We start from the raw sequence: 70,039 nt of genomic DNA, 5'->3' as shown, positions 1-70,039 counted from the left end.
ACTTGCGTTCATCGTTCACTGCGTTCATAGTTCGCTCACTGTGCGTTCATAGTTTATTTAGCGCTCGATCACTCATCATCCAGTCTTTGTTTCTTCATTGTCATTCGGAACTCAGAAGTGAAAGGATCGATCATTCTAAATACAACAAAATTAAAAAAGTAACGTGTGGGTAATTGATATTTAATGCATGAAAATGATAACAAAACGTGACCAATCTCATAAATCCTATGAAGAATACAAAATTAAACGAAGGACAAGCATGGACACACCAGAGGTGGAACAGGTACCTAGAGAAGTAAGCATCCCCTGTTGACCGATCATACTCGCCATAAGCCCTATATCTTGATCATGAAAACGGAATAATCTGTTGTCAAAATCAGTGATTGTAAAGAACGGTCTAACAATTTGTATGAAAAATATCAGACAGCATTCAACCCAGGTGTACCTTGTATTTGCAAATTAGATTATATAAATACCATAAAAGTTGTGAAATGCTGACTTTAAATGAGACTGTTGAAACCCCTGTAGTATCAACTTTAATGCAATCTAATCGTTTCACCGTTAACGTTTAACTGATGAGGTTTCATTTTAAGATGTAGGGGTTAAAACAAGAATTTATCATGTTTCTATTGTTCTCTTGACGATCGCACTTTAATGTGTTACAAGACCATATTGGGGCCTTGAAGTAATTGCACGAGATCATCAGACTTCATCGTAACACATTTGCGCAGAACATCATGCTTTGGCAGTATTGTTGCACATGTGAGTACCATTGAACTTTAGTGTTATGAGATTGATCACTGTTCGTTATCTTCACCTTGCATGCATATATGGAAAGCAACTACTATCTCCAAAGTTTCTAAACGAACGATACTGGTGCATTTACGTAATATATATATCGTAAAATGTACTCATAATGACCTGCCTGTAGGCTGATAAAGACTTGCGGTGAGAAAGCAGAACAGTCTATAACCGCAGAACATCCGGACCAGAAATAATGCACGTATTCTTTCTTGTATTGTGTTGTCTCTCTTCTGTCGTGTGTTTTGCTGATGAAGCGGTTGAGTATATTCGGAACGCAGATTTTGAAAGCACACATTTTGCCGGGAACTGGATTTGTGCTGATTGTACAATGACGTCATACACATCAGACGTTTACCATGGCAGTAAATGCATCAAAGTAACAAACAGGTTTGTAGATTTCAATATTTATTTGAATATCATTTTTTAAAACAATCATTCAGTAGGTGGAAATCAAAAGTACTTTATTAGCATATTGAAGTCGATATACATGTATATAAAGAATGGTAACTATTTTAATCAGAACGAGTTCTAAATCGACTTTACAGGTTCACTATTGAATTAGTTTTCTATTTTTCTATTCCTCAGAATTTTATTTTCATTGGCAGTTACATGTATGTACCGGTCCTCTATAAAAATTTCCTTAAAAATTTATGGTTTGAATGATTTTATTCATCATGAACATAATTCATACAAAGATATTTATCATCTCCCTTTGGTATATTTATGATTCATCCCCTTCTCTTCTCCATTGTGTGTGTGTGTATATATATATATATATATATATATATATATATAGACTGAAGGAAAGAAGAGTAGAAGCATAAAATTTTAGATATCAGTAAACAGTAACAGAAATTAATGGCTACAATGTCAGGACAAATTCGTTCGCATAAAACAATTATGGAAGAATACATGTAAGTTGTACTGTATTAGGAGCTCTTTTCTGTCGGGAAATTCCAGGCACCATTTTTGGTCGGCGCCACAGACAATTACGCATGTGACTCCTGGCCATAACTATGTCGCCAAGATGCATTTCAAGCTGCTCAATATGGAGAGTGGCTCAACCACTGTAGAGGTAGATCTCATGGCCACGGTGCACACCCATGGTAAGATATGACAGGCTTTTGTTGTTGTTTTTTAAGAATATTTAAAAATGCGCGGGGATGGAGAGAAACAGAGTGGGAGGGGGTAGGGAGGATGAATGAAAGTGACGAGGAAGAGGGGCAGAATAAAGAGACTGGAAAGAAACAAGAAATAATGGAAGGGTAGGTGGTGGGCGAAAGACGAGAGAAGAAAGAAAAAAGGGGGGTAGGAACAGAGAAGGGAAAAATTCAGAAAAGGAGTAAGGTAAAGGTGAAGAGAAGTAAGGCAAACATTATCTACCGAGTCTTTATCGCATTTGTGATCCACTTCCAACTATTACATTTCATATTCCATTAAACAAGTCATGAATATATTGACTATATTTTTTTCTACCGGTATATAATGTCGTAGGCAAAATGTCTTGCAACTATTTCAGCATGTTCCTCCGTGACCATGAACTCAAGTCATAACCGGTATCTGCATATTCTTTTTTTTTTTTTTTTTAAATTCAACAATATAGCAATATGTCTAAGTATTAGCTATTTGATAAAAAGGAAGTCGTTAACCCTTCAAACAATACCGATTTCCCTAAACTGTGCTCCGTGCTGATTTGTCGGGAGACAATAAAATTGCTAGAGTTTGATAAGCCAGTAATCAAAGGTTTATCATAGATAATCTTGTTTTATCTTTCAATGAAAGGTGAAGATAACGAACAGTGAGTGATATATCTCATAACCCTATAGGTAATACAAAATAGATAGTTGGGCAAACACAGACCCCTGGACACATCAGGGATGGAATCCGGTGCCTAGGAGGAGTAGGCATTCCCTGTCCATCGGTCACACCCGCCGTGAGCCCTATATCCTATATTATATTATTCTGTATGTGTCACTGTCCTCGCTATGTACATTCTAAAATAGGTATTGATGACTATTCTAAAATTAAAAGAAATGAATGGTTGATTAGAATGTTTTACAACATTACAGATGATCTATATACATGTAATGCATTTTCGAAGATGTGAGAACAAACGAACAATTGATTCTTAATGATATAATATATTTGTCATCTAATATAATTGTGATGTGTTAATAATTCTAGAATGTACGAGTAAAATATTTAGTTAACAATTTTTGTCTTCGCTTTTAAAATGAAGGAAGAGATCACCGAGTGAAGGTCGCGAGATTACCTTATCAACAGCTCAGGTACGGGTGGTCAGAGATTAGCGGGGATTTCTTCGTACCAGCAGGTAAATATTGGTAAAATTGTTCTATTGAAATTACCCCATTCCTTCTATTCCGATGTACACTATAAGAGAAATTGCAAAAGAATTCGATAATTTATCAATAGCAATCGATTTCTGTAGGATAAAGCTGTGAAATAGACTTTGCTGAATCACATGACCATCATACTCCTCACGTTCGCTAAAGTCCGGATATATATGTATATGTTTTCCTAACAAACAGTTGTTTTGAATTTGATTGATCTGAGTCAGTACGTTTCCCGGTCTTGCACATTCAGTAATTGTATAGTACTGTACCTAAAACGTTTGATCAATTTGATATGATCTTGACCATCGTATTGCTTCAAAACATGAAAGCATGTTACGTATGAGCTCAAATGTCTGAAATACCGTATTACTGGTTTTTGGCGGATACATAATGTTGCCCAATTTTGGCGATTTCCAAAGATTCATCAAATTAAGAATCACTAAATTTACGTATATCAGTATGCAGGTACATTGTATAAACAAATAGCGACGAGTTCACCAAAATTTTATCAACATAATTAATGGTATACCTTGTAGACCATAATCTGCCAAATTTGTGTCCCGCCAAAAAAAAAAACAACCGGCTACAGTAGTGCACGATTATAGCAAACCTCTAAGGACCAACGGAAAAGAAAGAATTCGTTATGTTCAATAAAAATTTCGTCACTTTCCTCTAATGTGCGAATAAATATCATTTCGCAACAAGTTTAAATTCATTATAAACATGTTCTTATAAATTCTTGAAAGTTCCAAAGTACTATTTCCTTGTCATTGAAAGTATTTTTTGAATATTCAATAAACTTACCACAAAACTTTTACTGCATCAGGCTCGACAACTGTGAAACTATTCCTGCAAGTAGCTAAGCCCTCTATCAACTACCTCCTGGATTATTGTAGTTTACAACAAATTCCCCACAATCCACACTGGTATAGCGACGCTGCTACACGAATAGCCAGCTTAAGAAAGGCGCCGGTATCTCTCAGGTAGGGAAATGTTCATTTCACTCTGAAAATGCGGAGGAGAAAGTTGGCTGTTGATAAATATGAAAATATAAATTCAGAGACTATTCACATTATTGTAGGATTGCACATGGAACAAACGCGGAAGGTATAACAGTTCAGGTATGACATTTTATTTGTCTCAATGTTATTTTATTTATTCAACAACATACCAATATACATTTACCGATATCTAAGCAAAAGTATTTCTGTAGCTAGTTCAGAAAAGACACGAATTCCCGTTCGGAACTGCTGTGAGAGCCGCTCTGTTGATAGATGGCTTACATCAGGACTACGCAAACTTTATCTACCACAACTTTAACTGGGCTGTTTTGGAAAATATCCTAAAGTGGAGACTAATGGAGTGGACGCAAGTGAGGCAGATGATTATGAACAAGATATTTTCACCCAGAAATTTAAGATGATAGTTACATAAATCAACTTTTCCTAAATTCTGTTATAGGGACATCCAAAATTTGATACGGCTGAAAAGGCAATTTCTACTTTGAGGTCACATGGGTAAACTTCTTTCCCGTTTTAATGGTTGAATACACTTGTATTTTTTTTTATAAGTTCTTTTGAAATTAATGTAAATTCTATATATCTGTTTAAACCTGTAGATTACCTGTACGAGGACACAATATGTTTTGGGCTACCGATGGGCACTCACCGAATTGGTTAGGAGGAAAGTCGCAGTCCGATTTCATCACTGAAATGAAACGTCATATCAGTGACGTAGTGTCACACACTAACGGAACGTAAGTATAACAAGTGTTAAATCTATTTCCGTTTTTCTGTCCTCTTTTTTTTTTTTTTTTTTTACCGATGCCGATTGCCTTTCATCTAGAGCAGTAATTTTTAGTGGATGGTTTTCATTAATCATCAAGAATATGTTGAATACCTTATACAGATAGAGGTTCAAATGTGAAGCAATATCTAGATATCGGTATTTTGGCGTTAAATGTTTTAAAATCGTTTTAATACGGCTTTTTAAAAATAATTTTGACGTCAATTTTGTGTTTAACGGTATTTATCTTTCTTCTTTATTTTTGAATAAAAAATGGTATTCTTTAATATTAATTTTGCCATACGTATCTGAAAAAGTCTAGTTCGGGTCATTTGGGACATTTAGAACTGAATGCTTAATTTATATTACCACTGTTTGGTCTAGATCATAGGAGCATTACATGGGAACTTACTTATTAAGACGTTTACAAAATAACTTAGATCATTGAGACTCTGAAATGAGAAGTTGTGGTTTAATCTAGATGATTGAGGCGTTAACATGATATTTTTATGTTTAGTGTGTCCCAAAATGATCTTTATATGAAAACTAGATACTTAGTTTATATTTATATTAGGACTCGGTGTTTAGTATAGATCGGCGAGGCATTTATGTAAGATTTTGGTATTCAGTCTAGATCATTGGGACGTTTATAACGAGGCACTACATGGGCGTTATTATGAGGAGCACTCTGGAGACCCTGATATCATTAATAAGATGTTCAACTGGATTCACGTCGCTGAACCCCAGTCTAAATTGTTCCTTAATGACTTTAACATAGTGAATTCTAATATGTATACTACAGTAAGTTACTCTCATTTTTTGCTCTAAATTAACATACCGATATACTAGTACGTTTAAGATCTGCGTATTTTTGTTTTTCTTTTCGGTAGATTTAATGTCTGTAGACAATATGGAAGGTTTTTATTATCTTAAAACAAAGTGTGCATCGACTTTCATTATACTTACATACTTTCTTATTTCACGATAGGCTTTGAAAAACCAAGGATTACAGCTACTTAAAGACGGGATTCCGGTCGACGGAATTGGTATTCAGAGTCATTTTCATGGTTCGAATATCGACATGGACGTATTAAAGGTATTTATTATACTTTTGATTTCTTTACGATTACATCCACTCTCAAACTTTATCTTTATGACATATAAATTCTTTTGTAGTACAGATTGGATAAAGTGGCAGAAGCTGGTTTGAAACTATGGATAACTGAACTTACGATTTTGGAATCAAACAGCACGAAAAAAGCTGCGGCTCTAGAAGATGTGCTGACTCTTTACTACAGTCATCCGGCGGTAGAAGGTATTATGTTGTGGGGATTCTGGGATGGAGCTGCTTTTGATACCAGGATATCGCTGTTTACAGGATCTAAAATAACTGTATGTTTGCCTTATATAACACGATATAGTCCGTCTGCTATATACATAATATCCCAAAATCACCAGTAGCTATATTCACAACATTTAAATGTGGCAAAAGTTTGCTTAGAATCAGAACAGATGATACATCATTTTCTTGCAAATATTTATCTTTCTTGAAACATATATCTAAAAGGCGAATGCTGCTGGACAGAAATATTTAGACTTGGTGAGGAACACGTGGTGGACACAGTACTCACACGACCTAACTGCCGGTCAAATACTACACACTTCTGTGTTTAGTGGAAGTTATACGTTAGTTGTTAAACATAATGGAAATATCATTCACCAGGAAAATCTGGTTATTGACACCACAGGAAAGGATATTGCAGTTCACGTTACAGGTAGGCTAGGCACGTCACAAACACATTGTAAAAGGTGACAGTTTTATGAAGTAATGTTTTTCTCTAAACAATAGGCTTTCTGGAATTAATTCCATCGTTCTTTTCAGATGACCACCACGTTTCTCAGATTGCGTTTGGTTAAAGACAAATAAAAGGACACCTCGGCGTTAATATCTGTAGAATTAATGCAGAATGAAAATAATGGGTTAATGTTTTATGTTTGGACAATAAGGTTTTCAAATCTAGATCTTTTTGATATCATGGTCAGCTGTCAAATATCATTTCAAATAATTCCCGATTTGAACATACATGTACATGTAAAACTTATACGGTATACATGTAGTCCTTATAGTTAACATCCTTTGACTATTACCCATGTTTTCGTAGGGATATCCGGGTTAGAATAGGTCCTCAATTTGCTTGTCGTAAGAGTTTATAAGTTTACCACTTATACATGTGTTTTATTATATTGTACATTATCAAAAATAAGAACCATTTTAAACCAAAAAATATTACCGAAGTAATTAAATCCTATAGGTAATAGGTGGTTGGTTGCACATTATTTAATATCCCATTCGAGAATTTTTCACTCATATGGAAACGTTACCATTGCCAGTGAAGGGCAGCAAAATTGAAATCTATGCTCAGCGCTTTTGGTCTTTGGACAGGGAAGAATCTTTATCATGACACACCTGCTGTGGTATAGGTCCTCGGTTCTTGTGGTCTCATCGGAAGGACCGCCCCATTTAGCTTCTTACGACAAGCAAACTGAGGACCTATTCTAACCCGACTATCCCCACGAAAACATGGGTAATAGTCAAAGGATGTTGTTTTGATATGCTTTATAATTGCAACAGATTCAGTATGTGAAATTTGCATGCATGTAATTTAGTTATCAGAATACTATGCAACATTTCCTTAATCTTAATATGTTCCTGAAATGGCGAGAAATTAAGTTATATTCAAACACCGTATGTTTTACATGTATTATATTTCGAAAATTAATTTCCAAAGGAGTAATGTATGTTTGAGCACACAAGATTATAAGAAGTTAAACATGCCCTTGAAATAATATATCAAATTAGTGATTCTGATTAATATTAAATTCCATTTACATCATATGTTTTAGATAAACTACCAAATACTTATATTGATATTGCATGCATGTAATCCAGAGGGCCTTTAGCACCCGAGGTAAGGATTATGTATAAGTGAAGACTATATATAGGTAGCATACTACGTGAGGATTATTATGGGGATGTTCCTAAGTAAAGACTATGTATAGGGAGTCTCCTAGGTGAGGACTATGTATGGGGAAGTCCCAAGTTGAGGACTATGTATTGGGAGGCCCCTATCACCCTAGGTGAGGACTATGTATTGGGAGGCCCCTCTCACCCTAGGTGAGGACTATGTGTAGGGAGGTTTCTAGGTGAGGACTATATATGGGGAGGTCCCTAGGTGAGGACTATGTATGGGGAGGTCCCTAGGTATGAGGACTATGTATAGGGAGGTTTCTAGGTGAGGACTATGTATATGGAGGTCTCTATGTGAGGATTATGTATAGGGAGGTTTCTAGGTGAGAACTATGTATGTGGAGGTCCCTAGCTGAGGACTATGTATTGGGAGGTCCCTAGGTGAGGATTATGTATAGGGAGGTTTCTAGGTGAGGACTATGTATGGGGAGGTTTCTAGGTGAGGACTATGTATGGGGAGGTCCCTAGGTGAGGACTATGTATGGGGAGGTCCCAAGGTGAGGACTATATCGAGGTTTCTAGGTGAGGACTATGTATGGGGAGGTCCCTAGTTGAGGACTATGTATATCGAGGTTTCTAGGTGAGGACTATGTATGGGGAGGTCCCTAGGTGAGGATTATGTATGGGGAGGTTTCTAGGTGAGGACTATGTATAGGGAGGTTTTTTGGTGAGGACTATATATAGGGAGGTTCCTGGGTGAGGAATATGTATGAATAGCACTCTAGATGAGGATTTTGTATGGATTACGTATAGGGAGGTCCGTAGGTGAGAACTACGTATAGGGAGATTCCTGTGAGGAGTATGTACGGGGACTTCTGAGGAAACCTAGCTGATTATTAAATATGCAATTTAGAAAATGAGAAATTGGAAATATTCAACATTTTGATATTTGATATATTTTGATATGAAACGTCATCAATTCATTTATATTTTCAAAACACCTACCCTTCAAATACTCATCGAACAGGCAATAAATCGTCCACGATACTGCACACCAAGAACGATTAATCGGTGCACATAATAAGGCAACACTTTAACCGATTGATGTACACATGTAATAAACCAACGCTTTAACTAGTACATGTGATAAACCAACGGCTTAACCAGTGCTTATGATAAACAAACCAGTGCTTATGATAAACCAACAGTTTAACTGTTACGTATAATACACCAGTGCGTATAATAAACCAATGCTTTAACCATGTATATAGGCATACAATAAACCAACGCTTTAACCGGTGTATAAATACATGCAATAATCCAACACTTTACCTGGGATATATGATAAACCAACGCTTTAACCGGTGTATAAATACATGCAATAATCCAACACTTTACCTGGGATATATGATAAACCAACGCCTTAACCGGTGTATAAATACATGCAATAATCCAACACTTTACCTGGGATATATGATAAACCAACGCTCTAACCGGTGTATAAATATATGCAATAATCCAACACTTTACCAGGGATATACAATAAACTAACGCTTTAACCGGTGTATAAATACATGCAATAATCCAACACTTTACCTGGGATATATGATAAACCAACGCTTTAACCGGTGTATAAATACATGCAATAATCCAACACTTTACCAGGGATATATGATAAACCAACGCTTTAACCGGTGTATAAATACATGCAATAATCCAACACTTTACCTGGGATATATGATAAACCAACGCTTTAACCGGTGTATAAATACATGCAATAATCCAACACTTTATCTGGGATATATGATAAACCAACGCTTTAACCGGTGTATAAATACATGCAATAATCCAACACTTTACCAGGGATATATGATAAACCAACGCTCTAACCGGTGTATAAATACATGCAATAATCCAACACTTTACCTGGGATATATGATAAACCAACGCTCTAACCGGTGTATAAATATATGCAATAATCCAACACTTTACCAGGAATATACAATAAACTAACGCTTTAACCGGTGTATAAATACATGCAATAATCCAACACTTTACCTGGGATATGTGATAAACCAACGCTTTAACCGGTGTATAAATACATGCAATAATCCAACACTTTACCTGGGATATATGATAAACCAACGCTCTAACCGGTGTATAAATACATGCAATAATCCAACACTTTACCAGGGATATATGATAAACCAACGCTCTAACCGGTGTATAAATACATGCAATAATCCAACACTTTACCAGGGATATATGATAAACCAACGCTTTAACCGGTGTATAAATACATGCAATAATCCAACACTTTACCAGGGATATATGATAAACCAACGCTTTAACCGGTGTATAAATACATGCAATAATCCAACACTTTACCTGGGATATGTGATAAACCAACGCTTTAACCGGTGTATAAATACATGCAATAATCCAACACTTTACCTGGGATATATGATAAACCAACGCTCTAACCGGTGTATAAATACATGCAATAATCCAACACTTTACCAGGGATATATGATAAACCAACGCTCTAACCGGTGTATAAATACATGCAATAATCCAACACTTTACCTGGGATATATGATAAACCAGCGCTTTAACCGGTGTATAAATACATGTAATAATCGAACACTTTACCTGGGATATATGATAAACCAACGCTCTAACCGGTGTGTATGTTTTGTAGCTATTAAGAACAAATAACATAAAAGGATGTTTCATTTTATTAATGTTTAAATAAATGACTATATATGACAATATGATATGTTCAATTTCACCATAATTTTCAAAACATTTTTGTAAATAGGAATTATCTCACATTTAAATTATGACTCATCCATTCATTTAACAATATGCACTTAAATTCAGCTCTTTCTTTGTCTGACATCTTTGAAATTTTCATCCAATAAATTACCTTCCACAATAAGTTGGGTATGCAAAAAAAGCGTTCCGTCCAGTGTTTATCAATATCTGACTTTAATATAAAAAAAGCGTTCCGTCCAGTGTTTATCAATATCTGGCTTTAATATAAAAAAAAGCGTTCCGTCCAGTGTTTATCAATATTTGGCTTTAATAAAAAACCGTTCCGTCCAGTGTTTATCAATATTTGGCTTTAATAAAAAAGCGTTCCGTCCAGTGTTTATCAATATTTGGCTTTAATAAAAAAAAAAAGCGTTCCGTCCAGTGTTTATCAATATCTGGCTTTAATAAAAAAAAAAAAGCGTTCCGTCCAGTGTTTATCAATATCTGGCTTTAATAAATTGCTTTCAATTATTATAAAGTACATGAATAAAGATTATCTAACACGAAGGTGCGAATAATTTCTTTTGAATAATTTTCATGTATTATTTACATACTGATTTTGACAAGTATTGAAGGTTTTGTTAAGATCAAATCGGCAAACTGAATTTTTTTTTATGTTTAGATAATGAAGAAGATTGATACAATTGCAATATCCTTATTTGTTTCACAGAAGCAACGATACATTCTCGGGTGGTTTTCGTCTTCGAAAGGTTCTGAAAAATGCGACTAGTTTTCTGATTGACTCCTTACGGAGAACAATGTACAGCCATGGGTCGATGATGGCATTCAGGAAAGTCAGTCGTTCAAACCACATCTCATGAGAATCGTTTTCGTTTCTAATTCTTACAGCATGTAGAAATATATCAATCTAAAATGCAGAAAGATATGAATGAACATTCAATCATTCATTATATAGTTTTTGAGATAGAATACACGGAGCCCGATTTCTTCCAGCATCTATTATTTCTAAAGAATATGTCTTCTTTTCCAAACACTCCGCGTTTAACGTAAGAGTGGAATATGTCAGACATAGGATCTTATGATAAATTTTGAACTGGCAACAGAATAAAAAAAAATGACGATGAAAACTAAAGGATAGTGTCTTCCCAATGGATGTGAAAACTGAGAGAAGTGAATAAGTAAAATAACATAGAAAATTAAAATATAATATTGTAGCAGCCTTGTACTCACGTAGAATGGGGTACATGTAGCCACAAAACACACTGTGACTGCAATGATGAAAATCATGACGTGGTAGTCGTAATATCCCGACACTAGACTAGAATCCAAAAGTGTTCCTCTGGCATGGGGGTCCAGACAGATTTTACACATTGTACAGGTGTTTGCTATTAAAGTAATTAATACTATTAGTAATCCAGTAATCGAATAAAAATAGGACATGAAGAAGTCACCGGCATTATGTTCTATATCTATGAAATCGAAGTAACACCAGGACCCAGGATAGTACAATTGAGCTGATCCGACACCAACTAGTTGTAACATGGCGACGACGGAGGAGATCAACCATATCAATATTACCACGAGTGTGTATCTTTTTCCAGCAATTGGATTCCGCAGAAACCTTGGTATTGTAAGAACAATCAGTCTGTCGACAGACATCGCACAGATTAACAAGGCAGCGGCTAAATGAGCATCCACCATGGCAAAGGATATAAACTCGCATTGATGGATGGAAAAACAGTAGTCGAATCCAGAGCTGTACCGCTTGAGAGCGAAAGGAAATGTGAAGAGAACCCCCATAAAATCAGTGATGACCAGAGCTGTAAACATCTTGTAGAAAGATGACCATTTGTGTTCTCTTCTATTTAGCCAGATTAAGAGCATTGCCGCGGCATTACTACATATACCGAAGAGGAATTCCAGAGCTGTGGGCACCCAGGAAGCCTCAATGGTAGTCATATTGCAGATCTGATACTCGGCTGCTGTGTGGTTTGACATCTTTACATTTATGTTTGGTTTGAAAGTTGAAGTTTTGATATACACGATATAGTATCACTGATGGGCACGTCGTCAAAATAAACCCTCGAACAATGATAACATTATAATACCTTTACGTACGTCCGTCAATCAAACTACTTCCGTGTTGATATCATGAAACTTGAATATATCAACCGGTATGTCCAAAACGTTTTAATTCTTATTGCCAGCGATTTTGAAATTTGGTATTTTAAAGTAATCTATCAAACGTGAATATTTGCGTTTTATGAAAAATATATTAAGGCCAGTTTACGCTATACAAGATATCAAGATTCCAAGATAACTCAATGCACAATATTTATTTCACATTGCATTAGATAATTTCAAGTTTAACAATCCCACCAGTACGATTGGAAGAGAGTTAAATGTATCATTCCCATTTTTAAAAAGCAAAACGCACGTTAATGAAGGCCTCTCGTGTTAACATCAATGAAAACCTTGACTAATATCGATTCTTTAACGCAAACTTTGACTACGATAGGTTAAGATAAATGACTATGTCATATATTTCTTTCCCTGAAGTTTAACTAAATTCATCTTGCTGTGGAACGTTATGCCAGCACCTTGAAATGCCAGACACTTGGTTTTCTCAAAACACAGCTAAGAATCGGTTTAATTGAATGCAAGACATTTTAGACTTTACAATTAAAGCGTATCTACAAAATATGTGAAAAAAGGTGAAGATCACGAACGATGATCAATTTCATAACTCTTATAACCAATACAAAATAGAAAGATGGACAAACACGGACTCATGAATACACCAGAGGTGGGATAAGGTGCCTAGGAGGAGTAAGCATTCCCTGTCGACCAGTCACACCCGACATGAGCCCTATATCTTGAACAGGTAAACGGAGTAATCCAAAGTCAAAATCCGTGTGTCAAGAACGGTCGAACAATCGGTATGAAACACGTCAGACAGCATTCGAGCTAATCATAGGTTGTATTGGCAAAGTATATCATTAAAACGACCATAGAATTTGCGACATGCTGACTTTAAATGAGACTGTTGGAACCCCTGCACCACCAACTTGTTTGTCAGTAGCCTGTTTCGATTTAAAAACTGACCATAAATTTCAAAACATTGAAACCTGTAAGAAAATTATCGCTTTTAAAATGTGAGAAAATACTTTATGCGGTCGGTATGCAGGTTGGTAACAGGTGTTGTCCGCTCAATAAAACAAAGTAGACTCCCCCGAAACGTAGATGTCCCAGATTGATTTTGAGATTATAAGGTCAAAGGTTTAAGAACAATCTACTTTCGACATAGAAAAATAGTGTACCGCTCAATATGTTGAGAGTCCTTTGCTTGAAAGACATCAAACTTGGTATACTGGCTCATAATAAACAGTATGTAATTTAAATATGTCTTATTGATCTGGAGAGCACAAGGTAAAAAGTCAAGGGTGTAACTACTCAGGATATAAGACAATATTGTCGCTCAGTATGTTGTGAACACTGTGCAAGGCAGACATAAAGCTCGGTATACAAGAACCACTAAAAAGTAAATGATCCATTGGTTTTCAAGTCACAAGGTCAAATGTCATGACCCAAATAACTGGTTACCTGCTGCAGGTTGTGTTTCATATGCAACACTGACTACCACAACATTAAAATTCTATTGCTAGGACAATAACAAGAATACATAGGCAACCCTTAATAAAACTAAATGTTTGCCCCAAATTTGCGGCAATTGGATTTGTTTGTCATAACTATTCACCAAAACATTGCAGAAGGTTGCCAGTAGAGGCAAACAGTTGTGGCAAAGTTCTGATAAATATTTGGGACTGTTGAAAAAAGATTTACCACTAGTGGCAAACAGTTGCGGCAATATCCTGGCAAACAATACAAGTTAAATTTCTTGATCCGCCTATCCGTCAAAATCAGTGTGCCAAGAACAGCTAAACAATCGGTATGGAACACGTCAGACAGCATTTGACTTAATTAGAGGTTGTACTGGTAAATTGGATCATTGTAACGGCCATAGAATTAGCGAAATGCTGACTTTAAACAAGACTAATGAAAGCCCTGCATTATCAATTTGTTTGTCAGTAGCCTGCCTCGATTTAAAAACTGATCATACGCAGAAAACCTCTTGTGTATCGAATCAGTTGAGAAATATAAACACCACATACAGGTTATAATGGAATATTACTGGATTAGAATACATATTAAATATTATTTATATGGGCTAGTAATACATAATATCTTCGGACAGTAGCCTGACCGCCGCGGTGGCCTACATGTTAGAGCGTTCACCCCACATGCAGAAGGCCGGAGTTCGAATCCTGGCCGCGACAGACCTAAGTCGTTAAAACAGGCAGTGACAGTTTCATCACCAAACGCTCGGCATCAGATATGAATGTCACGGGTCCTCGGCGATAACCTTAAAACGAATTTCCCGCGTGTCACAGTAGGTGTGGCACGCTATAGAACCCTCACTGCTCAATGGCCGAAAGCGCCGAGCAAACACCTAAATTTGAAGCCCTTCACCCGTCTTGGTGACGTCTCCATATGAGTGAAAAATTCTTGAGAGAGACGTTAAACAAGACACAATACAATTGGACAGTAATCCTACTGCACCTTAGCCCGCTAGTATGTATGGTAAAAGAATTTCCTTAGCTTTTAAAATCCTTAGTTATCATATATTATATTCCCCTAAGTACGATTGTTTATGAAGTCACTTTCCTTGAAAGTGCATATTACAACAATAAATTTTCACAATATTGATGAAACCCAGGGATTTTTTACCCCTTGAATCCAGGGGCCAGGGCCGTCAAGTTTGGGAAAAATAACGATATTTGATTGAAATTGGGAAATTTGTTTAATACGAATAAATAAGAAAAACAAGCAAAAAGTTAACCATTTGATTTTTCATTATCAGTGTGGCTTAAAAAAGCTTTAATTTCCGGTCTTTGGCAGAGAATAAACTGTCAAAAATGTTTTGCAACAGAGTGGCACCAAAGTTGGATGGCGCCTCATGGCATATTCTCATCAAATCATCCATCATTTGGGAATTTTTTAAAAGGCATCATTTTGGGAAAAACACCTGCTCTTTAGCATTGAGAATGGGGCCCAATTTCGGCCCTCTACAGACCCTAAAAAATCCTTGAAACCACAGCGTCAGTTCTATTTCGGAAGCAAAATGTCCGTTTCGTCAACTCCTGGTTTTTTCATCTGTTGAGGATCTGACGCCCCTCTGCATTTGCGATAAAACAAAACAAATTTTCGCAGGGATTCCTTTCTAAGCACAATATATAGCCATGGATCCAGCATGGCGTTGTTGACAGCATTTCGAACAAGCCATAATTCTACTTTGTTATTATCGTGCTGTGTTCTGATATTGGTAGCGTGTAAGAATACGTCCACCTGTAAGTGATACAGAAACTTATTAGTCCTCTTTATAACACACATCTATCAAATGGAAAATTTCTAAAGAATAACATTGAAACCTAGACTCTTTTATATCTTAAAGAATACCACCACCCTGCATATGTTGGTCTTTTATGCAAAGTTAATCTTATTCCATGTATTGTTTGACACTTCTATACGTACATGAATTAATGAATATGAACTTAGGTTAAACAGTTGTAGGTTGCAAAATGAAAACGTAAAGATAACGATCAACCTCAAAAATACCATAAAGAACACAAAATTGGTAGGATGACAAATTCGGACCCCCTGGACATATCAGAGGTGAGATCAGGTGTCTAGGAGGAGCAATAAATCCATATTGACCGGTCACACCCGTCGTGAGTCCTATATCTTGATCAGATAAACGGAGTATTTAATGGTCAAAATCAGCATGTAAAGAACGGTGTAACCAAAAATTGGAAAGTATCACGTCACACAGCATTCACGTCACACAACATTCGCGTCACACAGCATTCACGTCATACAGCATTCACGTCACACAGCATTCGCGTCACACAGCATTCGACCTAATGACAGATTTGTTTTGCAAATTCGTTCATTACAACAACAAAACATTTACAAAATACTGACTTTAAACGTGATTGTTGAAACAAAGTAAGCATGTTTGAATATGTTTATGCAGGTTTTATAGATAACTTAAATTGAAGTTATTCCGGAATTGATAACCACGACCATTTATGCTTGACAAAGTTATCATGCTTAAAGTTTCTTTGGGATTAAGGGTGCCTGTATAATTTTTCTAATCAGGAAAATGTAAGTCAAGTTCAAATGTTGATGACTATGTATATAATGTTCTGAATTCCAACCGTTATAATCCTTGCAGATTCCATTATTCCAAGACACATATTAGTACTTACTTGGGACTAAACCTCTTTGAAGAAATTAGTTTGGTCATGAATTAGGGAGATAAAAGAATACTTAATGCACATCTATCAAGCCAAATCCATTCCATCACAAAGACGTGTGTACATCAGGAATCCGGTCCTTTATTGCTGATTAAGACTGCGGGTGAAAATTCGAAATTGCGTATTTAGATTATACATTTATGTCAACTCAAATGTGTGAAATAGGACGATAGACAGACGTGCAGAGTTAATAACTGAAAGGATAGTTCTTTCAAATGTACGTATATAAGTACTTACTAGGAAAGGAGTCCATAAGATAACAAACAGCACGGTAACAGCAGTCATGAAAACCATAACATGAGAGTCGTAGTATCCGGAAACTCGATTGGCGTCCAGAAAATAACCACTTCTTTCTGGGTTTCTACAGATGCGAATCATTGTAATAACGTACATGAGAATGGTAACAAATACGATGATAAAACCAAATATAGAATAAAGGTACGACATAATGCGATTTCCGGTCGTATCATTTATGAAGTCGAAGTAACACCATGATCCGGGAAAGTATAAATTAGATTGTCCAACACCAATAAGGTGTAATAGGGATACCAAACTCGCGATAATCCATATACCTATCAAAATGAAGGTATAGGTCCTGTTTGAGATCGTATTACTCACTGAATACATGAATCTGTCCACAGCCATGGCACATATTAGTAACGCCCCCGATAAATGAGCATCGACAAAAATGAAAGAAACGAATTTACACAGATTTTTCGGGTAACACCACGTGAAATCCGAGGCGTATCTAATCGTTGCTATAGGGTAAACGACGATTACTCCAATGAAGTCAGTAATGACTAAACCAGTAAAGAGCTTGTAGAACGAGTCCCAGCGGTGATCATGGCGGTTGATCCAAAGTAGGATGAGGGCAATGAAATTACCAAACACTCCAAAGAAGAATTCCATTGACGTAGGTACCCAGGACGTGGCTGTATCATTTCTATAACAAAGAGGAAAATCATAGCTGGGAGTGACGTTTATATCCATTGTAATAAACTCTTAACTTGATTGTGGGATAATTTGTATGCTAAGACAACCCGGAAGGAAATAAGCCATTATTAGCCATTGTAATTCTACTTTTTGAAAACATTCCCTCGACCTTTTGTGCAGACGAACGACAGTGTTGTGTTAGAGGAAATGTGATATTTTTCTTATACGTAACAGTTGTATAGCGCCATATATAAAACCAATTATGTTAAGCGCTTTAAAAGAGTAAGAAGAGGACTAAAACAATAAAACACAATTAAATGTTAATAAATGACATAAGATCTTATATCTTCAAACTTATCAAAATAAAACACTATGATTAAGATCATTAGCTAACTTGTTTTGTTGATTTTTTTTTTTTTTTTGGTCGTGTACTATGCAAAATATTAGAAATCAACGAAATAAAACACTAAGAAAATTAACAACTTTGCATTAAAACGGTTATTTAAAAAACTTGCAATATGAAAGAAGCTTAAAAATCAGGGACAGCAATTTTAAGATAAGTGAGGTTTTCGTAGATTTTTAAAACGTTAATGTTTTTGGCAACTTTAATATGTTGCGGAAGGTCATTCCACAAACGTGTATATATATATAAGTTTCATTCATATGTCGATTCGAAAAATCCCTGTGAACTCAAAAATAAAAAACACCACTGAGTCGTGCACTTCTGCTTCATACTTGGATATTTTATTGAAAGTACATATTAATAGCAAACTAAAACTCAACTTTATGACAAACGGGATGATTTCTGCTTCTCCCTCGTCAACGTACCATATTTATGTAGCAATATTTCATTATCACCTGCAAATAGTGTTTATATCTCTCAACTGATTCGATAGCAAAATATTGTTCTGTGTATGGTCAGTTTTTGCATTGAGAGAGGCTACTGACAAACAAGTACAGGGGTTTCAAAAGTTTCACTTAAAGTCAGGATTTCGTAAATCCTATGGTCATTATAACGATCTAGCATGCCAATATAACCTTTCACTAGGTCAAATGCTGTCTGACGTGTTTCATACCGATTGTTGGGCCGTTCTAGGCACACTGATTATGACTATGGATAACTCCGTGTACCAAATTAAGATATAGGGTTCCCGTCAGATGTTACCGGTCGACAGGGGATGCTTACTCCTCCTGGGCACCTGGTACAACCTCTGGTGTATCCAGGGGTTCATGTTTGCCCAACTCTCTAGTTCGTATTGTTGATAGGATTTATGAGATTGATTACTGTTCGTTATATGCACCATTCATGAATATCAATGTAGAGGTAAATGGTTTACACATCTTTTCGATTTGTAGTTACTGATTTTATTTTGGTATACATTCAATGTTAATACAGTTATCTTCGGAACTTTTTTTTATATTACGCTGAATATAACTAATGATATATATTTTAATTTCCATTATGCAAGTTAATTAATTATATAAAAGATTAAAAGAGGACGTTTTCCCGTTAATTTGTAGCCTTTAACATAGCTTGCAGATTTTTTGACGTCATAATAATAATTTAAAAAAAAACAACAACAACAACACGTGTTAGTGAAAAGACATACTTGTGAAATGCTAGCAGAGTTTGTATAGCATTATGAACAATTGAATATAACGTACAGTGATCAATCTCATAACTCCTATAAGCAATACAGAATAGATAGTTGGCCAAACACGGTCCCTGCGCACACGAGAGGTTGGATCATTCAGTTGTCTATGAGGAGTAAGCATACCCTGTTGATAAGTCACACCCACCATGGGCCCAATATCACGATCGGGTAAACGAAGTAATTCGCAATCAAAATCAATGTGTGAAGGACACTTAAACAATTGCACAGACACTCGGCGTTTTAATTTGTCTTCCTGTACACAAACTATTCACAAGTTATATCACACCGCCATCTTGGTTTTCTTTTTAATCAACTGCATCGCTTGCAATTTTCGGCAAAAAGTTCTATTTAACATGCTGATTACACTCCTACCGTCTAGCAGCAACTCTATCTCTCGTATCGTCACGATGAAATGGATATAAAACCAATTATTGGCTATACTCATTCGTCAAATATCGTCTACTGCTTCTCTTGGTCATCAGCCCTTCACCGGTATTGGTGAACTCTCCAAATGATTGAAAAATTATCGAGAGGGATGTAAAACAAGATACAATAAATCAATCAATCTTTTGACACCTAGACTGCTCATATGAAGCGGAACCTATACCGGTTCATTCATTCAATCATTCTTTATTTCCTTCATGTGGAGATATTGCAATAAAAATTACACTTACGTCAATATTACATTTTGACAAGAGGTATACAAACAAAAACACCAGACATATATGCAATGTCCTTAAGGGATGTGTTGGAGATGGTCATATACATGTAATAACAGTGAGGTTCGTTTGAGGGCTAAGGAAGCGATGTGTAAATGAGCGAGAGCCCTGTGGTAAAGCGCCGCTACGCTTGGAAAAAGATTGGAATTCAATAGCAACAGGTTATTTTATCTTTTTCGTATATTGTAGAGAGCCTCAGTAGAAGGAGAAACATTTCATTTTCTGTTAAGCTGCAAAACTCTGCACATAGGCGTATGTCGAAACCGTTTCACCAATTTGCGTCCCCGAAAATTCGCGTGAAGGAAACAAATGCGTGGTTATATTTGACACTGATATGTATATGCAAAGTCATGACACTGTTGTATGAAAGGTGAAGATAACGAACTGTGACCAATCTCATAACTCATATAAGCAATACAAAATAGAGAGTTGGCGAACACGGACCCCTGGATATACCAGAGGTGGGATAATGTTCCTATGAGGATATAAGCATCCCCTTTCGACGGGTAACATCCACCGTGAGCCCTACATCTTGATCAGGTAAACGGAGTAATCTGTGCCAAAATCAGTGTGCCAAGGACGGCCGAACAATCGGTATGAAACAAATGAGACAGAATTTGACAGAATGATTGGTTGTATTGGCAAAGTAGATTGTTATAACAACCATAGAATTTGCGAAGTGTTGACTTTAAACAAGACTGTTGGAACCCCTGCATCATCAACTTGTTTGTCAGTAGCCTGCTTCGATTTAAAAAAAATGACCATAAATTTCCATAAAGAAACTCTGTTGTTGAGTATTTGGAAAATCTTTCTACAGTAAAACATAATTAGTGATTCAATTATTGATAAATTTTTCAAGAGCTTAAATAAGCAAGGCAATAAGGCTACAGGCCTTTAACTTTAGATTTGTGTCTATATACAATGGAGCTATCAACTTGTTTTTTCCAATAGACGGGCATATGACCACAAATTACAATTGCGTTAAACATGAGCTAAGTATTTTACTGCATTGTACTACATGTATGTGTTCATTTGTTAGCAAGTCATTTTCTTGACTTTTCCGTAGTTTTAGGTGTCAATAGCGGTGTTTATTTCTTTTAATGCAATGTTGCTTCCTAGCTCCTAGTATATAAGTGAAGTGTATATTACTTTCGTTTTTTAAATGTTGAAACTTCTTTTTCATCTCGTTTACAAAATTCCATTCGTCCAGTGGAGTGTGTAGTTTCCCGTAGAATAAAGTAAATGTTTCTGCTACACTAAACGGACACGTGTGAATCACGCCATCTTAATCGAAGATCTTGGGATATACTCTTGATGTTCTAGGATCCCTGCATTAAGTTAACTTCCAGAAAAACTGAAAATCAGTTTCATCAGCTTGATTGATATCGCTATTATATACCCATGAATGTTTCGTTTTTTGACACTGTGGATTTCACAGAGTGTGATCCAGTTTTCCGGATCACCACACTGTGGTTTTCTGATTCCATATCAGTATCCTCTGAAACTGATAACGTCACAATTCATCAACGCAACGTTTTTTGTGTAAAATATTGACCGCGTTACAAAAACTGCGTACACAAAATATAATTTCACTGTATGTCTGTCTGTATTTTTGATAATTTAGATTACATTTAGTATCTTATAAATGTGGATTTAAAATGCTTAAGAGGGTATATAATAAAGTTATCATTACTACTGTAACTTGATCCGAAAAGTCTCGTGTGATCTGATGATCCGCGCCTGTCAACGAGACGTGATCCGACTCTTCGGATCAAGTTACTGTAGAAATAATACATATGTATCTTCCGCATATAGTTCTAGTTTTGTGTTACATGTAAGATCACTTGGAAATTGACGCTTTGCTCGCTTATATTTACGATAGGAAGAGAACTGCATACCGCGAGACCTTCCCTCAGAAATCCAGATTTCTCGTTTGGTTCGTTCTATCTTGCCCAGGTGTTTTAAAGTGTATTTCCCACTGTCTATCTTCCCTTTCACTTTGTTACCTCCTATTGAGTTTTCTCTTTATTTTGACGTTTCAACTATGCTTGTGTCTGTGACGCGGAACCTATACCGGTCTACTTTTGAAGGGTTTGGAAAGTTGGGAAAATGCTTTCATGAATCTTCTATGTTTGTCGCAGTTTTAAACATCGATAAATTAGACAAAATAAAAGCAGACCTTTGCAATTTTAACACACTGCAAGATGCAACGTCCCCTTCGGAACCATTTCAAACCTATGCTATCCTCCCCTGGGGTCCAACACAGGGGGTAATAATCTCTGCTTTTGGTCAGTACGCATCTTTACGCTATGGCTGTGAAGAAGATATTCAGTTAATAATGAAAGTTGACGATGGGGATACTCATACTGATGTCGCTCCGTTTGCCAAAGAGTTGCTTTGTTAGTTTGCCACTATTTATCTTTTTTTTTTGTGTTGAAAACTTGGAAGTATAGAAAAGAATGTTTTGTCTGATTCGTGGCTCCTTCATTAATACATCCTTCAATGCAGCATACATATTGCAACATTTTCAAATTACCATGAGCAAGAATTGTGTTCCTTCATTAGGTGACCTGTTTGTTGTAGCATTACGAGGCAGAATTTATTAAAAAGCTTCTAAATCTCTTGTTGTGGCAAACAATTCAACGTTTAAATACATTTACATGTACAACCTTACCTTTTTTTGAAATATTAATATTATTCATATGTCGATTTGATATACTCGTACATGTAAAGGTATCCATGTGAACTGAAAATAAAAGACATTACGAAGTCTTCCATATCCGCGTCATATTTGGATATGCTATTGAACATAGAAGTTAATGATCTGACAAACTAACAACTCAGCTTTATGACAAATCGGATGACTCCAGCTTCTCCATGGTCAATTTCCAATATTTTTAGCAATATTCCATTCTCACCTGTATATGTTGTTCATGTTTCCTAACTGATTCGATATGTGAGAACGTGTTGTACGTATGATCAGTTCTCAAATCCAAGCAAACTAATGTCAAATATGTTGATGTTATACGGGTTTTAACAGTTTCGTTTAAAGTCAGGATTTCACAAATTGTATGACTGTTAGGATGACCTAATTTGCAAATACAGTCTTGCATTAGGCGGAATTCTGTCTGACGTGTTTCATACATGTACCCATCGTAAGGCCAATCTTTACACACTGATTTCAACCACGGATTAATTCGTTTACCTGATAGAGAGATGGTGGCTCACGGCAGTCTAAAGGTAATGTTTACTCCTCCTAGTTACATAATCCCACCTTTGATATATCGAGGGGCCCGTGTTTGCCTTACTCAATTTTGGATTCTTTATAGGATTGATGAGTGAGCACTGTTCATTATCTTCACTCTCACCTCTGTCGGCGCGGGTTCGAATCCCGCTCGCGCCGGTAAATGAGAAAGTTTCCCAGTTTACTTTCGCAAGGTCGGTGGTCTCTTCCCAGGTACATTGTATCTAGGTTCTCTCTTCCACCAATAAAAACTGAGCGCCACTAGATAACTGAAAATTTGTTGAGTGTGGCGGAACACATCAAAACAATCAAACAATTATCTTCACATTTTTGCAATGATTAGATAGTTTTAGCTATTGTATTAAGAAAAACTGTCAAGAATAACGGTATTTTGTTTTAGAACTCAACATGGAGTTATATATTTGTCATTAAGTATTATTTATGTTTGAAATCTTATCAAGACAAAAAATACAAATGTATACAAATGTATTACTAGCTTGAAAATACGGATGTATATTTAATTGCTGTTATAAAATTTAGAAATTCATTTCAAAATTAAGGATTATCTCCCTCATGCATAGCTCTTATCCTTGGACGAATTTGGCTTCACTTTTTTGGCACGCTGTTTTTGGCTATATTTAGCTCTAAAACTTCATAGTTATTTCGGATTTCAAACATTTCGGTTGAGCATCACTGAAGAGACATTATTTGTCGAAATGCGCATCTGGTGCATCAAAATTGGTACCGTATAAGTTTTACATACAGTGATCAAATGGGCTCAAATTGACATGGTCGCAAAAAACAGCAAATGGGCCTTTCATAAATGTTTGATCGTAGTCTTGTCACAAGTTTAATGCGCAAATGTTATGATTTTTTTTTAATCTGATAGTCGTATATTAAAAACGTTGATTATTAAATCAAAGGGTTTTATAATGGTCGGATGTGCAACTCTTTGGACTATCCATTTTTATAAAAGGAGAGCTATAGCTGTGCAGCTACCCCCATTGTGCGCTTATGTCCATTATTTGATGTCCACAAGTCAAGAACACGATTTACATGTACAAGTCTTACAGCCAGAAAACCCCTAATCCACGAACCGTGATTTTCACAATTTTGGTGGCGTCTTGTTTTGTCAATTCAAGTACGTGCTCAGTTTTCAGTTTTTGGGAGTTGAACTATGTTCAATCTCCCTGGGTCATCACGCACTTTTCTACGCAGTAATTTGTATTGATTTGTATAGTGGTCGTCAGCGGGGGTTCTGTGTCAGCTGATTTACTCCTAGGTAAATCAACATAAACTTTTATAAACATCCGCCATTAAATAATCCATGTAACTTTTCTGAATTAATCTAATTTTAATAATTGACATGTAAGTAAATGCAATGATATTGTATTCAAATCAATTTGAATACAGGATTTCGATCAAATTGATACTGATATACATAGAAAAATAAAAGATAAGGTTGAAAATTGTCGTTTGTAGCGCAGCGTCACTTATAAACATTGATAGGGAAACGAACGACAACTGCACACAAGACCTATTGACACCGTGGCGCGAAATATCGAATATGGTGCGAAACCTCAGAAAATTTACAAGAAATAACTCTACAACATTGCGTATGTGTATATATTTGTTGTTTTTTTTAATGTGATATAAAAAAAAAAAATGCTTGATGTTACATGTATATTGAATTAAAACACGTCATTCCCAGTCAACAACTTTCGATTGGGATCGGAATACGAAATAAAATTTCTTATATCCGGTTGCAAAGTGAAACTGCTTCATGCTTCAACTTATTGAATTACGTAGTAATTGCACGTTACACATTAGAGAACTGTGTCTTTTAATAAAGAAAGTCACAAAATAGATACAAAATGAGTGTACCTTATTCATTACTGTTACCGAGCTTTCGTCGACGAAAATCTCGAAATGGCGTGTTTCGCTGCGCTTGATGACGGTAAGGTCCACATTTTCTACGTGAGTAGTGTGATATTTGTTTATGAATTTTTTGTGCATACATGGTATGTCTCGGCTAGGAATAATGGAAACTTTCTCACCTATGTATGTAAAGACATATTAATCTCTATTTTTAAAAATGTAGAACACTTTTATCAAATGACAATGTTTGAAAACGCTTAGAGCCCCGATGTCAGAATTTCCTTTTCCAAGACATCAATATGTCAAATTCATTATCCTTTTTTAATAGTATGTACCATATTTTGTACCAGTTATCCATTTTGAATCCCCTATTACAATGAGATTTTGCTGCACTCTGTAATGTTTGAGTGGATGTCATGAGTGTGTGTCAAACAGAAATTTTAAGAGCATGGGATAAGGTACTGCCATGTATGACTTCACTATCAAAGTTTAACCCAGTTGCCACAATGTTGAACTTATGCTGCAAAAAGGATTGGAAATTGCTCTGGTCAAAACACATTGTTTATTTGTCTACAGATGAAAGAGACATGGGGATTCTCCCTCACAAACTGGAAAAAAAAATAGTTATGGATCTTGTACATGTATAGTTTATTAATCACTATAGATTTCCAACATCACAAGTCTGATTCCGCTATATTCTTCCCATTCTGTCAGGTTCATTCACCCCCTGTTTGAGCCACAGTATAATATCCCAAATACCTTGGCAATAAATAACATTATTTGACTAGTATTTCATTTTTAGCGGAGTTGCGATGAAGTCGAACTCGGCTTATGATCTGATGAAGTGCCTTTGGGCGGGCAGGCGGGCACGCATCAACATTTCATTTCCGCACCATAGCTCTTGAGCAAATTATAGGATCTCATTCAAACTTAGATGAATTGTCACCCTCAGTAAGACCAGGAAGCCTATCGATTCTGGGGTCACTAGGTCAAAGGTCAAGGTCACTGGCTATAAATAGACTGAAATTTGGAGAAAATTTTGTTTTCCACACCATAGCTCTTGAGCGAATTATAGGGTCCCAATCAAACTTAGATCGATTAAGTAAGACAAGAAGCCTATCAATTCTGGGGTCACAAGGTCAAAGTCACAGTGGCTATAAATAGACTGAAATTTGGAGAAAATTTTGTTTTCTGCACTATGATTTTTTAACAAATTATAGGATCTCAATTAAACTTAAATGGATTATCGCCCTTGATGAGACAAAGAAGCCTATTGATTTTTGTCAAGGGTTAAAGGTCAAGGTCACAAAGGATTTAAGTCGGCTGAAATTTATGTACGCAAAATTTTGCTCCCTGCTTGATAATTCTTGCAAACTTTTCTGCCGGTTCCCTCTATGCCCATTCCTTGCGTAATTCGGCTTGTGCATTTCCGATGCTGGACAATTTTTAATTTTTTTGCATTTCATTTATTTTGAGTTATTATACAATTATTTACCATTCCATTGATCCTCTACAGGATTGTAGTATACTCAGGTGACAGTTTAGCATATTGGACTACCTTTTCATGTAATGAATCCTTAGAATTAGCTACAACTATGATTAAACTTGAATGTATTTATACAGGGGAAAAACTTCTTCATAACTGCAAGGCATTGAAAACCATATTGATTTGAATGTTTGGGCCATACTATGTGGTCACATTTTTTCATGAGAATATAAAGGGGTGAAATTCTAGAAAACAACAACACGGCTTCAGTTACTCGAGGAGCGTTGTGGCCCACGGGCCTTCCATTATCCATGTTTGCTGTTGTAACGCTTTGAAAAACAACAACAATTGATTTGTATCTAACATCATGATAATATTCAGTCATTTATCCCCCTACCCTTCCAGTGCTATCTGTTCTAACTGAATTTCCACAATGTTCAACTCCCACGAGTACTTTAAGTACTTTGATTTTATTTACTGTCCAGCAGTCAAGAAAAAATGTTTCAAAGAAATAATGCATTTTCATTGTATCAGCCAGAGAGTCGCGCCCTTCCACTATAACCCCCGAAATAGGGACCATCATATATTCTGGTTCTATGCTAATAACATCAATGAACATCATTTAAAAATGCTATATGTTTCAGAATATAAATTACATCATTCTTCAAAGTTATTGCCTCGCCCCTGACAAAGGTCACACAATTTAGAAATATGTTGCTTAACCCCTAAGTATTTGCTAACTTGGATAGAAATTTACCCAACAACATTTCACAAGAAGTCAAAATGTTTAAATGTTAACGTGCGATGCAAGATGAAGGACACACACAGGTTGCAAAAATCACTTGAATATGCTCGGCTGATAGAATACACAAAACAGATCAAAGATTACATCACTTGAATATGCTCGGCTGATAGAATACACAAAACAGATCAAAGATTACATCACTTGAATATGCTCGGCTGATAGAATACACAAAACAGATCAAAGATTACATCACTTGAATATGCTCGGCTGATAGAATACACAAAACAGATCAAAGATTACATCACTTGAATATGCTCGGCTGATAGAATACACAAAACAGATCAAAGATTACATCACTTGAATATGCTCGGCTGATAGAATACACAAAACAGATCAAAGATTACATCACTTGAATATGCTCGGCTGATAGAATACACAAAACAGATCAAAGATTACATCACTTGAATATGCTCGGCTGATAGAATACACAAAACAGATCAAAGATTACATCACTTGAATATGCTCGGCTGATAGAATACACAAAACAGATCAAAGATTACATCACTTGAATATGCTCGGCTGATAGAATACACAAAACAGATCAAAGATTACATCATAATTTATTATATTGCCTGATTATACTTGGTGAACTAATCATACAAAAAAATAGAAATGACTTTTATTATACAAAAAGATATATCTACGGGTCATGTGTCCTTGAGTAATATTTTCTTTGTAAGCTTATCAATATTTATGTTAGCCTGCTAATTTGTAAGGTGAGATGGTTCAGTTTAGCTATGATACGTTCTTTAGAATCCTTGGTGATCACGTTGAATAGTTTCGCCTTCATTTTGATTCTACAATGTAAATCATTGCAAGCTAACAGAAGCTCTAATAACAAAAAATACAACAATTACATAATAAAATAAATTCATTTTTGTATATTAGAATCTATAATTCAATGAAATCAAAGAATATTGCTTCAAGAGCGTAGCTAAGGACGTGGCGGAAACTGAGAGTGAACATTACTGCAATAATCCCAATTACATAACAATTACATGACAAACAAATCCCAACGTTTTTAGATTATTGATAAAACCACAATATGAAGATTAATTCGGAAGAAAAACATCCGTTTCGTCAACTCCAGGTTAGTTCAATTCTTGAGGATCTGACGCCCCTCTGCATTTGCGATAAAACAAAACAATTTTTCGCAGGGACTCCTTTCTGAGCACAATGTATAGCCATGGATCCAGAATGGCATTGTTGACAGCATTTCGAAGAAGCCACAACTCTACTTTGTTATTATCGTGCTGTGTTCTGATATTGGTAGCGTGTAAGAATACGTCCACCTGTAAGTGATACAGAAACTTATTATTCCTCTTTATGACACACATCTATCAAATGGAAAATTTCTAAAGAATAACATTGAAACCTAGACTCTTTTATATCTTAAAGAATACCACCACCCTGCATATGTTGGTCTTTTATGCAAAGTTAATCTTATTCCATGTATTGTTTGACACTTCTATACGTACATGAATTAATTAATATGAACTTAGGTTAAATTTCTAGGAATAACATAACAGGGTATTCATCAAATGAAAAACATTCTAGAAAATAACACTGAAGACTAATCTTTCTTATTTGTTAAAGGTATAATACCATCACTGGGCACTATCTCTTAAATGATATCTACTTATCAGGAAAATATTAGACAGTTGCAGGATTTGAAGCTTGTTTAATGATGTGAATCCAAACACATATATCCCTTGTTACGTCGTTATTCTAAAACACATTCTGTCTTGCTACTAAACTTGTCTTCAAAAATTAATTTGATCTTTCCTCATAATAATGTAGATCAATTACGGTATTTAAAATCTAACTACATCTACGACCAAAATCATTCAATCACAAAGTCAGGTTTCTAACCTGTTTAGGCATGTCAAGAAACATAAGACTCGTATGGTGGATCGAAAACAACCTCCGTCCGACAATACAGTAAATTAACTTTTATTCGCGTGCTACAAATTTTTGCACGGTTCCCAAGATCCATTTCGTTGCGAATATTTCTCGCTGCGAACCAGACCTTTAATCTTTTTTGTATGTTTGGTCGTGAAAATTCGTCACTGCGAACCAGTTCATCCTTAGTACATCACGAAATAAAGTTGTCGCGGATAAAAGTCGGCTTACAGTATTCAAAAGGTATCACTAGATTCTATTGCTTATCATTTGGGTGTAATAGGACATTAGGAGAAAGACAGACGAACAGAGTAAATAACTGATTTGATCTTTCGTTAACATATATGTACATGAGTACTTACTAAGAGAGGAGTCCATAAAATGACAAACAGCACGGTGACAGCTGTTATGAAAACCATAACATGAGAATCATAGTATCCGGAAACTCGATTGGCGTCCAGCAAATAACCACTTCTTTCTGGGTCTCTACAGATGCGAATCATTGTAATAACGTACATGAGGGTGGTAACAAATACGATGATAAAACCAAATATAGAATAAAGGTACGACATTATGCGATTTCCGGTCGTATCATTTATGAAGTCGAAGTAACACCATGATCCGGGAAAGTATAAATTAGATTGTCCAACACCAATAAGGTGTAGCAGGGATACCAAACTCGCGATAATCCATATACCTATCAAAATGAAGGTATAGGTCCTGTTTGAGATCGTATTGCTCATTGAATACATGAATCTGTCCACAGCCATGGCACAGATTAGTAACGCCCCCGATAAATGAGCATCAACAAACACGAAAGAGATGAATTTACACAGATTTTCCGGGTAACACCAGGTGAAATCCGAAGCGTATCTAATCGTTACAATGGGGTAAACGATGGCTATTCCGATAAAGTCAGTAATAACCAAACCAGTAAAGAGCTTGTAGAATGAGTCCCAGCGGTGTTCATGGCGGCTGATCCAAAGTAGGATTAGAGCAATGAAATTACCAAACACCCCAAAGAAGAATTCCATAGACGCGGGTACCCAGGACGTGGCCGTATCATTTCTGTAACAAAGAGGAAAATCATAGGTTTTAGTCAAGCTCTCCATATTGTCTACGATGCTATCTAACTACTGGTATACAGGAAGATGAAATATGATTACATAAGAGATAACCGCATTTAAGAATGAGTACCTCTGAACTACAACCCAATAGTTTAAGATATTAGATTAGAGGAAATGTCTTCCTGGATTAAAAGAGTGATAACCAGAGGATCAGGTTATAATCCAGAGCAAACAGTATTAATCAGCCTTAACGAGTAACTGAATTATAGCATACATGTGCATGGATTTTTCTGCGGAAATACTACCATTTCATTCAGAGATACACGTTGTTTTTCAGTAACTACGAACCTAATAAATCATAAATGTTCCAAAGTCGGGTCCTTTGCAAAAAAGAGAGATAGGAATTTGTTCAATACTTGTAAATGCACTACAACCATTACTGCCATGATCTTGAGCGCTGAGCATAGATCTAAATTTGTGGTGCTTGACCTACATCTAGCTGGTGACGTCTTAATAACTGTGAAATTTTTCGATGGGATTGATTGATTTATTAAATATTGTTTAACGTCCCTCTCAAGAATATTTCACTCTTATGGAGACGTCACCACTGCCGGTAAAGGGCTGCAAAATTTACGCCTATGCTCGGCGCTTATGGCCTTTGAGCAGGGAGGGATTTTTATCGTGCCCCACCTGCTGTGATACGGGACCTCAGTTTTTGCGGTCTCATCCGAAGGCCCACCCCATTTAGTCGCCTTCTACGACAAGCAAGGGGTACTGAGGACCTATTCTAACCCGGATCCCCACGGGACTTTTCGATCCGACGTAAGATAAATATAATAGATATATTCATCTTCAAATCTTAATATTTTCCTTTGGTTCATGTATTTACTATGGTATTGGATGCAGCGTGTCATACATAATTTGCAAATCATAAATCACATGGCTGTAATTCTATACTTTCAACTTCATTTGAAATATTTTAAAATATTTTTATCGCCTATTGCAAAATAAACCATTAAACTTTCCATTCATTTACCGAAAAACTGGGGAAATTGATATCTATTTAGATGAGAGAAAGAAAACAGGTGTTGCTCATAACATTACCCCAAATATATATGTAAAGGTCAATATAACGAACTGTGAACTCCTATAATGTAAAACTTATACGGTACCAATTTTGATGCATCAGATGCGCATTTCGACAAATAATGTCTCTTCAGTGATGCTCAACCGAAATGTTTGAAATCCGAAATAACTATGAAGTTTTAGAGCTAAATATAGCCAAAAACAGCGTGCCAAAAAAGTGGAGCCAAATTCGTCCATGAATAAGAGCTATGCACGAGGGAGATAATCCTTAATTTTGAAATGAATTTCTGAATTTTATGACAGCAATTCAATATACATCCGTATTTTCAAGCTAGTAACGAAGTATTAAGCTACTGGGCTGTAGAGACCCTCGGGGACTAACAGTCCACCAGCAGAGGCCTCGACCCAGGGGTCATAATGTAAAACTTATACGGTACCAATTTTGATGCATCAGATGCGCATTTCGACAAATAATGTCTCTTCAGTGATGCTCAACCGAAATGTTTGAAATCCGAAATAACTATGAAGTTTTAGAGCTAAATATAGCCAAAAACAGCGTGCTAAGTAATACAAAAGTAAGAGTTGGACAAACACGGACCCCTGGATACATCAGAGATGGGATCAGGTGCCTAAAAGGAGTAAGCCCTCCCTGTCGATCGGCCACACCTTCCGTGAGCCCTATATCTTGATGAGGTAAATTGAAAACCAAAATAAGAGTGCCATGAACGGTCTAAAAATCGGCATGAAATAAGTCAGCATTTTACTCAATGGCAAGTTGTATTGACAAACTAGATCATTATAACTTTATACGAGACTGTTTAAACCCCTGTAACTCCGACTGGTTTGCCAGTAGCCTGCCTCGATTTAAAAACTGGCCATTCACAGAACTACCATATCCAGATGATAATGGAATATTGCTGCAAAAATATGGGAAGCTGTCGATGGAGAAGCTGAAGTCATCCCGTTTGTCAAAAAAGGTGAGTAGTTAGTTTGCCGTCAACACAATATCTAAATGTAGGTACGAAACTGATGTGAGAACTCTAATGTCTTTTATTGGAGTTCAATGATATATCGAATCGACATTTGAATGAAAACGCTACGGTGGTAAAGAGGTAGAGCGTTCATCCGCATGCGGAACGTCGGGGTTCGAATCCCGGCCGCAACAGACCTAAGTCGTTAAAACAGGTAGTGACAGTTCCATCGCTAAACGCTCGGCATCAGATGTGACTGTCACGGGTTCTCAGAGATGACCTTAAAAACGGATGTTTCGTGTCACAGTAGGTATGGTACGCTAAAGAACCCTCACTCATCTGAGAAATAGTCCTTCACCGGTATTGATGACGTCTCCGTATCAGTGAAAAAATTATCGAGAGGGATGTTAAAGAAAATACAATCAATTCAATAAAAACGATTATTGTTACTAGATTAAACGTCGTCGAAATAGCTATATGTCAAGTTGAAGGCCACATGAAGAGAATTTTTCTTCTCATGTAGAAGCTTTTCTTAAAAATAAATTCTGCTCCATAATAGTATAAAGACAGGAACATCCGCGGACCTGATCACCAATGATTAAACGATATTGTCAAAGAGGAACTGTAGCATCTTTTTAATATCAACTTCATAGTACTTGTGCGTAGAATCAGAGTGGTGTGTATTAAGGTATTTTTTAATGACTTATCACTAGATATGAATACTTCCCGTTTCCATTTTTGTGAACGAAGCAACTGCCTTTCATGTCAAAATAATCGTGTAAAGTGTTGAAAGTCCGCTTTGATGTTGATTTGCGAAATGTTTTGTGAATTCTGATTTTTTTTGGAATCCAAATTTGATATACAGTGTATACAATTGTTGCCATATGCTTTTGCAGAATACGTTTGAAGTTTTTCACTATATAGTCGCTTCTCACAAACAAATCTACATTCATTCACAAACAGGAAGATGACTCACTCCATATACTTGTCAAAAGTAAGAAAATACCACACTCTGCATACTTCTCACAAGCAAGAGAGCATGTCACTATGCATCTTATAAGAAACAAAATATTATCTCACTGTATATACTTCTCTCAAAGAGAATATCTCGCTTTATATACTTCAATTTTATTGTATAACACAAACAAATGGATCAAGAAATATCTCACTCTACACACTTCTGTCAAATAACAGGATATATCACCCTACATACCTCTTTCAAACAACAGGATATCTCACTCTACATGCTTGTCACAAACAAGCGATATCTCACTCTACATGCTTGTCACAAACAAGCGATATCTCACTCTACATGCTTGTCACAAACAAGCGATATCTCACTCTACATGCTTGTCACAAACAAGCGATATCTCACTCTACATGCTTGTCACAAACAAGCGATATCTCACTCTACATGCTTGTCACAAACAAGCGATATCTCACTCTACATGCTTGTCACAAACAAGCGATATCTCACTCTACATGCTTGTCACAAACAAGCGATATCTCACTTTACATATTTCTCACAAACAACAGAATACCTCACTCTACATACTTTTGTCAAACATCAGGATATCTCACTCTACATACTTTTGTCAAACATCAGGATACCTCACTCTACATACTTTTGTCAAACATCAGGATATCTTACTCTACATACTTTTGTCAAACATCAGGATATCTTACTCTACATGTTTCTCACAAACAAGAGAGACTCACAGTAGGAGCTGGTACGTTAAACAAACCTCACTGCCACAGCCTTTTGCGCCATGTATTCGTCATAACTTTGTGACACCATCTACAGTTAGTGGTATATCTTTATGATTGACATATTTGCCAATGGGGCGTTAACATATAAACCGATTTTCCCTTTCTGGATGTTTCACGATAGGTGGGCCTGCTATCAGCTGTGTTAATCATATCTTTGAACCCTGTAACTACCATAAATCCTGAGTTAATTGTTTTATGAAAGGTGAAGATAACGACCAGTGATCAATAACTCCTGTAAGCAATACATGTTTCCTGTAAGCATTACAAAATAGAGAGTTGGGCAAACACGGACCCCTGGGTATACCTGAGGTGGGATCAGGTGCCTAGGAGGAGTATATCAAAATGCATAACCTTGATTGTTTAACTCATTTTATCAGTATTTATCATAACTTTCGCATCAACATGATCAATGGGGCTTATTAAGCAATATTTTTGAATTTGATAACAAAAACACGTTTTAATGAATAACATCTTAAATTGCAATTGAACTTGCAGTTTTGCGTATAAGAATACATGTCATGTCATTTTGTGGGGCACCATGAATTTTTATGAATACAACATGTTATTACTAGATGAGATTTAACAAAGAAAGTTGATTAGATTTAATATAGTTTAGCATGAATGATTTCATGTATAATCAATGTATTATCCTTTGTGTAGTGGTAAATGCTTATATAGCATTACTTGATAAACATTTTGCTAGGATTTTACCAATACTCCCAAGGGTTTTAAAATTATCATAGATATACAGTTGATCCTAAGATGTTAGTAATTAGTTAATTTTTATAACCGGTAGACATTCATTTTTAAACTTGTTAAGCTTATAGATAGGCTTGGCGGCGGTTAAAGGATGTCAGACATAAACAGAGGTGACAGGGGATTGATCGGAGGCTGGTCGGGGTGGACAAGAGGTAAGAAATTGGACATAGTGGTCAGTATAACGTCGATACAACTCTAGAGCAGTCGGGGTGGACAAGAGGTAAGACATTGGACATAGTGGTCAGTATAACGTCGATACAACTCTAGAGCAGTCAGGGATTTTTTGGACTGATTCAGTAGTAAACGGTACGATACATGGTATGGAATTAGATACAACTCTAGAGCAGTCAGGGATTTTTTGGACTGATTCAATAGTAAACGGCACGATACATGGAATTAGATAAATGCTCATGTTTTTCAGTGGCGTATAGTAGTTATTGCAATGAAATATTTTTAATTAATATGAAGACGCTCAGAAAATGAAAGGTATTTTTTGAAAAGTTTTTTTTCCTTTTTATTTACATAGTGACAATTACCAGGGAACTATTCTCCTTTCATAACAGTGTCAATTGTTTTCACTGAAACCTTGGTAAGAACACAAAATGTTTTAGAAACATGTATTCCCCGTGTGACAATATTGTAACGAATCAACTTTATATATAGAACGTATGTAGTGATAGTGAACAATATAAATTGTCTACTGGTCAGGGGCAACCACAATATCAAATTTCCTCTCTATCAGACAAAGGATTCCCAAGATACACTGTAGTTAGAAATGGAGTTTTTATATTCAGATTGAATTTATTCATGGCCTTGTGAGATTAAAATGAAAAGAGTAATAAAATCATAAGCTATTTTGATGGATCACCAAAAACAATGCAGTGCATTATGAATATTTATCAAATCAGATAAAATGGTAATATGAAGAGGTTCTGCGTATGATCAGTTTATAAATGGAGGCAGGTTACTGACAAACAAGCCGATGTTACAGTGGTTTCAACAGTCTCACTTAAAGTCAGCATTTCGCAAATTTTATGGTCGTTATAATGATCTTGTTTGCGAATACAGCCTATCATTGGGTCAAATGCTGTCTGATGTGTTCCATACCAATTGTTCAGCCTTCTTTGCACACTCATTTTGACTACAGATTACACCGTTTACCTGAACAAGGGACAGGCGTGAACGGTCGACAGGGGATGCTTACTCCCCTAGGCACCTGATTCCACCTCTGGTTTGCCCAGAGGTCTGTGTTTGCCTAACTTTTTATTTTGTATCCCCTATAGGAGTTATGAGATTGATGACTGTTCCTTACCTTCATCCTTCAAGTTGATGTTACAAGGGCCACAAAATGAGGTATTCTTATACGCATAAATGCAAGTTTAATTGCAAGTTAACAAGGTATTCATTAAAAAGTGAGGTTTTGACCTTTAACCTTTTGATTTTAAAACAAACTGGGTTTGGGTGGTTCTTGTATACCGAGTATGAAGTGTGACATGCAAAGTAAGTTGCATGATTGGTTACACGTATCATGGGGGGGGGGGGGGGGGGTCGTGGTTTGCATTACCGGACGTACTACAGAAATAGATTTAAGCAGTTCTTATTTTTAGACACGGAAAAAGCAAAGTTTCTTTTAAATGAATTTGTTTATTTCTAATAAAATAACCATTGGTCAAATTGATTTCTTCCCTAAATTTTCTAACATCAATAGATTAAAACTAATGTGTTTTTAAACTCCATCACATTTATTTTAAAAATCCAAATTTCATTAATTTTTTGGTGTAATTTTATGAATAGCTTAAATCAATGGAGTTTGGATACGCATTAGTTGCATCAATTTTTGTCATAAACGCCTCGATATTAAAAAAAATTGAAGTTTGACTGATGGATTGTTAATTTCAAAATATTGGAAAAGGACGGAGGTACATATACGGGGTAACGCTTACAAAGTCCATGTCATATGAACCTGTTCTAATTGTATGATTAAATAAAATAGCTTCATAGTTTGACAGAATAACTTTAAAGGCATATGAATAACATTATTTGCAAAAACAGTTCATGTGTTGGATGTGTATAGGTTTGTGGTTTGCAGTCGATTATCCTCAATGTATATTCGATGCTATATTGGGTAATTTGTACGTATGTTGTCCCGGTTGCACGACTTTTACAAATAGAAATAACAAGTATTCAGATCCGCCACTGCCAGTCTTATTATGACGTACGCCAAAACGTAGACATGACATCACACATCATCTCATCCTGCTTTCAATCAACATTGTACTTAGTTAAACATTAGGCCAAATGGTGCACTGAATTTTGGAGCTAGGAGAACACAAGATTGGGATGATAATCCATGTAAGTTCACAATCGTAGTCCAAGGAGTTACAAAATATCCTCCATTTTCTTGAATTGGTGTCAAAATGTTTTTCTTAAAGGCTTATTCGGCAAATTCCGGTACCCTATATCTAAGATGGAATCTGCAGAGCTGTTCCGAGTGATTAAAGGTTCAGATTTAGTTCGTATCATTTTGCGCGCTTTTGTCATCAGAGCTCACAGTACGAGCCAGCGATCGCTATGATTATCAAAGCAATCAAGATAATTCGGAACTCCCGTCATCGTGCGAAATACCGTTTGCCTAGGTTTGATGTAGTTTAGATACTTGTGACCCAGATATGATACTTTTGCCAAAATTACTTGGGCATTCATTAATTGATTTTATATTATTTAACGTCCCTCTCGAGATTTTTCATCCTGAATATGGAGACGTCACCATTGCCGGTAAAGGGCTGCAAAACTTACGCCTATGCTCGGCGCTTAAGGCCTTTCAGCAGGGAGGGATCTTTATCCTGTCACACCTGCCGTGACACGGGACCTCAGATATTGCGGTCTCCTCCGAAGGGCCGCCCCATTTAGTCGACTCTTACGACAAGCAAGGAATACTGAGGACCTATTCTAATTCGAATCCCCACGGAATGATAATCGCCGATACGCAATACAAAACAACACACCGATGCAAGGTGAAGATAACGAACAGTGATCAATCTCATAAGTAGGTACCGATATATCATTCAAATCTGCATTTCAATTACTTCTAAAGGACTTCTGAACCCTGCTTGTAATACTACTTCCAGCAACTGGAATGCGGTAAATTGAGTACTGCCACTGATCAGACTTCCCTCAGATTACAGAAAAATATACTCGAGTGATTAATTAACAAATGATTTATTTTCTATTTCATATGTTCCTAATGCGATAAATGAATTTTGAATTAATGAAATTATTATTTGCACAATCAGCGACCGAGTTTCGTCGACTGCCTTTATTCATATGCCCTTCTTTTAAAGCATTTCCATCGGAACACGATCCCAATCCCGAGGAATTTAAAAACGTAAAAATATAACATTAATTTCGTTCTTACTTTTTGATCAAATATTACGAATTCTCTGAAACAAAACTGCAAGTTACAAATTATGAATATTCGCAAACATAACAGGAACAGGTATGGAAAACCAATGGGGCAGACAGACTTACAGACAGCAGAACGGATGGACGAACGGAGAAGAGACCTATAGTCACATTTGGTTTCATTAACTAGTAGGGCACTGATAAGACACATTTGCTCTTTAGTATGAACCAGTATACCAAATTTGATGTTTGTCAAGAAAAGGGCTCTCAACATATTAAGCAGGAGAATATTTTTTATGTTCAAAGTTGGTTGGCCCTAAACAAATGGCATTGTGACCAATCAATCGGGGTCATGTACGTTTCGGGGGTGGGGATTCAAGTATATTAACTTCGATATCCCATAACTTCGATATCCGTCAACCGCCGCGGTGACCAAGAGGTTAGAGCGTTCGCCCCGCATGCGGAAGGTCGGGGTTCGAATCCCGGCCGCGACAGACCAAAGTCGTTAAAACAGGTAGTGACAGTTCCATCGCCAAGCGCTCGGCATCAGGTGTGAATGTTACGGGTCCTCGGAGATGACCTTAAAAACGGATGACCCGTGTCACAGTAGGTGTGGCACGCTAAAGCACCCTCCCTGCTCAGTGGCCGTAAGCGCCGAGCTTGAAGCCCTTCACCGGTCTTGGTGACGTCTTCATATCAGTGAAAAATTCTCGGTGAGACGTTAAGCAAGATACAATCAATCAATCGATATCCGTCAAGCAAAAGGTTCTAAATTTATTGAGCCGACAACAATTGGTTTACCAAACAACATGCCGACCGACCGACAATATGTTCCCTTTTCATCAAGGGACACAAAGTATTTTCTTTTTATATCGCATTTCAAGAGCGATATGTTTCTTACAGGTTTTAATGTTTTAAAACTATACTTGACACACTTTGCTTGTAAAGTCTTTAAATGTCTTGTATTCAACTAAACCGATTCTTAACTGTGTTCAAAATAACTCGAGTGTCGGACATTTAAAGGTGATGTCATCAAGTTCCGCAGCAAGAGAAATTTATTAAACTTCCGGGGAAGAAGTATATGGTGCAGTTATATATCCTAATCTTTCCTTATCAAAATTTGCGTTAAAGCATCAATATCAGTCAAAAGGGGTATAGCGTACTTGGTATGCAATTTCGTCTACATAAATACCTTTTTCTTGAATATCATTTTTTACAAATATTCTGCTATACAATGTCAGTTTATACTTGTGTTTACCCAAATTACATAATAAAGATATCAATATGTAGATAGTATCTTTATTTGATAAGCATAAACACCACCGTGATTATATAGAGTATATAGTAGATGTAAGGTAATGGGCATAAAAAAATGCAAACTGTTGCAAAAGGCCACCATAAACCAGAAATAAACACTGAAATTGTTTTACTTGATTATGACTGTATATAAGTCCGTTTGAGGAAATTTGGTTTAAGGTGGCCCTCTTGTTGAAAATTGATAAAATATGAAAAAAATCGTTCTCAAAATTTACCTTGAGATTTAGCAGCCTGTCAAACATAAATCCTTTAAACTTGCATGCCTGGGTGGCCTAGTGGTTTAGGTGTTCGGTAATCTTCCAATTAAACTATACATCATTCCGAGTTCAAGTCCAATTTCAATTTTTGGGGGTTGTTTCCTTGAGGGGAGGGGGTTAAATGCGATACATATATTATAACAAATATTATTCATTACTTCTATTATTTGCAAGTTACGACTTAAAGAAAGGGAATTTATTCCGAGATCACTGTAGTTCCGTTTGTTTACACTAACATGTTCCTGTATGCACAGCATTTTCAAACCGTAATGTGGCTGACGAAAATCTAAACAAATATTACAAGAAAAAGGACACAAATGCAGAGCATGTAAAAAGTAAAAATAGGTCAAGGGAGGAAAAGAACTGTTATACAGTTTGACTTCTCAAAAGTAAATATAAAAACTCAATATGAATGCACCTATGAAAATATTGTTCTGTTCATCATTCCAAATAGGAAAATGGTTTATTAATTAAAGAACGACTCATATAAATGTCAGTTATGCTAAACTGCGGCAGTTATTTATCTTGGTTAACGAATCATAAAAAATGTTGGCCTTATATTTAAATATAACACGCCCGTCTATTATTGGAAACCGGTGTTTTCCATTTAAATTTCTGAGTCGGCCATTTCGTCAGCAAATGCGCTATACCTCTTTGCGTTGATGTGAACACGAGACCTTTATTAGCGTGAATTGTGACAATGAAGCATGGGAATGGAAAACCTAATATTATCTAATACGCCATGTGAAATAGATAATGTGCATTGAGTTATCTTTGCATATTGACTTAATCCATTTAAATCTCATACAGTGTGTACTGGTCCTAATATATTGTTCATCAAGGCAAATATTCACGTTTGGTAGATTACTTCAAAATACTAATTTCAAAATCGTTTGTAATAAAAAATAAAACTGCTAGACATAAAGATACATTTCAATTTCATATCAACACGGAAGTAGTTTGATTGACGGACGTACGTAAAGGTATTATAATGTTATCATTGTTCGAGGGTTTATTTTGACGAAGTGCCCATCAGTGATACTATATCGTGTATATCAAAACTTCAACTTTCAAACCAAACATAAATGTAAAGATGTCAAACCACACAGCAGCCGAGTATCAGATCTGCAATATGACTACCATTGAGGCTTCCTGGGTGCCCACAGCTCTGGAATTCCTCTTCGGTATATGTAGTAATGCCGCGGCAATGCTCTTAATCTGGCTAAATAGAAGAGAACACAAATGGTCATCTTTCTACAAGATGTTTACAGCTCTAGTCATCACTGATTTTACGGGGGTTCTCGTCACATTTCCTTTCGCTCTTAAGCGGTACAGCTCTAACTTCCACTACTGTTTTTCAACCTATCAATGTGAGTTAGTATCCTTTGCTATGGTGGATGCTCATTTAGCCGCTGCCTTGTTAATCTGTGCGATGTCTGTCGACAGACTGATTGTTCTTACAATACCAAGGTTTCTGCGGAATCCAATTGCTGGAAAAAGATACACACTCGTGGTAATATTGATATGGTTGATCTCCTCCGTCGTCGCCATGTTACAATTGGTTGGTGTCGGATCAGCTCAATTGTACTATCCTGGGTCCTGGTGTTACTTCGATTTCATTGATATAAAAAATGCTGGTGACTTCTTCATGTCCTATTTTTATTCGATTACTGGATTACTACTAGTGTTAATTACTTTAATAGCAAACACCTTTACAATGTGTAAAATCTGTCTGGACCCTCATGCCAGAGGAACACTTTTGGATTCTAGTTTAGTGTCGGGATATTACGACTACCACGTCATGGTTTTCATCATTGCAGTCACAGTGTGTTTTGTAGTGATATATACCCCATTATATGTGAGTACAAGGCTGCTACAATAACGCTTTGAAATATGTAATATTCCTTTTTTTATATTTTCAATGTTATTTCACTTATTCCTGTCTGTCAACTAGTGACGTCTCAATATGAATTAAAACTTCTCGTAAAACAATCACTAAATCAATTAATCAAACACATTATAATGTTGTTCATTCACATCTTTCTGTATTGCAGATTGATATATTTCTACATGCCGCAGGAATTAGAAACGGAAACGATTCTCATGAGATGTGGTATGAACGTCTGACTTTCCTGAATGCCATCATCGACCCATGGCTGTACATTGTTCTCAGGAAGGAGTCAATTAGAAAATTAGTCGCATTTTACAAAATTTTTCAAAGACCAAAACCACCCGAGAATGTATCGTTGCTTCCGTGAAAGAAATAAGGATATTGCAATTGTATCATCATATCATATCTTCACTTCTTCATTGTCTAAATATATAAACAGAAACAATTCCATTTGACAATTACATCTTAGCAGACATCCTTTATATTTCAGTTGCCTACGGTAGAATATCAGGTGGTGCTTTTGAAGATATGTGACGCTTCAAGATTCATATTTGTCACAAAATCTATTTTTATATGAATATTATGTTTGAAAGTCGATTTTATATACATGTAAATCGATTACTACTGATGAGTGGGATTTTTAATTTTCATTTTAATGCTGTTAGAAAAAAGGGAAGATAACGAACAGTGATCAGCCTAATGAATTTTGAAGATAACGAATTGTGATATATCTCATAACTCCTATAAGGAATACAATAATGACCGTTGTGCAAACACTGACCCCTGAATCTACCAGAGGTGGGATCTGGTACCAAGGAGGAAGCATCCCCTGTTGACTGTCGGTCACACCCACCGCGAGCCCCATTTCTTAATCAGGTAAAATGAGTAATCCGTAGTCAAACTCAATGTATCATCAACGGCCTACCAATCGGTATGAAATACGTCAAACAGCATTTTACCCAATAATACGTTGCATTGGTAAATTAGATCGTTAAAACGACCGTAAAATTTGAGAAATAGTGACTTTAGACAAGACTGTTGAAACCCCTATCAACTTGTTTGTCAGTGACTTGATTCGATTTTGTAAAAATATTGATCATTCGCCGAACTAGCTATTGTCTATTGAATCAGTTGAGAGATATAAACACCATATGCAGATGATGATGGAATATTGCTACATAAATCCATTTTTAATTAAGTACTTATATACGAAGCAGATATGGAGGACTCTGATACGTCATTTGTTTCGAGTTCATTGGGATATATCGAATTGACATATAACTGAAAATGATTATTGCTAATGGGTGAAACGTCGTCGATATATCTAAATGTTAAGTTGAAAGTCACAGCAAGAAATATTTCTTGTCATGTAGAAGCTTTTGAATAAACTTTAATTTGCTTCATAAGAATAAAAAAAAACCCAGGTCAGTTAACGAAGGAGCACAATTCATGCCCATGGGAATTCGAACAGACTGTTGTAAGACCTGATCACCAAGTACTATGAAGATATTGTCAATGAAGAACTCAAGCATATTTTTCATTTCAACTTCAGAGTACTTGTGCGTGGAATCAGAGTGTTTAACAAAGTAATTTTTGGATGACTTATCACTTGATACAAATATTTCCCTTTTTTCCATTTTTTGTTGAAGAAGCAAATGTCTATGATGTCAAAAAGTCTAGTCTTTAATGCAAGGTGAAGATAACGAACAGTGATCAATCTCATAACTCCTATAAGCAATACAAAATAGATAGTTGGGTAAACACGGACCCCTGGACACACCAGAGGTGGGATCAGGTGCCTAGGAGGAGTAAGCATCCCCTGTTGATCGGTTACACCCGCCGTGAGCCCTATACCCTGATCAGGTAAACGGAGTTATCCGCAGTCAAAATCAGTGTGCCAAGAACGGCTTAACAATCAGTATGAAACACGTCAGACAGCATTTGACCCAATGCGAGGTTGTACTGACGAAGTAGATCGTTATAACGACCATAGAATTTGCGAAATGCTGACTTCAATCGAGACTGTTGAAATCCCTGTACCATCAACTTGTTGGTCAGTAGCTTACCTCGATTTAAAAACTTACTATACGCAGAACAAGCTCTTTCATATCGAATCAGTTGAGATATATAAACATCATATGCAGGTGATAATGGAATATTGCTACACAAATATGGGAAGTTGACGATGGAGAAGCTGAAATCATCCCGTTTGTCATACAGTTGAGTTGTCAGTTTGCCGTTAATGTCTACTTTCAATAAAATATCTAAGTATGAAGCAGAAGTGGACGCCTCTGTGGTGTCCTTCATTTCGAGCTCACAGGGATATATTAAATCGACATATGCATGCAAGGTGAAGATAACGAACAGTGATCCATCTCATAACTCCTACAAGCAATACAAAATAGATAGTTGGGCAAACACGGACCCCTGGACACACCAGAGGTGGGATCAGGTGCCTAGGAGGAGTAAGCATCCCCTGTTGATCGGTTATGAATGAAATCTATCATTATTAATAGACAAAACGTCATCGATATATCTAAAAGTCGAATTGAAGGCCACATCCTGAGGAATGGTCTTGTAAAATATTGAAATTCATACGTTTTGATGTTGGTCATTTGAAATATGTTGGAATACAAGACTGGACCTTTTATAACGAAGAATGTTACTATGTTGATGGCATCTATTCCTTTGTCAGTAAATCTGAGTTTAATGAACTTAAGACATGATTCGGAAGGAATATCATTTATTACCCGCGGTGGTTTAAACAGCCTGTGATGGACAACATCCATAATCATAGAATTCAGTCTATTTTCTGTTGTTGAAAAATCCAAGTATGGATTAACTTTAGCTTCTTCAAATAATGTAATTGAGACTCTCGATGGAATAGAGTAAATTTTTGTGCAAATATGATGTGGACCTAGTCGTTTGTTGACTTAAGGTAAAAGTGAATCAAGCGTGACATCCTGTATATTTGATCTTTTATATGAACGCTGTCCATATTTGCGTTTACGTCTTTGTATATTTGGAAAACTTCCCATCACATGCACTTTATTTCCTTGTGGACTATTCAAATTTGCTTTATTGTATACTTATCATTGCATCCGTATGGAAGTGCAGTCCTGATCAAGTGATCTTCTAGTTGTCTATGTATTCAAAGTTTGATTGTTTGTATAGTGGGAATTTTTTTTCTAGAATCCTGACCCTCATGGACAAGATAAAGTGGTTAACATGTTTATAGAGAAGTTGGTTACCACTATTATTCATTTATAATCTGTTTCCCGATATTCTTTTATTAATTGAATCCACAGTTTCTCCAATAAAAATCAAGCCGCAGAGGTTACACTCAATAGCGTGGACAACGTCAGAAGATTTACAGATCAAATTCTGAAAGGCTTAGGTACAAAAACTACGCCCGGTAAAATTAATAGTAAATGAACTTCTAGTGATCAAAATATCATGATAAGTTTTACATTTTGTACAGAACGTTTTGAGTTCGAGCACGTGAGATATGAAAAGAAATAATTAAACGTATTTGAGTATCTTAATGGAGCACAGCAATCTTTAATTTAGGTATACGAACTTTCATAGCTTCCTATTTGACGACTATACATATGACAAATGTTTGATACCCCGAAGGATAATCCGAGGGAATCAACCATTCTGTTAGAGCATGTGCCACTTATAGACTCTGCAGAGTGACACCTTTTTAGACGATGACTATCTATAGCCAGTGTTTTATGCTACCGCTTCAGTGGGCGTTCATGTATGGACACGGGGATCCTAGCGAAGGAAATTTGGAGCCAGAAAAATCAAGAAATTTGAATTGTTTTTATCATCAAAATTAAATGTATATGATTGTAAACAGCTTTTGAAGCCCTTGCGATAACATTTTTTGCTATATACGCGAAGCTAATCCCGAATAGCACATTTTCGAGTTACTGCCGGAACACCGTTTTTACCCGAATTTTACACGCGCCCTCAGATTTGGTTAGCCCTTGGCATTTCCAGTTTTAAAACGTCAAGTTTCAAAACGATAAGAGATAACTTTTTTTAAATCGATTTTTTAATGGAAAGTGACAGACCTTAGGCTCTTTTTTTTTCGGATCGAGGGGTATCTTGTTTCTTTTGTAGAAATTTTTTAGTTAGTTCAGAGTTGTGCGAGATTGCAGTGGAACTGAGAGGTAATACCACTTGAACATTGTTGTGAATAAAATTATATTAAACAAAGTGTTTTAATTTGTCTATAGAATTTCGGTCTGGTAAAATGTAATTCGGTCGTGTAATATTGAACCAATTGTTCAGTAAGTACCAGAAGAACTTTTGATGCACTGCGCCAGTGGCGGATTTAGAGGGGGGGGGGGGGGTCCAACAGTCCTCCCACCTTTCGCCACAAATTCAAAAATAATGCAAGTAAAAAACTCACGATTTCTCACCCAAAATGGCTTACTATTTTGGCTAAAACTTTACTTTCACCCCCCCCCCCCCGGTCGAAAATCCTAAATCCGTCACTGATTTAACATCGAAGAAAACGGGAACGGGATTAATTAAAGTCATTTCATCACATGGAACAAGTGTCTGAATTTTCAGCCAATTTCAGACATTCAAACTTGCGATATTTTATAACTTACACACAGGATTCTGTGTACAGTCTTACAAGAACGAAAATGGGTTCAGATTAATCACTTCAAACCATATTGAAAGTGTACAAATGTCATAAATGCTCAGAACAGTTGCCATTAAATCGGACTGGATTCCAGTAACGAGGCATACGTCAAATCCTTACAATGTATGGGTGCTGGTGCACCAGTCAGGACAAATTGTGTCTGGAAGTTGTATCTGTGTTGCGAAAGTTTTTGTGTTGTTTCAAATTTGGTTCCAATTTTGTCATAATTATATTAGAAATAGATTATATTACTGCTAAGCAAAAATATATGGTAAAAGTATCACACCATGTCAGATATCATTCCCATTGTGGTATGTCATTCAATCATCAACATATATTTGATTTTTCATGTTTTTGTAGATCGTAATTTCTCATTTCCCAACAGCTGTTTAGTTCCTTTCGTTTTTGTACTAACTGTTGTTGATCATTCTGCAAATTGTCTTGATATTTCAAAGCTATCATTTTTATACTCTGATTGGTGGCTATGTTTTATTATCATCATGAACATTTGAACATCACTACTGTCATTTTTATGTTACGAATTGATCATGGATTGGTAATAATATCCAAGCAACTGATATTAAAATATTCCAAGAGGGTAACTATAATCAATCTAAGAAATATTCAAAACAAATTAGAAGATAGATAATAAACTTTATTTGAAATTACAGTAGCACTAGTTTGCATTTGAAACTTAAAACACGTTCAATTTTCCAGTGCATAACGGTTCATTAGAACATAAATGACAACATTCTATCATTAAATTATAATACACTTTATAAAAAATGCTCCCACATTTTCATGAATATTCTCTAATCGATCTAGAATCTATTGTTGCGATAATGGAAAGTGCAAATATTCAATGACACTCCAGTATGCTGTTTCACGCTCCCGTCACTGGGTGTACACGTGACTCTCTGGACAAACAACATCAGGGTTCTAGGATTTCGACTTCAAATCCAGGAGCTTTGTCATTTCTTCCATTCTTATATCGGTCTGTACTTCCATTTCAGCTGTTTTCTTGATGTTTCGAGGTGACGAGAAACCAATATAATTGCGATTAGTGGAATAATTATCATCACTAAAACAAAGTTTCGATATCTGGAAAAAGAATAATGAAAATAAATTTTGTGGCTGTACTGAATATTTTGAACATAATACCAGTGTTTTAATGTGCAACCAAGGGGGCGGCACTTCGACACCGCATTTGTCTCTACTTCACTTGAAAAAATGGGGGGGGGGGTCTGATTTCAAAAACGTTTTTATACCAAACGAAACATTACTGAAGCATATAGGTTAAATAAAGCTTTAAATGAAAGCAGTTATATTACACTCCATTAGGTTGCTACCCAAATATAGTATCTAATGAGTCTATTTCCTCGTATATAAAATTGAGACCCCCCCCCCCCCCTCCTAGCACCACCAACACTGTTTTTCGCAGTGTTCCACTATGTCCAATGCAATTTTTTATAATTTGTTGAACAAACTTTATAAACATATTCAGAATGTATATATATACATGTATGGGAATTAATAGTGAACAGTCATTGAATTAATTTGTAAAATATAAATTACAAACCAGTTCATGCTACTGTGAGATGGATGGCTCGACGTCCCGCTTGTCGAAAGAACTCGTACTTTTCAACTTCAAAGGCTGTTTATAGTTGTTGTTGGCAAACAGTCAGGTAGGGGTTTTCCTTTGTAGGCGTTCAATCTACGAAGTGTTTGGAGTACAGTCTATAACTAGTACAAGTCCATGATGTTTCGAAGCGAAGGTTCGTAATCTATTTGTTTCATCAACTTTAATCACGCTTTTCGGATCTTTTGTCTGTGCCAGAAAGGGATAGAATATAATGTTTTTTGTATAACCATACTTTCCCATCTTCCACGAGTCCTCACCCTGAGCAGTAGTATCTTGCTTTTGATCCCTTCGTTTCTTCCCAACATATGCTATTTTACCGGAAGTATCGAAGGCTAACCAAATCTTGAAATCACGTTATATAAAATCTAGAATAAACACGCGTTCCGGCACTAACTCGAAAATGTGCTATTAATAATATGTGACATTCCTCGATTCATACATATTCATAAGATAACGGCGTTGCCATCAACAAGAATACCGCACATGCACTGGATGACTCATGCAGATTCATATTACATTTTAACTATTTTTCTTACAATATCTCAATGGCATAGGAAAATATTATACTGACTAATAAAATTTTTATTTTGTACAAGAACAAGATACACCTAATAAAACTACGTAAGATACCCGTTTTTAGTGTAAATAAATGTATAAGGATTGATTCATTGATTAAATATTGTTTAACGTCCTTCTCGAGAATCTTTCACTCATATGGAAATGTCACCACTGCCGGTAAAGGGCTGCAAAATTTAGGCCTATGCTCGGCGCTTACGGCCTTTGAGCAGGGAGAGATCTTCATCGTGCTACACCTGCTGTGACACGGGACCTCGGTTTTTACGGTCTCATCCGAAGGACTGCCCCATTTAGTTGCCTCTAACGACAAGCAAGGGGTACTGAGGACCTATTCTAACCCGGATCCCCACGGGATAAATATATAAGGAAGAATTAGTTTTGCAAGACAATAATTATTTAATTACCAAAATTATATATCCATGTGCCTGTTTTGAGGTTACAAAGTGTTTGAAATAATTAAATACTGGTGTTATTACTGAAATATATAATGTTGAGCAATTTTCGCCGCGGTGGTCTAGAGGCGGAGCGTTCTCCCCGCATTCGGAATGTCGGGGTTCGAATCCCGACCGCAACAGATCTAAGTTAAGTCGCTAAACAGGTAGTGACAGTTCCATCCCCAAACGCTCGGTATCAGTGTGAATGTCACGGGTCCTCGGAGATGACCTTAAAAACGGATGTCCCGTGTCACAGTAGGTGTGGCACGCTAAAGAACCCTCACTGCTCAATGGCCGTAAGCGCCGAGCATAGGCCTAAATTGAAGCCCTTCACCGGTATTGGTGACGTTTCCATACGAGTGAAAAATTATCGAAAGTTAAACAAGATACAATCAATCAGTCAATCATTGAATTCGATTTTTGGTGACGAACATTTGACTCATTGACAGGTTGCATAGTACACCATTCCCTAGTTACAAGGTGGTCGTTCTCAAAGTTCTGAAATTTATTCCTATAAGTTCAAGGGAGAAGCAATGCATGGAAACGAGTTTCATGTGCCCTTTATTCTCTCATGAGAAAGCAAATTGCTCATTTACATGATCTTAATTTAATTTTGAATTTCACTTAATGATTTTCATGAATTTGGTAGAGTCTTCTATTTGCTTAATGGCTATGCACTCAGAAGGTTGCGAAATGTCCAGCAGTGAAGAAGGTTTACAGGGAAATTCATTGGAAAAATTAATCCCTGACTTACATGTAGGAACAATCATGCATTATCCATGCTAATCCGACAGAGCCTACAGTTCACCCGTTAGATATTTGCCCTCTACCCTCTCCCTCTGGGTACCAATGATCACCTAACCCCTCCCTCTGTGTACCAATGATCATCTACCCCTCCCTCTGGGTAACAATGATCATCTACCCCCTCCCTCTGTGTACCAATGATCATCTACCCCTCCGTCTGGGTAACAATGATCATCTACCCCCTCCCTCTGGGTACCAATAATCATCTACACCCTCCCTCTGGGTACCAATGATAATCTATCCCTCCCTCTGGGTAACAATGATCATCTACCCTCTCCCTCTGGGTACCAATGATCATCTACCCCCTCCCTCTGGGTACCAATAATCTACACCCTCCCTCTGGGTACCAATGATCATCTACCCTCTCCCTCTGGGTACCAAGGATCATCTACCCCTCCCTCTGGGTACCAGTGATCATCTACCCCCTCCCTCTGGGTACCAATGATCATCTACCCCCTCCCTCTGGGTACCAATAATCATCTACCCCCTCCCTCTGGGTACCAATGATCATCTACCCCCTCCCTCTGGGTACCAATGATCATCTACCCCTCCCTCTGGGTACCAATGATCATCTACCCCCTCCCTCTGGGTAACAATGATCATCTACCCCCTCCCTCTGGGTAACAATGATCACTGAAGATAAACGTATTCTTCCCTAATCCATTATACATATGCCAAATAGGGCGAACATTGATCCAGCAATATTTCAGATGAATATTTGATTGTTAACCAACTATGCACGACGGCGAACGAATACAAAAATACAAACGGCCATCAAAATATACTTGGGTGTCCGAATACTTACAACGGATTAAAAATTATGTACATCACTTGGATATATGATGATACATTAGAATACATGTTAAATATCATTTAAGACAGAAATATATTTATACGGGCTATCCATACGCAACATCTTTAGACAGTAATCCTACTGCACCTCACTCTGCTAGTTTGTATGATGAAAGAATTGTCCTTAGTTTTTATAATCCTTCTTTATCATATTATATTATCTCCCTCTAAGCACGATTTTTTTTTTATAAAGGCACTTTCCACGATGGTGCATATTACAACAATACATTTTCACAATATTGATGACACCACAGTGTCAAGTCTATTTCGGAAGCAAAACGTCTGTTTCGTCAACACCAGGTTGGTTCAATTCTTGAGGATTTGATGCTCTTCTGCACTTGCGATAAAACAAAACGATTTTTCTTAGGGATTCCTTTCTAAGCACAATGTACAGCCATGGATCCAGAATGGCATTGTTCACAGCATTTCGAACAAGCCATAACTCTAATTTGTCATTATCGCGCTGTGTTCTGATATTGGTAGCGTGTAAGAATACGTCCACCTGTAGAGGATAAAGAAACATGGTATTCCTCATTATAACGTGTTTCTATGAAATAGAAAATTTCTAGAGATTAATATTGAAAACTAGACTCATATCTCTTTTAAGAATACCTCCACTCTGCATGTTTTGATAGTTTATTCAAAGTTAATTTGATTCCATGTATTGTTAAACACATCAACTTCATATCACCATGGTAGAATATATACTTACTTGAAAAATTGAATCTGAACTTAAGTTAGCATTTGTTTGTTGCAATATGGAAATGTCAAGATAACGAACAGTGATCAATCTCAAAATTACCATGATAAAGAATGAAAACCTGAGAGTAGGGCAAACACGAACCGCTGTACACATCAGAGGTGTGATAAGGTGCCTAGGTGAAGTAAGTATCCCCTGTTGACAAATTACATCCGCCTTGATCCTTTGATAAACGGAGTATTTCATAGTCAAAATTAGGATGTAACGAACAGTCTAACAATTGCTATGAAAAACGTCCGACAGCATTCGACTTGATGACAGAATTGTTTTGCAAATTAGATCATTTAAATGACATATTTGCGAAACGTTGACTTTAAATGAGATTAAAACCCCATAACTCTCTAGTAATGATTGTTAAATACATTCATTTTTGTATGACACATTTAAGGTTTTGTAGATACTTTAGATTGAACTTAATTTCGAAATTGATCTCGATCATTTACACAGACCAAGTTATGTTTAAAATTTTCTTGGGATTCAACTTGCCTAAAAAAATTCACTTATCCAGGAAATAGTAGTCACTTTCAAATCTTGCTATCTGTATTATGTTCTGAACTTAACAGTTATAATCCATACAGGTTCCAGAATTCTAAGATACTCTGACGAAACTAGATTGGTCTTTGATTAGGAAGATATAAGGTACATTAATGCATCACAAAATTTAGTGCACATCTCTAAAACCAATATGATTTCATCACAAATTCGTTTGTAAATAGGTTGTATTGGCAAACTAGGATCATTATAACGACCATAAAATTTGCGAAACTCTGACTTTGACTGAGACTGTTGAGAACTCTGTAACTTCAATTTGTTTGTCAGTAGCCTTCCTCGATTTAAAGACTGATCATGCACAGAACAAAGTCTTTCGTATCGAATCAGTTGCGAGATATAAACGTGATATGCAGGTGATAATATGTGTACATTAGGAATCCGATCCTTTATTAACTATTAAGACCGTGATGGAGTGAAAATTCAAAAATTGTATAACTAGATTGTACATCTATTTCAAATGATATAGGTGTAATATGAGGACACACACGGACAGAGTAAATTACTGATCTAATTTTGTCCTTAAAGTGTGTAGATGTAAGTACTTACTAGGAAAGGAGTCCATAAGATAACAAACAGCACGGTAACAGCAGTCATAAAAACCATAACATGAGAGTCGTAGTATCCGGAAACTCGATTGGCGTCCAGAAAATAACCACTTCTTTCTGGGTCTCTACAGATGCGAATCATTGTAATAACGTACATGAGGATGGTAACCAATACAATGATAAAACCAAATATAGAGTAAAGGTACGACATAATGCGATTTCCGGTCGTATCATTTATGAAGTCGAAGTAACACCATGATCCAGGAAAGTATAAATTAGATTGTCCAACACCAATAAGGTGTAATAGGGATACCAAACTCGCGATAATCCATATACCTATCAAAATGAAGGTATAGGTCCTGTTTGAGATCGTATTGCTCATTGAATACATGAATCTGTCCACAGCCATGGCACAGATTAGTAACGCCCCCGATAAATGAGCATCGACAAAAATGAAAGAAACGAATTTACACAGATTTTTCGGGTAACACCACGTGAAATCCGAGGCGTATCTAATGGTTGCGATAGGGTAAACGACGATTACTCCAATGAAGTCAGTAATGACTAAACCAGTAAAGAACTTATAGAACGAGTCCCAGTAATGATCATGGCGGTTGATCCAAAGTAGGATGAGGGCAATGAAATTTCCAAACACTCCAAAGAAGAATTCCATTGACGTAGGTACCCAGGACGTGGCTGTATCATTTCTATAACAAAGAGGAAAATCATAGCTGGGAGTGACGTTTTCCTTTTCATTTACGAGAATATTCATCGTAACAATCTCAGAACTTGTAGGATAAGGTGTATGCTAAGACAAAAATTGCGGAAGGAAATAAGTCAGTATTAGGCATTATTGTTTTAATTTTTCAAGCATTTCCTCGTTGTTTGGTATGTGTTGAGTCCTCATATGTCCGCCTGCACAATATGTCCGCCTTCGCTATATGCCCGCCCAATTTTGGAGCAAACTGTCCTTATATGTCCGCCTGCACAACTTGTCCGCCCATTTTTTTCAAAGTGTCACAATATGTCCACCTGATTTTTTAACAAATCAGCACAATATGTCCACCTATTAGAATTTGATTACTGTATAACGTCGGTGAAAAAGACAAGATATTTCGAATTCTACCTGTACAAAAGACATAATTCGACATTTATATAATAGGGAAGCCTGCTGAGGCCATTACAAAGAACCTTATTTTATTGCGTTTAATCGCAAGACGCAAAAGTGAATAAACGCAATGATTATTGCGTTTAAACGCAATCTTTTGCGTTTAGACTAAATAATCATTGCGTTTAATCGCAAACAAACGCAATCTTATGCGATTAAACGCAATAAAAGAAAGTTCTTCCTATGCACTGGCTTCAACAGGCGTCCGAAATTGCTGTGTCCGCAACATTGTATTTTGTTGATTTGTGCAACGGTGTGGTGTGTAAATTGTTTTACGCAAGTTGTGCATTACATAAAATAAACCATTAATGAAATGTTCTGTGTCATCCCCACTGAGTTTTATTTAACAATTAAACAATTCTGTGCTGGCTCAATGACGTTTTGACGGACGACAGCTAGTTCTCATGGCAGAGTCTCATAGCGAGATGGTCCAACAACGTGATTTGTGACTTCACGAATATGGCATGTATTCTTTGCACTTTGTGCCAGTGGAACAATGTGTTGAGAACGCATGTCCCTGTCGGTTTAAAACGAGCTGTGTCAGGTTAAAATTTAATTTTTAATTACATAAGCTACCACATGCTCTGTTGTGTCCGACGTACTTTATTTTAGTAGCCACATATCGCGTTGTATGTAGTTCCGTTATAGCGTGACAGTGTTTTTGTTTTATGCTAATTGTTAGATCAACGACATGATATCTTTGGCAGGACTGTTTTAAGAATTTTAATTACGTTTACAGAATGTGTTTTTGTGTTAGCGTGACTATGCGTGACAATTATTTTTAGTGCGATTACCTGCGTGTTGTTTAGAACTACGTTAAACGACCGCATGCTGTGTGTAGTTGCGTTAGCGTGACTATACGTGTTGTTTATAGCTGAGAGAAACCATGGAGTATTGTGTGCAGTACCATTAGCGTCTTGTTTACTTGAATGTTGTGTGCAGTACCGTTAGCGTCATGTTTACTTGAATGTTGTGTGTAGTACTGGTAGCGTGTTTTTTTGTTTGTTTTTACAATGTGTGTAGTACCTATGGCGTGTTGTTTGCAGTTATGTTAAACCATAGAGTGTTGTGTGTAGTATTGTTAGTGTGTTGTTTACAGTTATGTTAAACCATGGAGTGTTGTGTGTAGTACCGTTAGCGTGAAGTTTACGTGAGTTTTGTGTGTAGTACCATTAGCATGTTGTTTACAGTGACATTAAATCATGGAGTGTTGTGTGTAGTACCGTTAGCGTGTTGTTTACAGTGACATTAAACCATTGCGTGTTGTGTGTAGTACCGTTAGCGTGGATTTTACAGTTGCATTAAACCATTGAGTGTTGTGTGTAATATTGTTAGCGTGTTGTTTACTGAGTAGCGTTAAACCATGGGGCGTTTTGTGTAGTACCGATAGCATGCTGTTTACAATTACATCAAACCATTGAGTGTTGTGTGTAGTACCGTTAACGTAAAGTTTACAATTACGTTAAGCCAATGAATGTTGTGTGTAGGACCGTTAGCGTGTTGTTTACAGAATAACGTTAAACCATGGAGTGCTGTGTGTAATACCGTTAGCATGTTGTTTACAGTTACGGGAAAACATTGTTGAGTTCAATTGCTTGAGCTTGACTTCATTTTGTTTATTTTCATAATCTTGTTAGACCAATGGCGACTTGAGTATAGGTGCGTAAGTGTTTGTGTTTGTTATAATTTCAGCCGTTCCTAGCACAAAAAAAACCTTATCTTATCCAACAATGTTTTTCCAAAACGTCGTAATGGAAAAACATGACGTTATTTTTGCATACTTGTAATAAAAAATGTCATGATTACCAATTACAAGTTTGTTTTCACCTTTGATTGACTGCAATATTTCAACAACAATCAATATGGCTTTGATATTTTGAGGGATTGTTATCTATAGTTCACACTTTAGCACTAAAATAATTAAGGGTCGTTTTTGCTAAGAACGGCTCATTTAATCTTTGTTAAACCAGCGACGTGTTCCTAGCTGCGTTTGCACAAGTTCGTGTTGGTTATCATTCCATGTTATTGTACGGCCGACGACATTTTGTGTGTACGTAGTTGCTTAAATGATTTAATGTTACTCTAAGACCAACGATGTGTTATTGCGTCTGTGTGACTTAAAGCTGGTTATTAAATTACGTATTGCTAGTACGAGGACGTGTTGGGTGTATTTTGTTGCGTAGATCTGACTGTGTGTTGGTTGGAATCTAATGGTATTATTAGACCAACATGTTATTAGATTGAGTTCGTTTGGTTATAATTGGTTTCCTAACGTAAATAATTATAGGTTATAGACTTTGTATGGGAAAATATGACGACCGAGTTTTTTGGCGCGTAGACGGACCGAGCTTGCGAGGTCCGTTCGCAACAAAAAACGAGGTCGTCATATTTCCCATACAAAGTCTATAACCTTTTTATTATATACTTTCAATTTCATTTAGAAACTAACAATAATTTTATTTTTAACAATAACTTTATCGGTTCAACTTAGTAAAAGATGAAAAACACGAAAAATTTGAAAATTAACGGCGTAGAAATTTGATTGTGACGTAATGTTTGCGGGCCGGAATGTTTCCGGGCATATATCGTGTGATATATGCCCGCAAATTTTTAAAGAAAAAAGAAGAGATGAAATTGAAAGTATATAATAATGGGAAAATATGGCATATTATAACACTACGTTAATTTAAACAGCGCGAATATGGGACACCATAATGTTGTGTTCTCTCGCATAAGCCTAGATAATGAGAAAATTGAAGTGTGGGGCGTTGTTATGTCGTGTTGTGTTGTCTAACGCAAATACTATGAAATATGAGGCGTTGTTTTGTCACATAATAACGCAATGTTTACTTGAATGAGTGTGATGCAAGTGTATGGGATACTGTAGTGTTCCCCAGGTTGTGTTCCCTAACGTAATTAATAAAAAACGAAGTGTGGGGTGTTGTTATGTCATGGATAACGCGATGCTTACTTGACTGAATGTGTGATGTTTTGCTACACGAGTGTATGAGCTAGTAATGTAACTCTAGTGTGTTCTCTCCTGTAAATCTAAAAAAAAGAAATAAATAATTTTAAAAAACCCACCTTGAAGTGGGTGTGTGTGTGTTATGCCGTATTACGCAATGATTAATTGTAATTATAATTTTCTGCGCATGTGTATGAGCTAGTGCGTCCATGTTATGTAAGCTAATGTAAATAATAAGATTAAACTCAAGTGTGCGGCGTTGGAATAACGGTATGTTAACTCAATTCCCCGCGAGTGTATGACGTAACGTTGTTGTGTTTTCTTACGTGAATACATGTAATGAGATAGTTGATTAGTGAAGCGTTATTATTTTGTAGATTAACGCTACGTCATCTTTAAAATATCCGTGAGTGTATGAAGTAGTGAAGCAACCTTGCTGTTTCCTAACTTAAAATATTTAGAGAAAAAAAACCCAAAAAACAAAAAAACTTGCAGTGAAGCGCGTTGCTAAGTCATAGATCCTTGACTGAGAGTGAGACTTTTATGTGCAACTGTTTTAGCTAGTAAATCGATTCCCAACTCTTGTTTCCTAATGTAAATCATGAAAAACTTGGAAGGATGAGGTGTTGTTATGTCACACTAGTGTTTGTTTTCTGACGTAAATACATGTAATGAGATAGTTGAAGACCATTGCATCTAGTAGGTCATATTTAATTAAAGTCCCCCGACAATAGTATGTAATCGTTACGTTTTAGAGGCATAGTTACAATTTGAACAGATAATTTTTCAAATTTTATTTTCCCATTTTAAATGTTTACAATGCTTAATAACTAAGATATTTCTAATGGTCAACGAAAATTTATATGACAATTATTGAGAGATAAAGCACTCACAATTTCTTTCTTTCTCTCTTTTTTTTTTGTAACAAGGCCATGTTTTGTTTACATATATTGATCTGTTAATAACAACAGATACATGTTTAAAACGAAATCAGATGTTATAAACACTAAAAACTAAATCAGATGTTATAAACACTAAAAACTAAATCAGATGTTACAAACACTAAACACTAAATCAGATGTTACAAACACTAAAAACTATTTTAAACATATTGTGCTTAGAATAAACTTGTAAATTGAAAAAATAAATAAATCTGCTTTGAACGAAACTTTTATTAGTATATTTAAGCTATATAAACAATACATTACACGAGCCTTGCTTACATCACAAAGAAATTAGAATTGTGATCTCTGAATCTCTTTGCAACTCGAAATTAGGAATATATGTACCATAGTTAAGCATTGTAAACATTAAAAATGAAATTTGAAAATTTTCAGCTCAAATCTTGACTATGTCCCTCTAATGATAAAACATAATCATAATAGGTATGTTTTTTTTCATACTTGTGAATGGTTATTACCGTTTAGAGGTAGAACATCAGATTTGTAGCTTATGTGTTTAAACAGTGTCATGGGGAATTCTGATTAATCAATCAATATTTTTAGAGTACTAAATGTTATTAACCCATACTTATGCTACTCACCACCTCTTCCTCTTGAACCGACGGGGGTCAAGAAAATGATCGATTTAGGGGGGGAAACCCACACCTATCAGGGGCGGATCCAGGAATTGCGGTTACGGGGGGCGCCACTTTATGAGACAGGGGGTCGCCATGAGGCCCCCAGTGGGGGCCCAAGGGGCGAAGCTCCTGGATTTTACAGATTATATAGGGCTTGAAATATGTCTCCTATTTAGTCATTTGAACTATTTTCCATCATTTTTTTATAAGGTGAAATTAATAAAATGACGCAAATTTTAAGGGATTTTGGAAAAAATCTTAAGTTCTCCTAATAAAGTAATTGAAGAAATCAAAAGATTTTGTCACCGGGAGTGGAAGAAATTTTTGCTTCTTTTACCGTTTAGTACATTTTTCTAAACAAGATACCACGATTTAACTTATATTGAAAATTTTAGCGCCCCCCCCCCCCTAAATCCGGCACTGCCTGTAGCGTTATTTCATTGGCGAATACATGATATCACGTGTCGAATATCCACACACTATGCAATTAACGGAATTTGGAATGGGGACAAGAGAACGGCGCGACATCCTCAAAGTATTCCTTCTTTGGGCACGTTTCCGGTGTTCCTGCACTGTGTAGTATACACACCCTATCACGCACCTGTCCGTGACACCCCACTCCGTACCTGATAATTGGATTATTAACGAAGACAATTTTCTCTAATCTATAGATATTCCCACGCTTTCAATATTCCCTTGTAACCTTCCAACTGTATGTTGGTCCGCTATTCATTTTAAAATGATATAATTTGAAGGTATTAACTATACTACATTTTAACACTAAAAACATAACATTAACATACATTGCCTGACAGCCAGCCGTGACTGCTGGACGCCCGTAATTTATTGTATTCTAAATACACAATTCGCAGAAAAACAAGGCGTTTTCCCATGTACAAAAATTAAGATAACCTTCCAACTCCATATACAAAATATGAGCAATACATAAATATCAATACTTTTAAATATACCTCAAATCCCCTCTATATAGCATCAGGGCCGGCCAGGAAAAAACTAGAAATAAAACGATGAAAATCGCAAACAACTCTAGAAAACCTGTGTCCGTTGCCAAGTGCCGCTGGATGCAGGGGGTTGTGAACGGACCTCACAACTTATTTGTAAATGTTTAACTTTTGCATGGCATGGATGAAAACATAAGATTTAATTATCCATTAAGTTTCGTCTATCTCGTGACGAACGGCGGCTAGAAGTGAATACTTGAATTGCAGCTCCAAAACCTGTTTTTCTAACTCACATTCTATTGGCTAAAAATGGATCATTCCATTCTACCTGTACAATATACTGTACCGTCAATACAACATTTTCCCGCTATTACTAACGAAACGCGGGAAAATATAATAATCGTTGATTGTATCCAACTTTAACGTCTCGCTCGAGAATTTTTCACTCATATGGATACGTCAAAAAGACCAAATTTAGGCGCTTACAACTATTGAGCTAGATGAGGGTTCTTTAGCATGCCACACCTACTGTGACACGGGCCATCCGTTTTTAAGGTCATCTCCGAGGACCCGTGGCATTCACACCTGATGCCGAGCGTTTGGCGATGAAACCGTCACCACCCTAATTGGGTTTATCGCGGCCGGGATTCGAACCCCGGCCTACAGCATGCGGGGCGAACGCTCTAACCTCTCGGTCAACGCGGCAATTAATTGATAAATTTGACATTTTAGATATAAAAGAGCTATTTTATGATTATTTTGCGGGTCATTTTTTTTTATCATAATAAGGCCTATATGTATATATATAAATATAAAAGCATTGAATATTCCTATTGGTAAACAAGGTTTTACGAGAATGGACACATTGCGAAGATTTTTGAAAGCGAACTTAATTTATGCTCACATGCATATACATGTATAATGCATACTCGTTTTGACGATTGTTTTATGAAGAAATATTACCTAACGACAATGAAATATGGATGGACATATTTTGATAGTTCGTTAAAAAAGTAGTAGGGAAGACATTGTTTTGTGTAGGCGGACATATAGTGACACTTTGGAAAAAATTGGGCGGACATATTGTGCAGGCAGACATATAAGGACAGTTTGGTCCAAAATTGGGCGGACATGTAGCGAAGGCGGACATATTGTGCAGGTGGACATATAGGGACTCAACATCATGCATGTTAGTACAATTATAATAAGAGATTTGGATATTACACTGATTAAAACTAATGATAAATATATCAATTTGCAGTACCCATCTCAAGTGTATATTTCAATTGATTATATAACAAATGAATGGAGGACGTTTGACAATTCATTCATACATTTTAAAGTAGCTCGCAGGTTTCTTAACGTCGCAATGAAAAAAAAAGCCTTGTATAATAGAAAAGACATACTTGTGAAATTCTAGCAGAACTTTTATAGCAGTATGAACATCTGAAGATAATGAACAGTGATCAATTTCATAATTAATGTAAAGATTACAAAATTAACAGTACGACAATCACGGTCTCTGTACACACCAGAGGTGGGATCAGTTAGCTAAGAGGAGTAAGCATCCCCAATTTATGGTAGATACTCTTGAATCATGGATGGATTTATTTAAAATGTGTAAATAAAACAAACCCCTAATTATCCTTGAAAACTAATCGCTCTGAACTTAACCTTCCTGTTATATACAAGTAAACTCTCATCTATACCATAGAGCGTCCCCCCCCCCCCTCTCTGCGGAAGGTCGGGATTCGAATCACAGCAGCGACAGACCAGGTGTGAATGTCTCGGGTTCTCGGGGATGACCTTAAAACGGATGTTCCGTGTCACGCTAGGTGTGGCATGCTAAAGAACCATCATCTAGCTCAATAGTTGTAAGCGCCGAGCATAGGCCTAAATTTGAAGCCCTTCACCGGTCTTGGTGACGTCAAGATAACAGTGTTCAATCTCATAACTCCTTTAAGCAATACAAAAGAGAGAGTTGGGCATACACGGACCACTGGACACACCAAAGGTGGTATCAGGTGTCCAGGAGGTGTAAGCATCTCCTTTCGATCGGTCCCACCCGCCGTAAGCCCTATAGTTTGGTCAAGTAAACGGAGTTGTCCGTAGTCAAAATTAGTATGCCAAGAACGGCCTAACGAGTCAGAAAGCATTTGACTCAATTTGTAATTTGTAAATCTCACCTAATCAATAAGTCAGACCGGCACTTTGTAAATCTCGCGTTATCAACTAGTCAGGCAGGCACGTTCTAAATCTCGCTTAATTACTTAGTCAGACAGGCACTTTGCAAATAAAAGGTGAAAGTAACAAACAGTGATCAATCTCATAACTCCTATAAGCAATACGAAATATAGAGCTGATCAGCAAACACGGATGCCTGGATATATCAGAGGTGGAATCATGTACCTAGGATGAGAAAGCATCCGCTGTCGACCGGTCTCATCCGCTGTGAGTCCTATCTCTTGATCAGGCAAACGGAGTCTTCCACAGTCAAATTCAGTGTGCCAAGAACGGTATAGCAATCGTTATGAAACACATCAGACAGCATTTGACCCACTGACAGGTTGTATTGACAAACGAGATCGTTATAGCTACAGAGGTTACGAAATGCCGACTTTAAACGAGACCATTGAAACCCCTACACCACCAACTTGTTGGTCAGTAGCCTGCTTTGATTTAAAAACAGACCATACGCAGAACAAGCTCTTGCGTATTAAATCAGTTGAAATATATAAACGCTACAAGCAGGTGATAAAGGGATATTGCTACATAAATATGGGAAGTTGACCATGGAGAAGCTGAAATCATTCCATTTATCATAAAGTTGCATATAATGTTTATGTCTCAACTAATTCGATAAGCATCTAGTTAGGCTACTAACAAATAAGCTAATGTTAATTTTTTTTAACAATCTCGTTTAAAGTCATTTACATTTCTCAAATTATGTGGTCGTTATAACGATATGATTTACACATACAACCTATCATTGGGTCAAATGCTGTCTGTCGTATTTCATATGAATTATTAGGTCGTTATTTACACACCGATATTGACTACGGACTACTCAGTTTCCTAATGAAGATGTAGTGTTCACGGCGGGTGTTACCGGTCGATATAAATAAATAAATGTTTATTCGGTATATACATACATACAAACATATACATAAATACCAAGGATAAGCCATGAAAGTTCGAAGCTTATTTCCAATGGGGTCCTTTAATGCACGGATGTTTGCGCGAGGGGGTCAATTACGTGAGAGGAAACCGGAGTACCCGGAGGAAACCCACGTGTCCGAGCGAGCGACCACCATACCCTCTCACATACAATTACTGCCGATCACGGGGATCGAACTCGGGCCGCAGCGGTGGGAAGGGAGAGCGCTACCTCTGCGCTACTCGGACACCCCCCCCCTCCCCTGCGCTACCCGGACACCCCCTTAAATGCCGAAATGCTTACTCCTCTTGAACAGCTGACCCTGTCCATGGTGTATCCGGGTGTCCATGATTTTCCGTCTCTTCGTTTTGTATTCTATGCAAGAATTGCGAGATCGATCACTGTTCGTTATCTTCACCTTTTTATTATTATCATTCCTTAAGTTAGAAACACATTTATAGTGATTGTGTAGACCGTTCTTGAAACACTGATTTTAACTACGGATAACTCCGTTTACCTGATCAAGATATAGGGATCACGGCGGCCAAAACCGGTTGAAAGAGGATTCTTACTCCTCCTAGGCACCGGATCCCACCTCTGGTATATCCAGGGGTCCGTGTTTGTCCAACTCTCTATTTTGTATTCCTTATGGGATTTATGAGATTAATCACTGTTCGTTATCCTCACCTTTCATTGCCTATAAAACTACATTTGTAGAAAATATGAGTTATGTCTTTGTGTTAACAAATTCGTGCACTGGAGAAAAAATTTCTCGATCATTTTATCATAAAACATCGGCAAATGACCGTTCCAACCCTTTATCTATTTTTCTGTTCATACGTTAACATTTGTTTTAATTATGAGCTGTTGTTGTTTTAATGACAACGTTGTGGGTTCAGTCAAAGTAACAATTAAGAAAATTTTGAAGATTAAGGTAGTTTCTACTTTATTGATTAATCGTATAGTGCCAACCAGGGCCTTATATTTGATAATATCTGTCTCATAACCAGGAATCGGACAGCGTTTGTCTCCGATTCATTATAACTCTAGTCTATGTTATGTGTCTAGTTGTGTAATGATGAAGGTAATAAGGTACAATGTAGCACTGGTTTTTATTTCTTTTTCAATAAAGGATCGATACAATCAATCGTTGAACTACAGATCATCCATCTAGGTTATGTTTGAAAGTCCTCACAGAGGCATTGAGTTTGAAAAAGGAGTCAATTCCCTGCTCGTGATATTATTACTAGGTACAGCTGTCCAGACAAAGTAGTGTATCGTAACGAATCAAATTCATCCTCACTATGTATATTGTAAAGACCCCTTAGTACATGTAACAAAGTCCATATAACCCAGGGACCTTAAATTCAGCAAAGTTTAGGAGAGGTTTCTTTCCGCACTGTGAGCTGCAGAACTGTACCTCTCTGAAAAGCTGGGACCAACCTACCTTCGATTTACATCATAATATTTCTGTACATGATTTCCGTCTTATAACTCTGTACATTTCTACCACTGCTTCATAATTTCAATAAAGGAAAATGTCCTATATGCTTCCCATTACATTTGTATAAAGATTTACCTTTAAACATTTATCCAAGCACTGTTCGAAGTAACAGCTCAGAACTTAATTAAATGTTTACGTAGCCTCGGGCGTATCGTGGCACAACACATGCTAGAAGTAGTGTAAAGCATATGTTGGATTTCAAAAATTCCAAAGAACATTTTGAAAATTTGAAATCATAACACTTCTTGAAAATCAACGGCATCATAATCTACATTACAAAAACTTACAACACCGTTCCTCATGAGAAATTAAAGATTAGCTTTTTTAAAAATTGGTTGCTTCTTCAATGAAAATGGAACTCGGAAACATTCTTATATTGTGATCAGTCATCCAAAATTTACCTTCTAAACAACACTCTGCATTTAAGCACCAGTATTCAGAATTTGATTCCGAAAGGATGTTTGGTCTCCTCATTAACAACATATACGTACAAATGTAGTCTTTGGTAATCGGGTCGTAGTCGTTGGCGATCAGGTCAACAGTCTGTTGAAATTCCCATGTGCACAAATTGTGCTCCTTCATTAGTTGACCTGTTTTTGTAGTCTTATGAGGCAGACTTTATTAGCCTGGCTGTTCTTCAAAAGATTCTAAGGTAGCTCATGTGTACATGTATATGCATTAGGTAAAAATTAGCTCAAACCTAATCCAAGGGTTCATAATTTGAAAAATTTGAATTCACACACCTTGGGATAATTTGCAAATTAATGATTCTTTTGTGATTCTGGGGAAATGCGCCCTATATATTCCTATGTAAAACTTCTATCGTACATTGTATCCCCACTCAAGGACTCTGGGCATTTATTCATGCACTGCCCGACAATACATGTACTTGCATATAAAAATCACGGCCTGTTGTTTCTGAGAAGATATTAAAAGACTGTTCCCATGTTACAGTCTGATCCCCAATTGTGGTCCCGCCCTAACTTGAGGACCAATATGTGAACAATTAAGAATCTACACAGTGTCGGAAAGCTTTCATCAGAAAAACTCACTTGAGCTGAATACATGAATCTTCATTACCAGAGGGTGCTTACATATCGAAATGACCAATCATGGCTCCGTTCTTTCCTGTGATGCTTCCGTTTCTGCGATAACCTTAAAAAGCTCCGATGTGCCGATTTACAATTGTGAATTTTTCAGTTCATACAAATTAAAACGTCAGTGGGTGGGGACTATGAATTGATTGATTGTATATTGTTTAACGTCCCACTCGAGAATTTTTCACTCACATGGTGACGTCACCATGGGACTATGAAAATTACATGTAACATGGGATGTCATGTGATTACTTCAATTTTTATTGGGCATTATCTATGTTATATCGATTTCATATTTTCATCTTATTTCAAATATAGATATAAGGAATTACGGTCTAATTTGCCAGGTATGTGAGGTGATTGCAATGGAAAACGTGACGTTTTGCCGTAATATAGATTATCTCGCTTTCCACTGTAGTTAATCACCTCATATACCCGACAAATTAGACAGTGTTTCCTTATATCAACTCCCCTAAAAGGAGAGCGTACACGCGTGGATTTTCTTTTGAACAAGATTGATTTCCCTTCGACAAATGTTTTGTGAGAGTTTTGCTTGAATATGGCCCATTGAGTCTGGAGAAGAAGTCGACAATGTTAAAAGTTTAGCACGGACGAACAGACGAGGAATAGATGTGTGGACATCGGACAAATTATGATCTTTCTTGAGCTTTTAGCTAAGGCGAGCTAGAAACAGCAAAAGAAACACAAACAAACAAACCCCATAACTGTTAATGTAAATATTGTCATATGAAGAAAAATATATTTCCAGTTCATGATCACATATATCTTTATCCACATCGTTGACTCTAACCATAGCTTACAAAATAACAGTGAAATCAATACTTTATTATGATTAGTCATGGGAGCAATGCGTCCGTTTCGTCAACTTCGCGTTGTCCCATGGTTAAAGGTCCCGTAATTCCTCTACAGTTGCGATAAAACAAAATCATTCTGCGCAGGGACTCCCTTCTGAGCACGATAGCATTGCAGACAGCCATTCGAAGAAGCCATAACTCTATCGCATTGTTATCCTGCTGTGTTCTGATGTTGGTAGCGTGCAAAAATATGTCCACCTGCAAAGAAAGAGGAAATTGAAATTATTACAATAATGATCTTCCGTTTATGCACTGTAAGTTTCTAAAGTTCAAAGTCTACTTACAACAAGCGGCGTCCATAATATTACAAATACGACAGTAACCGCGGTTATAAATATCATGACATGAGAATCATAGAATCCGGAAACGCGACTGGAGTCCATCAAATTCACTCTTAATTCTGGATCTCTGCAGATTCGAAAAATAGTCATGACGTTCATGGTTATAGTAATAAGGATAATAATAAAACCAATTATAGAATACAAGTAGGACATAATGCGGTTTCCGGTAGTGTTTTCTATAAAATCAAAATAACACCACGATCCAGGGAAATATAGATTGCTTTGTCCAACACCAATTAGGTGCAATAAGGATATCAAACTGGCAGTTATCCATATCCCGAGCACAATGAGGGTGTAGTTCCTGCTTGGGGCTATATACCTAGCATCAGACCTCAGATGCAGGAATCGGTCAACAGACATGGCACAGATGAGTAAAGCAGCAGACAAATGAGCATCGACAAACACGAAAGAACTAAATTTACACAGGGGCTTCGGGTAGCACCACGTGAAGTCCGACGCGTACCTCGTCATCACAAATGGGTAAGCGAGAAAAATTCCCATGAAGTCTGTGATGGCCAGTCCGGTGAATAGCTTGTAGAAGGAAACCCAGCGGTGATCATGGCGGCTGATCCACAAAAGGATGAGCGCGGTGACATTTCCAATTACCCCAAATAAATATTCCATTCCTGCCGGCACCCAGGACGTGGACGTGTCGTTTCTATAACATATTGGAAAATCGTAACTATCGGTCATGTTTCCTTTCATTTTCAGCAGAGTATCCGCTCTAAATTAATAGTGAGGTGATTTGTAAGCTAAGGCGACCCGGAAGGAAATACTTTATCACGAGGCATTGTTGCTATCATAATTAAAGTGATTCAAGAATGCGATATTTTTTTAAGTACTATTTTTTTTATTTTGGTTCACGACCATTAAAGAGGCATGGACACGATTTGTGCTGATTTTTTTCTTTTATTTTTCCATTTTTATTGTTTACAATGCTTAACTAAAGTATTACTAATGGTCAACCAAATTTGGATATCAGTTTTGAGTTACAAGTGAGATACAGCACTCACAATTCAATATATGTTATGTAAATAAGGCTCGTGCCTTATTTTTGTTTACATATAGACTGCTAATGGGAAAAAGCATGCTTTAAACTAACTTTAACTAGTATATTTAATCTATGTAAACAAAAACATGGCACGAGCCTTATTTACATAACAAAGGATTGTGAGCTCTGTATCTCCCATGTACCTCGACAACTGACATTCAAATTTTTGCTGACCATTAGAGATGCCTTGCTTGAGCATTCTAAACATTAAAAATGGAAAAATAAAATTTGAAAATTTTCATCTCAAATCGTGTCCATGCCCCTTTAAGATAATGTTAGATGTAGAAGAAATATTACGCTCTTCCTTATACAAAAAGGATTTTTCAGAAAACTTGCAACCATTTCGATGTATGAAAATTTGAATTTTTCTGGCGTTTAAATAATCAAGATCAAGATTGACAAACAAATTGGACTACATCATTTCAAGATTTATTCTTATAGAAATAAACAATATTCAGCGAACAGAAGAATTAAAAAAGTTCAAAATTGCATCTAGTTACAAAATGTTTTAACGCAGTACATTTTGCTGAATTACTAAATCCGTCCGATGTAAGAGATTTTTTATTACATGGGTACACTAGGTCAGTGTAATGAACCCGATCTCATTTTCTACGGTCATTGTGAATTCATCTGTTGATGTTTTTGGTCCTCTCTCATATACGGTGTTCTTTACAAATGTCTCCAGAGATAAAAGTTAAAAAGGGGGAGGGTATTTAAGTCGGGTGTAGGGGGTGGGGGCAAATGTTCTAAAAAAGTTTTTTCCAACCACCCATGACAAATTGTGCAAGATGTGGAGCTGCTCCATGTTGTTAAAACCATACAATTTCCATGCCAATCATCTTTCTCTGCAGTGAAGGTAGAGACCTTTTCTATAACATTTTCATGTTTTCCCCTAAGTTTACGAATTCCAGTTATTTATTGAAATTTTCTAAAACAAATTGTCCAATTATCCCACTTGTTCTGAGAGCCGTCCAAACTGTGCCTTTCTCACAGTGAGTAGATTTCTCTTCCTAGAAATTAGGAATTTCTGTTTCGCAGTAGCGGGTGTTTTACTTATCAACATTTGGGTAAAAGTGATCTTTGTCTGAAATGCGGACGTTGTTCCAAAATATTCCGCCATGACGTAAAATGTTATTCTTGCCCGAATATCGCTTGGTCTTAGATCTTATATTGGTTTGATAAGGCGTTAGATTCTTGAAAGTCACATTTCAGCATACGGTATACAATGTACACTGATTTTAAAGTCAATTTTATTCACTTCCTCGGTTATTTTACTTAATAGGATTTTGTTGGAGTTTCTGAATTCACTTTTCTAACATTTTCATTGGTTCTAGTCCTCTAATTTTTTTTTACTATATTTCTCTCCTATACTTTGATTTTTCTACTGTTCCATGAGATTGAAAATTTCTGACAATCCTGTATAACTTATTCAGCTTTAAGTGCATTCTGGATACTATTTTCTCATCATTTTAATCACAAAACTGGTGATTTACTCTGATAAAGATGTTTCACAACTTCCAAAAATTACTCCAGTAAATTCTAAATTGAAAACTGAGATTTACGTTTTGTATGTCATTTACGACATCATAAAACTGAGATGATGCTTTTTCCCATGCATTTTGTTGTTCTCAACACAACCTCTTGCCTTTTGTAATTTGATATGAAACTTTTATACATCTCTTTTTAATTATCAATAGAGTATCTGTAGAAGGCTATCAAAACAGTAATATCCGCATATGAGTGTTTGCCTTTAAATATATTCTCCGTCGTACTTCAGTATGATTGATTGAATATTATTTAATGTCTTGAGAATCTTTCACTCATATGACGACGTCACCATAGCCGATGAAAGGCTGCAAAATTTAGGCCTATGTTTGGCGCTTACAGTCGCTTACGGACTTTGAGCATGCCACACCTGCTGTGACACGGGGCTCGGTTTTTGTGGTCTCATCCGAAGGACCGCCGCATTCAGTCGCCTCTTACGACAAGCAAGGGATATTGAGGACCTATTCTAACAAGGATACCCACAGGGAGAGTAACTATAGTTACATTGTATCATATAACATACCCGATACCATTCTTGCTGCATATGCCAAGATGCATTGAGTGATCTATTGGATAAGTGCCAGGAGGTCATCCCAAACCCTATTTCATAGTTGTTGAATGATATTTAAAACAATTGAGGTCCTGACTCCTAAATCATATATTAGTATATCCTTGCTGCACATACCATGAGCAAATATAGTATATATTTTTGTTGCAAATGACAGATGACGTAATACACTGAGCAGCAGGTTTTTGTTC

At 36.5% G+C, this 70,039-nt stretch overlaps 6 protein-coding genes and 1 long non-coding RNA gene across 19 annotated transcripts; 2 read left to right on the top strand and 5 right to left on the bottom strand.

Moving 5' to 3' along the window:
* Positions 1–913: 913 nt before the first annotated feature.
* On the top strand, positions 914–6,933 carry LOC125664013 (anti-sigma-I factor RsgI6-like). The gene is made up of 13 exons (XM_048896496.2): positions 914–1,191; positions 1,765–1,910; positions 3,044–3,136; positions 3,985–4,141; positions 4,240–4,279; positions 4,372–4,530; positions 4,620–4,675; positions 4,777–4,914; positions 5,573–5,744; positions 5,932–6,039; positions 6,120–6,335; positions 6,511–6,718; positions 6,826–6,933. Exons 1-13 carry the CDS (start codon positions 998–1,000, stop codon positions 6,858–6,860), a joined length of 1,722 nt encoding a protein of 573 aa, XP_048752453.2. The 5' UTR covers positions 914–997; the 3' UTR covers positions 6,861–6,933.
* Positions 6,934–10,515: 3,582 nt separating this feature from the next.
* On the bottom strand, positions 10,516–14,446 carry LOC125665362 (thromboxane A2 receptor-like). Its single transcript, XM_048898009.2, has 2 exons — positions 11,920–14,446; positions 10,516–11,596 (listed from the first exon to the last, which is right to left on the bottom strand). Exons 1-2 carry the CDS (start codon positions 12,685–12,687, stop codon positions 11,393–11,395), a joined length of 972 nt encoding a protein of 323 aa, XP_048753966.2. The 5' UTR covers positions 12,688–14,446; the 3' UTR covers positions 10,516–11,392.
* Positions 14,447–15,531: 1,085 nt separating this feature from the next.
* Positions 15,532–18,081, bottom strand: LOC125664017 (prostaglandin E2 receptor EP4 subtype-like). Of its 6 annotated transcripts, none has more exons than XR_007365703.2 (3): positions 17,304–18,081; positions 17,019–17,163; positions 15,532–16,095 (listed from the first exon to the last, which is right to left on the bottom strand). XR_007365703.2 is itself a non-coding variant. In XM_048896500.2 (3 exons), exons 1-3 carry the CDS (start codon positions 18,054–18,056, stop codon positions 16,049–16,051), a joined length of 543 nt encoding a protein of 180 aa, XP_048752457.2. In that variant the 5' UTR covers positions 18,057–18,073; the 3' UTR covers positions 15,532–16,048. The 6 variants fall into 6 exon arrangements, 4 of the variants coding, with proteins under 4 accessions (XP_048752457.2, XP_056008701.1, XP_056008699.1 ...); XR_008799624.1 differs by having other exon boundaries at positions 16,366–17,163; positions 17,304–18,067; XM_048896500.2 differs by lacking the exon at positions 17,019–17,163 and having other exon boundaries at positions 17,304–17,427; positions 17,685–18,073.
* Positions 18,082–28,329: 10,248 nt separating this feature from the next.
* LOC125664014 (prostaglandin E2 receptor EP4 subtype-like) lies at positions 28,330–53,873 on the bottom strand. 6 transcript variants are annotated; one of them, XR_008799620.1, is made up of 3 exons: positions 30,620–30,810; positions 30,051–30,174; positions 28,330–29,078 (listed from the first exon to the last, which is right to left on the bottom strand). XR_008799620.1 is itself a non-coding variant. In XM_056152722.1 (2 exons), exons 1-2 carry the CDS (start codon positions 53,806–53,808, stop codon positions 28,878–28,880), a joined length of 972 nt encoding a protein of 323 aa, XP_056008697.1. In that variant the 5' UTR covers positions 53,809–53,861; the 3' UTR covers positions 28,330–28,877. The 6 variants fall into 6 exon arrangements, 4 of the variants coding, with proteins under 4 accessions (XP_056008697.1, XP_048752456.1, XP_048752454.2 ...); XR_008799621.1 differs by having other exon boundaries at positions 30,698–30,803; XM_056152722.1 differs by lacking the exons at positions 30,051–30,174; positions 30,620–30,810 and adding an exon at positions 53,038–53,861.
* Positions 41,272–42,837, top strand: LOC125664015 (thromboxane A2 receptor-like). The gene is made up of 2 exons (XM_048896498.2): positions 41,272–42,175; positions 42,372–42,837. The coding sequence occupies exons 1-2, from the start codon at positions 41,411–41,413 to the stop codon at positions 42,573–42,575; spliced, it is 969 nt and encodes a 322-aa protein (XP_048752455.2). The 5' UTR covers positions 41,272–41,410; the 3' UTR covers positions 42,576–42,837.
* Positions 47,506–48,823, bottom strand: LOC130051213 (uncharacterized). Of its 2 annotated transcripts, XR_008799623.1 has the most exons (3): positions 48,746–48,823; positions 48,451–48,585; positions 47,506–47,972 (listed from the first exon to the last, which is right to left on the bottom strand). It is a non-coding gene; the product is annotated as an uncharacterized LOC130051213 (long non-coding RNA). The 2 variants fall into 2 exon arrangements; XR_008799622.1 differs by lacking the exon at positions 48,746–48,823 and having other exon boundaries at positions 48,451–48,632.
* A 12,306-nt stretch (positions 53,874–66,179) lies between the features above and the next one.
* Positions 66,180–67,584, bottom strand: LOC125664019 (prostaglandin E2 receptor EP4 subtype-like). 2 transcript variants are annotated; one of them, XM_048896502.2, is made up of 2 exons: positions 67,148–67,584; positions 66,180–66,541 (listed from the first exon to the last, which is right to left on the bottom strand). In XM_048896502.2, the coding sequence occupies exons 1-2, from the start codon at positions 67,387–67,389 to the stop codon at positions 66,484–66,486; spliced, it is 300 nt and encodes a 99-aa protein (XP_048752459.2). In that variant the 5' UTR covers positions 67,390–67,584; the 3' UTR covers positions 66,180–66,483. The 2 variants fall into 2 exon arrangements, with proteins under 2 accessions (XP_048752459.2, XP_048752458.2); XM_048896501.2 differs by having other exon boundaries at positions 66,628–67,576.
* Between the last annotated feature and the right edge of the window lie 2,455 nt (positions 67,585–70,039).

Source organism: Ostrea edulis, chromosome 1 (assembly GCF_947568905.1).
Source record: "Ostrea edulis chromosome 1, xbOstEdul1.1, whole genome shotgun sequence".
Lineage (NCBI taxonomy): Eukaryota > Metazoa > Mollusca > Bivalvia > Ostreida > Ostreidae > Ostrea > Ostrea edulis.
This window is presented reverse-complemented; position numbering and strand designations above follow the sequence as displayed.

Excerpts from the sequence above, each read along its gene's own strand:
- LOC125664019 (XM_048896501.2), bottom strand. The coding sequence starts at position 67,389 with ATGAAAGGAAACATGACCGATAGTTACGATTTTCCAATATGTTATAGA. Across the intron at positions 66,542-66,627 it reads TATTATGGACGCCGCTTGTT|GTGGACATATTTTTGCACGC; the intron begins GTAAGTAGACTT and ends CTTTCTTTGCAG.
- LOC125664017 (XM_056152724.1), bottom strand. The coding sequence starts at position 18,056 with ATGGATATAAACGTCACTCCCAGCTATGATTTTCCTCTTTGTTATAGA. Across the intron at positions 16,096-17,303 it reads TCTTATGGACTCCTTTCCTA|GTGGACGTATTCTTACACGC; the intron begins GTAAGTACTTAT and ends TATCACTTACAG.
- LOC125664014 (XM_048896497.2), bottom strand. The coding sequence starts at position 53,808 with ATGAATATTCTCGTAAATGAAAAGGAAAACGTCACTCCCAGCTATGAT. Across the intron at positions 51,682-53,037 it reads TCTTATGGACTCCTTTCCTA|GTGGACGTATTCTTACACGC; the intron begins GTAAGTACTTAC and ends TATCCTCTACAG.
- LOC125664013 (XM_048896496.2), top strand. The coding sequence starts at position 998 with ATGCACGTATTCTTTCTTGTATTGTGTTGTCTCTCTTCTGTCGTGTGT. Across the intron at positions 1,192-1,764 it reads TGCATCAAAGTAACAAACAG|GCACCATTTTTGGTCGGCGC; the intron begins GTTTGTAGATTT and ends GGGAAATTCCAG. Across the intron at positions 4,915-5,572 it reads GTGTCACACACTAACGGAAC|TCTAGATCATTGGGACGTTT; the intron begins GTAAGTATAACA and ends TTTGGTATTCAG.
- LOC125665362 (XM_048898009.2), bottom strand. The coding sequence starts at position 12,687 with ATGTCAAACCACACAGCAGCCGAGTATCAGATCTGCAATATGACTACC. Across the intron at positions 11,597-11,919 it reads CTACATGTACCCCATTCTAC|ATTGATATATTTCTACATGC; the intron begins GTGAGTACAAGG and ends TCTGCATTTTAG.
- LOC125664015 (XM_048896498.2), top strand. The coding sequence starts at position 41,411 with ATGTCAAACCACACAGCAGCCGAGTATCAGATCTGCAATATGACTACC. Across the intron at positions 42,176-42,371 it reads TGATATATACCCCATTATAT|ATTGATATATTTCTACATGC; the intron begins GTGAGTACAAGG and ends TCTGTATTGCAG.